The sequence below is a fragment of the Paralichthys olivaceus genome, chromosome 5 (assembly GCF_024713975.1).
Source record: "Paralichthys olivaceus isolate ysfri-2021 chromosome 5, ASM2471397v2, whole genome shotgun sequence".
NCBI classification, from domain to species: domain Eukaryota; kingdom Metazoa; phylum Chordata; class Actinopteri; order Pleuronectiformes; family Paralichthyidae; genus Paralichthys; species Paralichthys olivaceus.
The window spans coordinates 20,387,888-20,459,976 of record NC_091097.1 but is presented as its reverse complement, the minus strand read 5'-3'; the positions used below and the strand labels follow the sequence as shown (position 1 = coordinate 20,459,976).

The 72,089-nt window shown below is 46.3% G+C and overlaps 1 protein-coding gene across 6 annotated transcripts; it reads right to left on the bottom strand.

The window, feature by feature from the left end:
* Nucleotides 1–19,085: 19,085 nt before the first annotated feature.
* Nucleotides 19,086–50,154, bottom strand: plppr2a (phospholipid phosphatase related 2a). Of its 6 annotated transcripts, none has more exons than XM_069525192.1 (9): nt 49,999–50,154; nt 49,568–49,897; nt 45,977–46,072; nt 34,094–34,282; nt 25,056–25,176; nt 24,237–24,487; nt 23,601–23,777; nt 23,358–23,501; nt 19,086–21,929 (listed from the first exon to the last, which is right to left on the bottom strand). In XM_069525192.1, exons 2-9 carry the CDS (start codon nt 49,637–49,639, stop codon nt 21,894–21,896), a joined length of 1,086 nt encoding a protein of 361 aa, XP_069381293.1. In that variant the 5' UTR covers nt 49,640–49,897; nt 49,999–50,154; the 3' UTR covers nt 19,086–21,893. The 6 variants fall into 6 exon arrangements, with proteins under 6 accessions (XP_069381293.1, XP_069381291.1, XP_069381294.1 ...); XM_069525190.1 differs by having other exon boundaries at nt 23,374–23,501; XM_069525193.1 differs by having other exon boundaries at nt 23,374–23,501; nt 49,652–49,897.
* Between the last annotated feature and the right edge of the window lie 21,935 nt (nt 50,155–72,089).

Genomic DNA, 72,089 nt, shown 5'->3' with positions numbered 1-72,089 from the left:
TCAATTGGATCTTTAATTGCTGTGTGGAAGAAGAGACAGAAAAATTGTGTAGACACACACACACACACACACACACACACACGCATGTGCACGGTGATAGAGAGACAGCGGCGCTGATGTGAGAGAGGTCTCGAGGGGACGGCGTGGAGAATCCTCTTGGCTGGGAATTTCCAGGGTTTAGCACAGAGACACAGTTTCTGTCAAAGGGCCTTTTACATGGACGAGCCTCAGCACCGCATTGGCCCACTGTGAAATAGAGGGATTTGAATAATCTCATTACACCCCGTTACAAAAGCACTAATATGATCCCATTCCCTGAAAACTGGAGAGCAGTGGAGGCAGAGAGGAAATGGACCATTTTGACCAGTGTCTCACAGACGAGGGGAGTGAAATCACGGAAATAACAATTAATACGAAGAGTGTAGTTATCTCATATTGCAGCTTTTAAACATGGATCGATTGAAAAAGAACAAAAACTATTTAAAAATACAGGTAGAAGTTTAAATTTATATTTGTACATCGACACAGTCGGCTCGAAAGTATCAGGTAAATATAGTCAAACAGTAAATTGATCCCTGTCTTGTTCATTCTAATGGGATTTGGATTTATTGCTATTTGACGGTTGAGGTGGTTCAGCTTCACAAACCTGTCGTTCTCATATTAAAACTTTTCTATAATCTGCAACTGTTGCTTTAAAACTTTAAATCGGCTCAAACACAGTTATGGAACGTGCTCATTGAATTAACGTGAAGATACAGAGCTTGTTGGTAACGTATTTATCCGGCTACACGCTCACAAACTGCAGTAAATGTACATAATGTTCACTTTTAAACAAGCAAATATGGAAAATATGCTGCTTATGTCCTTAAAACCACTTTATACGTGCAGCTTCAGGCCATCTGCCTGCTCCCGCTGACTTCGTCTCCATGCATTGTAATGAGCAGGAGCTGTTTTATTTACTTATTGTTTATATCTTCATGCATAAATATTGATTTCATGCAAACAAGTATTTATGACTCACAGTCTTTTTCTCTGTGTTTGTGCTTTTGAAACAGATTTACACTGAGTCTGAATGTTTGTAAAGGTTGTTGTATTTCAGTATTTTAATGTTGGTGTGATATGAAGGTTTTAAAAAAGCTTCAGAATATTCCTAAAGCCTCTGATTTTCTTTTTTAATAAAGATACAAAACAACATTTCAAAGATTTCTCTGTTCTGGCTTCTGACAGAAAATAAAAAACTTCAACAATTCAATAACAGACTGAAACAACCGGCATCGTGTTTTAGAAGCTTTTTATGTTTTTCTATGTAAAATATGAATCTGCAACCGAAACTTTAAAAATATCACAACAGCAGTATCGACAGTACACGAGCTCAGAAACCATCTGGCAACAACGCACAAGCGTAGAAAGCACCATACAATCTAATGTTTCCTGCTACAGCTATTGTTAATTTAAGATTTCGATAATCAAAACGTGTCTGAAATTTAAAAGAATTACTTATCTGTCCTTAAAAATGTGATTAAAAGTTGTGAATAGATTCTCAGTGCAGCCTTGTGGGTCAGTTACTGTTCAATCATTTTGACCGTTTTAAAAAACTAATATTTCCATTTTTCCCTTACAAGAATTTTGCCTGATTATTGAACAGTCAGTAGTTTTGGGAGACGTCTCCAGTGTCACACGTCCGTCATGTGCAGGGACGTGCATTTGTTCTATCAACATAAAAACCCTTTTTAAAACCCAAACATGCGATCATCGATGAGATCATGCACCACAATGCAACGCGGTACTTGAGTAAATGTACTCAGTTACTTTCCCCCGACAGGCTTGTGCTCGTGCATATCGAATCTGAATCTGCCGCGGCCTGTTTGTCTCTTTTATTGTCCCCCGTCTCAGTTTCTCTTGCCGCCCCTCCTCCAGGCAGCCGGCAGAGCAGCTGAGAGCAGACGTAGATTTATCTCTTACTTTCTAAATGTGTTCCCGCCCGTGCCCCTACCTGCCCTCCGGCCTGTTCGCCCGCCTGTCTGCCCGCCAGCCTGTCTGGATATTGGATTTGCTCTTTGACTGTGACCTTATACACGGCGAGCCACAGGAGCGAGTGTGACTGCTGGACCCTCTGTCCTGTCGTGCAGAGTCGTGTCTTCCTGCCGTCGGGGGCCCGGGCCCGGCCTGGCTTGGCCCCCCCCCCCCCTCCACCATGTGCACTTATTGGATTCCCCTCTTCACCATGCACTCTGATAAGGGCATCTGTCAAGCGGATGAACAATCAGAGTTAAAAAGGTGTGTGATGCACGCTTGGAAGGATCTTACTTCCTGCAGAGGCCAGAGAGGACGCTGGGTGGAGAGACGGGGGCGAGTCTGACGACCACAAGTGGGACTTTAGCGGAGGATTACCATCGCTCTGCACATCAGGAGGGGTAACGCTTGATGCTGTCGATGATGATGGCTTCCGCTCAGCTACGCGTATTCTCAAGCAATAACATCGACATCTGTATTATCAACCCAAGAATACCCGTGGTCGAGACGGGAGCAAACAGTCACGCCACCTCACCCCCCTCCACCGTCTCTCTCTCTCTCTCTCTCCTGTCTTTCTCGCTTTCGTCCCTCCACCCCCTCCCTTGTTTCTGTGCTCGACGGCGAACGGCAGGAGAGAGCTGGAGGGAAGGGTGGCGATTTCACTGGAAGCTGAAACTGTCTGGTTCCTGCAAGAAAAGAGTGAAGAGAGAAGATCATTATTATCATTATATTATTATTTCACTACTGATTCATCTGCCAATTGTTTTCTTCCATTAATCGATGAATTGTTTAAATTACAGAAATGTCCTGATGTCTTTGAATTTCTTGTTTTTTGTAAATTGAATCTGTTTCCAGAGAAACATGACAAAGAAAACTGGAACCAGAGAATGTGTCTTTGTTTGGAAAAGGACAAATCGATGACCAAAGTCTGTCAATGGAGGGGGGGGGTCTGTAGACACCACACAGATAAACTGATGTCGTATTTGCAATCATTAAAAAAACATAAATCATCTGTCGGTTGGTTTTATGCGTCCGAACTGAGGCCGGGCGCTTTGTTGGAGGCGCTCATCCTCCGTTGTGCAGAAATCCTCACTAATTGGTGTAAATATCTCTTTTAGTGTCATCAAACACAATGCGACAACGAGGCTGCTGTTGTTTCCAGTGTCGTAAATATTCTCCACTCACTATTTCCTCTGCCACACCGACTGTATCTGCAGTCAGCAGCAGCAGGCGAGCGAGGAGAGAAAGAAGAGAGAGAGAGAGAGAGAGAGAGAATGTGATGGACTGCCGCGCTTACATGAATAGTCATTTTGCGACTGCCAATAGGGTGCAATAAAGTTTTGGCTTCTCTTTTTTTCTTTTTAATGCTTGGAACCCCTGACTGAGTGTGAGTAAGGAAGTGGGAGATGTGAGATCTGCCATCCCTGTCCCCGTGTTTATCAGCGAGTGCCACAGTCGCACGCATACATCTGAGGGGGTGAGGGCTGCCCCCACAGAGCTGCGAGCTCCAGCCCCCATGCTGCACACATGAGAGGAGTCAGGAGGAAAAAGACACAGAGGTGGAGGCTTAAAGGAGAGAGGGAGCGAGAGGAGAAGGTGGCGCACGCAACTGTGTTTTTTTTTTTTTTTTTTACAGTTCTGAGGGAGATGGAGAAGGACGGGAGAAGGAGAAACGACAAGTGAGGGAGGATGTAGTGTAATTTCAGGAGATGAGAGGGAAGAAATGGATAGATGGATTGTTTGTGTGTGAGAGAGAGAGAAACAAAAAGAGAGAGCGAGGAGGAGAGGAGGAGGAGAGGGGGGTATCAGCTGGGTTCGGACTGTCATTCTACGACGTGATTGGCTGTGTCAGAAAGAGATAAGCAGTCTTCACATCCCTCTGCCCTCGCATCTTCAAGGCCCCGGAATCAAACGGCGGAGAACACCGCTGCGCGCTCCTCTGCACTGAAAAGAGACTACATGAAAGCAGTGATTCCTGCTATTATTCTAAACACCTCTGCATGTGAAATACCACACTCTCCTCAACGAGTGGGGAGGAGGGGTGGAGAGGAGGATGAAATAAAAGGCGGAAAGACAGAAAAAGGCCTCGGTTTGGCTTCTTCACAGGAGGCCGGAGGCTGATCGCACCCTCGTGGTCCTCGCCAGACCCCTGAGATCTCAAATCCCTGTGTCTTTACAACTCTTTCTTCCTCCTCTGCTCACCATAAGCCCTCACATTAGACAGTATTAGGGAGGGAGACGGAGCGAGGAAGAGCAATTCCCCCAACGCCTCAGCTCCTGTGGGACTTAACATCTTAGCTCTTAGCTGTCCTGGAGGTCCGGCCGGCCGGCCTCCTCTGACTCAGTCACTTCCCGTGTGTCACCCAGCAGAAATCCCCAAATTAATCCTTCAACCATTACTATAAGCTCTGACACTCTTGTATAGATCTGCAGGATTATGGAATAGGTGCGTATTATAAAGTATTACGAGGAATTAGATTTTTTTTCCGCTTAAGTAGCAGCTTAAATCATGTCTGACGATGGAAAGGTTTCGGAGAGGACAGGAGTTTTCAAACATTTATTCTACCGACACAAGTGCAGGGAGGAGAGTGAGGAGGATGGTGTAAAAATTCAGATCACAAACACTTTATAAACCCACAGCTCGGACGCACGCACTGAGGATTGATCGTGCAGATCTGAGCGTACGTCGGGATGAGAGTAAGTGTTGTAATGTTTAGACCCGGTGAGGATAGAACACACACACACACACACACAGCAGCTCATCTAAAACAGACAGACTGTCTGTGAGGCTGCACAGGCATCACCGCCAATCTCTGGTGTGCTCCCAAACAGCTCCCCACTATGCGCCGCATTAATTATTCAACATATTTATCTATGCAATTTGACGGCCTCTCCCCTCTAAAGCTCGGAACAAATTGCAGAAGCAGCTAATATTGCTTCTGGGTCCGTGGCTCAAAATCAGCTCCCTGGCAAACCCCAGAGCACAAGAGGCCGTAAACAATCACTTGACACTTTGCTCTTGGATCTATGTTTCTGTTAATCTGTCGTGCTAAACGCAGCTCGTGAACTCGTGCACACACCTCCGCTCGCAGTCTTGCCCTCTGAACATGGGACCTTCTTTTATGAAAGAGACAATGATGCTAAATGTGCATGTGAGACCTGTGGAGCTTTTACAATACCAACAAATCTCAGCATCCCTTCCCCCGCTGGTACGGAAGTACACAAATGCACAAATACATGTGCACGCTCACATGCACCACAGCTCCCTCCCCTCCTCATTTCTTTCTTTCTCTTCCTTTCCACCAAACCGGCATTTAGCATGACACACGCCGAGGAGCAGGGGTAGCCAATTATCAAACAGATGTCAATGTATGCGTTACAATACTAAGGGGAGCCCAATTACCACACAGATGTTTTGTTTTCCTCCTCTCACTCCTTTTTTTTTTTTTTACCCAGCATCCTCTCTGCTCAAGACCCTCTGAGGATGGTCCAGTCCCTCCCCCGCTCCACCCGAAAACAACACCCTCTGCCAGTCACACTGACTGAGGTGCACGCGAACGCACACACGGACACACGCAGCCTTTAGCGAGCCAAATGGATGTCAATCAACAGGGTGGAGGAGGAGGGCAGGGGAGAGCGGGGGGGGGGGGGGCAGGAAGGGAGTGATTTGGAAGGGAGTGGGGTGGTGTGTGTGTGTGTGTGTGCTGGGGGGGGGGCAGTGTGTATGCGGATCAGAACCAAGGACAGTTCCCAGTGGAGAGATATGTGCCGCTTTGCTGCGTTACTAAATGGAGGTCTCCCCCCAACACACACACACACACACACACACACACACACACACAAACACACACACGTATGTATAGATGAATGGACATGGTTCAAACACACACACACACGTATGTATCCTTGTACATAGCACTAAGTACAATTTAGTAATCAACTGTTCATTTCCCCTCTCCATCCATCTCTACTAATACCCAAGGCTTCAACCAGTCTTTTTTCCCCTTCTCCTCCTCCTCCTCCTTCTCCTCCTCCTTCTCCTCCCTTCTTTGCCTCTCTTTTTCCTCCCCTCTCCTCCTTACAGGGGGAGGGGTTGGTGGGGGGGGGGAGAGCCTAAAAGACAGAGAGCTCGCTCGGAGCTGAGCCCACATGAAACCGAGGAGATGGAACTTTATGTCTCTCTCTGCTGCTTGATCAATAGGAATTTAATGGACAAGGATTGAGTTCAGGGAGTTCATGCTTGCCAACGTGCCTGAGGGGCTGAGCACATGCACACTGAGAGGCAGGCGGGGAGGCTCACGTACACACACACACACACACACACACACACACACACACTCAAATTGATGTTTTTTTCTCTGTGACACACACACACACACACACACACACACACAAGCACATGCACTCTCTCTCGCACGCAAGCAGCCAATTGAATTGCAAATGCTATAAATCCAATTGATTATAGGCTATGGGCAATATTTGCTTTGATACAGGTTGAAATATTCACAGATTATTGAATTACACAACTCACAGGAGGAGGGTGGGGGGGGGGGGGGTGGATCTATAGGAGAAAGCTTGAATATTTCATTGAAGTGAGCTGAAACCAATCAATTGGAGAGGACATCACATTATAGCTGCACCTTTTGTGAGAGCGGCTCCTGCAAACGTGGAGTTTTAAAGTGCAGTGTTTGAGCCGCACAGAGATACTGACACACAGCAGACTGCCGAGGAACATGAAAGAGAATGTCAAACGAAGGCCCGAGAGCCTGGAGAACATGAACATCCACAAATCCACAAATCCATCTCATGTTAGTGTGGCAACATCCAGCGGAGCCTGGTTTCCACCGACAAACAACTGAGCCGAGACGCCACAAAGGTGCAGACACTCCAAATACACAAGTATCAGCCTCCGCCACATCCTCCTTCTCTACTTCCAAAGTGGTTTTTTTTTTTAAATCTCCATCTAAACCCGCGACATAGAGTCATTCTGCAGCAGAGCACAGTTTCACTTTGAGCAAAGTCTCTGCGAATGTAAGCAACAAGCGAAGCCACGTCCAACTCGCTCTGCTCATAAGTGCTGCGGTGAGAAATAGAAGAACAAAGAGGAAAAGAAAGAAAGACACAAAGCTGCAGAGTAAAGTGGACAGGAGAGGAGGATGAGCTGATGAAGACAGGAGAGAGAATGAGGAAAAAGAGGAATAAAGGTGTGATGAGGTTGTGCCACTGTTGGCTTTGTGATGCGCTTCTCTCCTCCGCCCCGTCATCTCTCCTCTTCCTCTCCTCACCGGTTTTTCTTCAACAAAACATCTGAATGACAGAACTGACATGTTCTCTTTTTTCTCTCCACACGGCTCTGAAGCCGTAGTGAGCTCAGATTTATGCTTGACTTAACGCTGCTGCATTAATTCTATTACACAGCATTTAAGTCAGACGGATTAGGAGGAGAATGGAGCAGCAGCAGCAGGAGCAGCAGGAGCAGCAGGAGCAGGAGCAGCAGCAGCATCATCTCTGGAGGATTTATTCCAATACTCACCCCATTGTTGGAAGTCTGTCAATTCCTCCTCAAGTCGACGACAGTGTATTTGGCAATATCTGGAAATCACACTGAGGTGGTGGGGGGGGAAACGCCCCCTCTCTAACTCCCCTCTCTCTCTCTCCCTCTCTCTCTCTTTCCTCTTTCTCCCTCCACCAGCAGAAAGCCTCTCCCATGTATGAGAGAAAAATGAAGGTAGAGAAAAAAGAGGAGGGGAAAAAAGATCCGAGAGGCAGACACTCTGCAGCCTTTATCCTCCCCTCAGATCCTGGAATCTGTGGCTCTGCTTCTGCCCTGCACTCTCTCTCTCTCTCTCTCTCTCTCTCTCTGTTTCTCTCTCGCTCTCTCTCTCTCTAACACACTCACTCACACACACTCTCTCTCTCTCCTGTCCTCCCATTGTTGCGAATCAAGCGTGGTCAAAGGGGCGCGGCGGAGGCGACTCAATGATTCAGGATTCACAAGAAGAGAAGAAGCAGATCCAGCCTCTCTCTCTCTCTCTCTCTCACACGCACACACACACGCTCTCTCTCTCTCGCAGACACTTACACACACACATGCACTCTCTCTCTCTCTCTCTCGCATACACTTACACAAACACATGCACTCTCTCTCTCTCTCTCTCTCATACATATACATACACACACACATAAACAAACACACACATGCACTCTCTCTCATTCTCACTCTCTTTCTCTCACATACACATGCACACAACCCTGCGCTCGCACTCAGATATACCCTGCTTGTGCTCAAACTGTGCACTGGACAGATTTCCTGCATGCGCTCCAGCTTCAGCTCTTCTGCTCACACTTCCAGTTCCTAAATGAGAATAGAAAAAAAAAACCACAGGGACTCATTAGGTGCAAGTCAAATAAATAAATGACAGAATACAGGGAGTGAATCTTGGTGTTCTGTTTTTTGGTGAATGGACTCTTTGTGTGGCCTCGGTTTTCTCCTCTGGCTCAGCGTCTTAATTCCATTAGGCCATAATAAGCACATTAAACAATAGTCTCTAACTAAGGCTTGGAAATTATTCAAATGTAACCTTCACCAAAGTCTTCAAATGATAAACCTGCACACCAGGAGACACTCATTAGGCCTTGGCAGGCTGCCTGGAGAGCTCTACTTTGGAGCCGTTTGCCCCGAACACGACCGCGTTGCACGTTGTGCTAATTAACTTTTCAAAATTACAGATGGTCCTGCATTTAAATTCTGGGCGGAATGATCGACATTTTCTGTTATTAATTCCGGGCTCCGCCTCCGCTGCTATGAAATCATCATTGTGCGTAAAATTGGTCCCATCAAGCCTCTTTTCCCTCTTTTCCCTTTTCAAATTGTCTTTTTCATCAGCGGTGCAGAATGGGAGCTGATGGACAGCCGGGGAAGTGCATTAGTGCCTCGTGCACAAGTGAAGGAAGCCTCGCCGCCTGCCTATTCAAGAGCACAATCTGTGCATGTGTGTGTGTGTGTGTGTGTGTGTGCACTGTGGCCCACTGTGAGCGTCGCAGCTCCCTGACAGCAACTTCTCGGTGACTGGCTCAATATCCATCCTAATCCAATCCCATGGGATTTCCCAGCCGTTGAATTTCCTCAGCGAAAGACGACTGGCAGCTTCAGCTGGATCTCTGCTTCCCAAATCTCTCCAAACCTCGCCTTATCCACCAGGGATTACACAGCTCAGCTCCCTGGGTAGCAGAGGAAGTATAGAGGGAGTGTACTCCACGAGTAGTGGTGGTGGTGGTGATGGTGGTGGTGGTGCCAGAGTAGGAGTTGCTCCATCATTGCATAATAGCTCAGTATAGCTGACGAGGTGGGCTCATTGTGGGACCGTGCCACCGTTCATCGTGGTTTCATTATCTGTCAAATTGTCTCAGGATGCAGGTTTTTACTGAAGGTGGATTTTCTTTATATCTCAGAAGGAGGCGGAAAACACACACACACACATACATACATGTACACACATATACACCCACACGCACACACACGCCATATCTGACCATCTATCACTGCAGTCGATACAGCTGGAGCATTACATAATACTGCTGCATGCTGCCTGTCAATCAGTCAATGGTTTGACGTCCTTCTGACTTTTGAAAGCGGTCGTGTCATGTGACTCCTTTGTGCTGCGAAACACACACATGTTGTGAATCGTCTCCCGCCTGGATTCGATTGTCCAACGACGCCTCCCACCGCTGAGGTCATCTCTGAGCCAAGATGGCTCCCGCCGGTGAGCTGGTGGTTTTGGTATCAGTCGAGTGAGGAGTGAGGGAACGCTGGAGTTGTACGTCCTGCCGCCGTCTCCCGGCGGCTTCAGCTCTTCCGCCTCTCTAATTTCTCGTCTCCGTCTTCCCTCCGTCTCTCCCCCTCTTTTGCAGTCTGCTCAGATCCCTGTGGTACGAGCACATTTCTCATTCCCTCTCCTTCTCTCCCTCACCCTCGCTCCCTCAAGATTGCTGCTTTATTAAACAGACTCTCCCTATCTTTCATTTGCCACTCTCCCCACCGTGCTCCCCACTCTCAGACAGTGGTTTTTATTTATTCTCTCTCCCCCCCGCCCCCCCCTCCTCAACACACACATCACACTGGCTTTGCATACATCAGTGCATTGCTCAGCAGCCGAATCTGCACACACTTCTCCACCATATTCTTGATTCTCCTGATATGGAGAGAAAGAAAGAGAGACAGGCTTCTCTATATGTTGAGTTCTCTCTTCTTCTTACCTCGTCTTTCCCTTTGTCTACATTGCTCCCGCCCTATGTGCTCCCTCCATCCCTCTCTCTCTCTCTCTCTCCGTGCTTCCTCCATCTCTTTCAGACCCAGGGCAGCTATATTTAGCGGCAGGTTAACTGCTCCTGTCAAAGGTCTGATTTGTATTCTCTGCATGCAACTCTGACTCGGGCCTCGTAGCAACACAAACAAAAGGCCCTAGTTTGAATATGCACTGAGCCCACTGGCTTAGGAATCAAAGCCTCCTCTCTGCCCTGCTGCCAGTGGCGCCACCTGCTATGGTAGGGAGGCGGGGGGGGGGGTATGAGTGAGGAGGAGGTGGTGCTGGTGGTAGGGATGGTGGAGGGGAGGTGGTGGCGGTGGTGGGTCATGGGGACTCAAAGTCAAGTTCGATTCACTGCCAACGCACACATCCATGCAGGGAGGAGCTCAATGGCCCCACTTCGCTCTGTTGCACCACACACTCTGAATGTGCAATGTTCGAGAGAGCGACTTTAAAAAAAAAAAAAAAAAAAAGAGGAAAGAAAGAAAGAAGTGGACGAGGAAAGGGTCGCGCCCCTCAACCGTCCTCTCTGGACGACGAGAATACGGGATGGCAGAAGGGAGGGACAGCACGGGGAAAACAGAGAAGGAGCCGCGGCGCAGGAGACAAACTGAGAATAGAAATCTCCCTTTCCTCAAAGTCCGCCCCAGGCCGAAGTGACAGGCGAGATTAAAGCGAGAGGCACATACATTATATGCAACCGTACATATAAGGACACATGGGGAGTCCGTGGAGCTGGAGGAGAGGTGTGATGCACCCTGCTGCTCTCCCCTCGCCTCCGCTGCCTGGTCTCATCTGGTCCGGCAGCAGGCCGGTGGGTGACAGGCTGAAACGGCACCGTGCTACATCACAGATACACTCTGACCAGAGGCTCTCCACATAATCCCACATACCAGAGCACAGACCGGCCTCTGTGGTGACTGGAGTCTACGGCCACAACACTACTTTTAGTTTGAAAACGGCATTTTCAAACTAAAGCGACCCCCCCCGCCGCCGTCCACACAAGCGTTTTGTCCCCGTTCCTCTAACGCAGCTCGTGAACAGAGACACATGTCAGCGTTGTGTTTTGTACTTTCGGTATTTTGGGGATGATGAGTTGGTCTCAAGCCCAAATCCAATACGGAGACGCTCAGATACTGTACAGAGATAGTTAGCGATGCTAATGATCGCAGCTTGTAACAGAAAAAAACCCCACTATTTAATTTATTCCTGGCACTTTCCCTTTTTGATTCTGGTTTTGTTCCAATCTGTGAGTATTGCTCATCGTACAGCCACAGGCACAAGGCTCTGGCACGAGGAGACCCACTGCTGGTGGGAGGGCTTTCACTCAGTCGTAAATTCAGATGGTGAAACGCTGGATTCTGGTTGTTTTTTGGAACAAAAAAAATAATATTATGAATGAAAGTCTTCTTCGCTCACCAGCAGGTTACACTTCTGACATACTGAGCTTCATTTTTGCTGGGTTACGATCCAGGTCCACGAGGCTGGTAAATATTTTCAATGCAAACAGCGACAGTCGGTGTCCGGTCTGCTCAGACGAAACAGTATCAACACACACGAACGATGATTCAGAACACCTACCCTAAAAATACACAAAAACAATTTCCACATAACTGTTTCTGAATCGTCCACCTCGTCCCGAGAGGCATCTCGAGGGGAAACGTGGCGAGTACAGACATGTAATGAATTCATTTCCTGGTCGACACATATTTGAATGTAATTTCAAATGAGCTAAGGTTCACTTATAGCTTTGAAAATGGATGAATTATCTGCTGTAATAAATCGAGCATCAACCCCCCCCCCCTTCAAACTAGTTAGAGAGTCCCCACAAACACTGCATGACAGCGCATCTGGAAATATACGAGTCCAATAAGGAAGTGAGAGTTTCTGTTTCACTGGGGAAATAAACCCTCTGGTCCAGTAAGAGCAAATAATAATTTTTATGTTACAGAAACAGTTTATTCTGTTCTGAATAACCGAGTCTCTCTCTTTACTCCACAAGTTAGAATAAACATTGGAGATACGTTCATCTGACAATTACTTACACGAAGATAATGGAGAAATAAAACTCTGTAGACTACAGTGGAACAAAATTAGTAAATGGTAAAATGTTTAAAATTGTTTGAACTGTGATAATTGGAATATATAAAATATTACATGTATAAATAGGAAGCATATATGTAGTGTATCATACAGACTGCAGACTCTTACATTAATGTCAATGGAATATTAAGGATGAACTGTTGGATGGATGGATGACTGGATACAAGGATGAATGGTTGGATGGATGGATGGACAGATGGATAGATACATGACTGCATGGATGGATGGATGGATGGATGAATGGACAGAGTAGAAAAGAGTGGAGAGTGACTGAGAGAGGAGAGTGGAATACAAATCAATAAAGGTAAACAATGAAGTGTGCCTCTCTCCCATCGGTGCTTCCTCTCGCGGTCGACTTGTCCAAACACAAACAGCGACTGTAGCACCACACCTGAGAATCACACACACAAACATGTAAACAGTCACAGTGTCGCCTCTGCACACACGCGGCAGCAGCGACTCAGTCAGAGGAGCACTCATGGTGGTGGTGGCTGTTGTTGCTGTCATGTAGCGTCGAAGTCGTGGACCACACTTGGCTGCATTATCGTCCAATTAGAATGCAGGGACGAGCCGGGGAGGACGGTAAAGTGGGGAGTGGAGCGGTGGACAGACGGAGGAAGAGACAGGGGTTGAGACAAGCCAGGCAAACAAAAACTAAATCCAATTGCATGGGCAGGTTCCAGGAAGCGGATGGAGAGAGATACAGGAGGAAGAGGAGGTGGGTGAGGGAGGGAGGGAGGGAGGGAGTCTTTTCTTTCCATTTCTCCGTCTTCTTCTTCTTCGTCCTCGTCTTCTTCAGGGGCTGTATGTCTACAAGCCTACACGATGCAGCTGCAGCCCACTGACTGACTGTCAGTGTGATGGAGCTGCTGCACTACACCGAGGCATCTGAGGGGAAACCAAGAGGACACGGATCCATAAAAGAAACAAGCCAGTGTGTATTTTATCATTCTGCCCTCTTCATAAAAAAATCCTCCTGCTGCCGTGCAGGAGGATGTTCATTAAAGTAATTACCGGCAGGATGACGGCGGCGGAGCGGGCCGCTCTGTGAGGCGACTGCAGCGAGGGTCTTTATATTCACAATGTTAATGTGATGCTGACGCTCTGCAACATATCGATCAAAACTGGGTGAAGGAGGTTTAACTGATGACCGAGGCTGAGAGGGAGAGTTATATATTCTCCTCTATACAATCCATCTGTACTTCTCTCTATCTATCTATCTGTTTATCCATCTATCCATCCATCTATCTATCTATCTATCTATCTGTTTATCCATCTATCTATCTATGTATCTATATATCTATCTATCCATCTGTTTATCCATCTATCTATCTATCTATCTATCTATCTATCTATCTATCTATCTGTACTTCTCTCTATCTATCTATCTATCTATCCATCTGTTTATCTATCTATTTATCTATCTGTACTTCTATCTATCTATCCATCTATCAATCTATCCATCCATCTATACATCTATCTATCTATCTATCTGTTCATCTATCTATCTATCTTTGTATTTGTCTTTATCTTTCCATCCCTGAGTCTTTCTTCTGTCTTCCTCTTTGTTCCACTTCTGTTATTAATCTCTCTCTCCGCCACTCACCCCATCAACCTCATCCTCTCTTCATCTACCTCTCTCTCTCTCTCTCTCTCTCTCTCCAGACACTGACACCAAATGCCACGACAGACGCCCCGCTGATCGATACCATGACATCATCAGACGTGGACATCATCAGTGGGCTGTGGGCGAGGTGCTGACCTGAAACACACACACACACACACACACACTCACACACACACACACACACACACACACACACACACACACACACACACACACACACTCACGCTCACGCTCTCACTATTCCACACATACATTAGGTCCACAGGGACCGAGCTGAGCTTCTTCACATCCCGTCCTAACCTGTGTAACCCCGTCCTTCCTGCCAGGAAATCTGACTGATGACAGGCCCAGGACCTCACTCACACTAACACACACACACTCAAACACACACACACGCAAACACACAAAACTAATAGACAATGAGAACATTCCCCTTGAGCGAGCTGCTGAGAGGAGGCCTGGCTGATGTGTGTGAGTACAGACAGAACAGCACAACACTGTGAGACCGTTAAACTGCAGCTGTCATGTTTGCACGACTTCACCCAACTCAGAATAAAATAAAGAATCAAACATTCGTCCTAACTGTGCGAACAGCGACGTTAAACGTATCCTCCGTCATGGCTCGGAATGGCGACGCGTGCCAAAAGGTGACTCGAGACGTTTTCTCAACTCTGAAGAACGTTTTGCAGACTTGGGTCCAGACTTTCAGAGATGAACGACACAGCAGGAAGTTCTTTTGTCAGACGTGTTCACAAACACACAGAAACGTCCGGAGCGTTCAGGTTCAGGTGGAGCAGCAGAGGCAGAATGTAGCCTAATAATTCTGCAGCAAAGATCACGTGTTTATGTTGGTACAGCGCAATGATGTCAACCTTTATGTGACATCAGGTTTTCATCCTGAGATATATATTTTTTTCTGTTTCTGCATCTGTCATGTTCCACTCGCTGGTGGTGAATCTTTTAGAGAATCTCCAGCTGTTCCCACATCAGCGTCTTCAGTGGACGGAGGAAGTCCACTGAAGGTCCGGAGCCCCTCACTCGGACGTTTGCGTTCTCCGGAGTTTGGAGCCTGTCTGAAAGCAGCTTGAGAGCCAGAGCGCGGTGACAGAGATCAGACATCGGCCGAGACAGTGTCACAGGATCTCGGGAGGGACCAGAGCTGAATTCCAAAGACCAGAGATGGACACCACCTGGAAAACGCAAATAGAAACAACATGGCGGCAAAGAGACGGGTCTGACGTGGGGACAAGTAGCCGAGGACCAGCCCATATGGAGGCAGATCGTCGACTTTACACCTGACCCTCTGCTCCCTCTGCTCCCTCTGCTCCCTGTGCATCTGCTCCATGTTCAGCAGAGGGGGGGGGGCGGAGCATGCAGGCCGAGTAATGGCTGCAGAGACGGACTAATAACATTAAAGCTGCCACGAGGGTGGGGAGCGGGTCAGGGAGGGTGAGGTTGTGGGTGGTGGCTGTATGTATGACGGGTGAGGGGTTGGTGGGAGATCGGGGGGAGGGGGGAGGGGGGGTGCGAAGGAGGGGGGAGGTAGGGGGGGGGGAGAAGTGGGAGGGGCAGGTGCATCACTAATGGCTTTTTAAAAAGGTTACAGCATGTCGCTCCCTCTTCATAATGGGGCCCTGGCTGTGCTGGAAATGCAATTTCCGGGAAAGATAATGCAAGGAGTGAAGGGCTGCGTGGAGGGGGGAGAGAAAGGGGGGAGGACGGGCGTGCAGTGTGTACCTTGTGCTTCTGTTCAAGAGAGAGAGAGAGAGTGAAAACGAAGAATCGGATGAGGGAAGAGAGAGTACAGGCGTGAAAAACCATGGGTGGCGATGATGTGTATGTGTGTGTATGTGTGTGTATATGTGTGTGTGTGTGTGTGTTTTAGGTGGGGGGGGGGGTTCACAGACTTTCTTGGATGCTCAGATAAAGCAGAGGAGACAGAGAGGTGGAGGGAGAGGCAGCATCTATAAGCTGGAGGATATACAGGGGGCTATCTGACAGCCTCTGTGTGTGTGTGTGTGTGTGTGTGTGTGTGAGTGTGTGAGTGCATCAATAGTTAATGAAGACATTATCTGAGGACACTGCCTCCGTGTATCTAAACAAACATTATCCTTCAACCCTTCAACATCCTGCACGGTTGGTTAAAGTCAAGTATACTAATTAACCCCGCTCCACCACTGGATATGAGACTCAGCCCTGCCTGATTGAATCTTCCTGCTTTTCAATGGGTATCTGTAATTGCTAGTCATGTTGGAGGGGGGGGGGGGCACAATTTAAGTGTATACATTATGTTCCTGTCAGAGCTGCACACTTTGCTCCGTGCCATAGTAATACTTTCAATTTATTTCACACCCTTTGCACATAACACAAAATCAATAACTCGCGCTTATGTGTAATTTCATTGTGTCAGCCTGTGGTTCTGCCTGAACAATTATAATTTAACTAAATTAATATTGAGCTGACATCTGGTGTCCGTGCACGTGACTTTCTGTGAGGAGAGCGTGTTGTGTGTGTGTGTGTGTGTGTGTGTGTGTGTGTGTGTGTCTGCAGAGCTCAGACGAGTGGAAACACAAGAAGTTGCCGCACACCTTTAATTCTATACAAATTCAATACCAGCCACACGTCCTCCTCCTCTTCTCCTCCTCCTCACAACTCATCCATCTTGTCTCTCCTCCACTTAACCATGATGATGACATGTGCCCCCCCCCCCCATCATGGAGCACCTCAGCTGACTGCTCCGAACTGTCACAGGAAACCGATTCCCCCTAAACCCACAGCAGCTGCTTTCAGAAACAGGTTCCGTCGCTCGTGCAGCAGACGACACGAGGAGGGGATGGAATTTGAGATCGGGGTGGGAATGCCCCATTGTCTGGTTTGTTATGGATTTTTTATCTGTGGAGCCTCTTCTCCTCCTCGGCTGCCACCTGCTCGCTGTAAAAAAAAAGAATTTAATAAAACATGTGTTTTACTAATAGTTTGGGTTTAACCTTTATAATCGTGTGCGCAACAAAAACACAACTGTGAGAACAACAAGGTTTCCATTCCAACACTGAACATACGCAATAAACAGTTACAGGGTCATTTTAACACCTTCGCCAAGGAGTTTACGTTTTCATCTGTTTGTTTGTTTGTTGGTGATTGGATGGACTCGGAGGAAGGACGTGATAGTTGTGGTGTGGATCTGGATTCTACTTTTAACTTTCTTCAACGTTGCGTTCTTTGACGTTTCCCCAGATCTCCCAGTATTTAGAAGAGTGTACTTTGGAGTTGAAAATGCTTCTCTGTCTCTGGATGAATCGTAATCTGAGGTAACGTCGGTAAAAACTTCTCTAACTTATTCAATGAATTCTGTGCAGTTCCTTTGCTTCGGGTTTAGTTGATGATAGAGACTAAAAAACAGATGATAAACAGAGAATCACACTTACTACAGCTTCAAACACGTCGCTCTAACGAAACCCAAGAAAATTCTGACTTTCACACTAGATGTTTGAATTTGGACAAAGCCAGAACAAAAAAGAAATCTAAAATTCTTCATGTTCTCCGATTTCTCGTCTCTGTGGCGTCTCCTCCTTGTCTCCATCCCGACCACTTAGCTCCGTGCTCTTATTCAACACATTTGGTCAAACGGATCATGTCCGCTTTCAAAAAACGAAAGAGAAACGACCTCGAATCACCACATAAGTCTTGTCATCGGCACACGGAGAACTGTGGAATTAAAATGCCCAGCAGACTAACGTGGGGAGTTGTGCTGCCCACACTAATGAGGCCTGTGTGGAGACAGAAAGACGCCGCAGGCGGGATTTCACCGAGGAAACAGCGTCATCCTTTGAACCTCTTTGACTGGGATGTTTGGTCCTTTAAATTCAGTCGGGCTGAGGTTTTTTTTTTTTAAGGAATTGCAGGTGCATCTCTCGAACGTCTGGAGAAATGCGCCGCTGCAATTAGCGTCAGCCGCACCGTAAGACGTCTTTGATCAGAGTTTCAGTGTAATCATGGATTGTGTTCTGTGGGTTTCATGGCTGCAGATTCCTAAAATAAGTTGAAAGGGCTCCTGCAGAGTAAAGTGTGTGTTCAGAGACAGACGAGTCAAAGTAAATCTCTCCATTAAGAAACCGTCGTCGCGTCTCAGGTGCAGATCTTCTCGTGAGCAGCTGTTTAATTGTCGAGGCCGCAGCTCGAGGAATCTCTGGATTGAGACGCCTGAGAGGATGAACGCCGTGTTTGCATCGGTCCTCGTCAAACGTGCACGTCTGTGATGTGCGTTGCCATCTTGTGGATTCAACCTGCAAATGCATAATCTCTTGAGAGTCACAGGAGTTGCAGAGAAACAACTTGGTGACCACAGAGACTGAGTGTTGGTTTCGTCTTCAGCTCGCGTGGTTCAGACACGAGTGATCTGTGTTACTCATAGTTTCTCATCATCCATATGAAGCGGTTTAATTATTCAGATTATACAAAAACACAGATTTTTCACAAGTTCTCCGCTTGTGTTCAGACACGACTGAGCTCAGGACTGCAGCAGATCGGTAGTGGGAGCTGGGTAAGGACACAGTGAACCACAGGGTGGCAGCACTGAGTCACAGCACACACAGGCCTTCTCAACCGGACGAAGGTGAATTTTAAAATTGTAGCCTCACTTTCTTTTTTGCAGCTTGATCCATTCAAATGGAATTAAAGGAAATCTTTATTTTATGTTTTATCTGTCCTCCAACTTCACATCCTGCAGGTGCAACATTAAATCTGTGGAATAACCCTTTAACTCAAACACTGGATGAGATAATCAGTCTCCTTGATGCCCGTCTTTGTTTGTGGTGGAATCTGATTCATAAATGGAAGAAAAAGAGTTTAGATTAAATAATATATACATTTACAGCGAGAAGCAGTTCCTCCTTCATCCTCCTCTTCCTCTTCATGATGAAATAAAACTCACGCTCAGACGATCCGTGAATTAAAAAACATTCACACACAAACAAACCCGGCCGACCAGCGCTCGCACATCAAATCACAAAATCACCGTCACTGACACGGACAGAATCTCTTATTGCAATATCCATTTTATTGTTCTCGTCACACTTATCTTTACAAAACAGAGAGGTTTTCTGCAGCGGGATCAAAGAAACCGTTTTCTCTCTCAGATCTGAAGGAGCTCGGTGATTTTCACGACGGTTTGTTCTCTGATTTAAAACACACGTTACTAAAGACTTTACAGGAGAGAGACGCTGTGGAGTCGACACTTGAACCAGAGATCGTGTTCTCACCTGAGGAGAATCGTCTGGGAGCTGTTGTGCTCCTTGTTTTTTTTTTTTTTTATCTTTGTACCAAAGCAGAGAAGAGTTAGAGATTCTGAGCAAATGAGAAGCTTGAATCGTTCCCACGTTAGATGACGGAGCGTGACACAGCGACACATTCTCATGACGACTGCTGCCGCAGGTTCACGGCCTCGAAGGAACTGTGTTGAAAAATTTGTTTCCTGGTTGTTTAGATTTCTACACAGCAACAAAAATCCCAAAGGACGACACTGTGTGGTCTCGTGTGCACATTTTCTTTTGAATTCAATATCAGAATTTCCTCTTTTCTGGTTGTGAAATCTACAGACACGCTCGTTTGCTCACGGAGTGAAGTGTAAACACGTTAATTTAAATTTAAAGGGAAATTTAAGAAGATTTAAGTCCACCGAGAAAAAACAAAGAGAAATCCACGACACAAAACAAAGTGAGATAAACTGCATGCTGCTCTTGATCGCCCCCTTGTGACTGGCTGCAGTATAGGTCATAGACCCCACCTCCTCCATGTTAGTGCATGTGCATGTCAGTGACTCCAAATGTGCAAGATGTCAGCAAATAAACAAACTGCTTCACCTTCCATGTTCCATGTGTTCGTAAATGTAGATTTGACAGCAAAAAAAAAAAAAAAAAAAAAAAAGAGGGAAAACTGTATTTACGTCTGTTACTTGTGTTCCGCACACACGTTCATAAAACAACGGCTCGGTGGGGACGCATCAATACAAAGTCGTGTGGGCGTCTTGTCACGGATCCAGTGTTGGTTCAGAGTGGTTCAGCACCTTCATACACACTGTTCTCTGTCAGCGTCACCAATACAAGACTCCATCCGTGAGTGTTGGTGACGCTTGTGTAAAAAAAACACACTCTCAATACAAAAAGATCTATGTACAGTATCATACAAACCATTGTTAGAAAGTGGAGGTGAAGGGGGGGGGTACAGTAACAACAAGGTGGGGGGGGGGGGGCATACACGTGTGTGCTTTTGAATATGTTTAACTACACGTGTGCTCTTTATTCTCGAGTGTGTTCGTCTGTGCTTGTGTGTGTGTGTGTTTGTTTGTGTGTGTGTGTGTGTGTGTGTCATCCAGCAGAGGGAGGGAGGGAGAGAGAGAGAGAGAGAGAGAGAGAGAGAGAGAGAGAGAGAGGTCGATCTCGACAGAGTTTGTAAAGAAACATGTTTGGACACAAGACGGAAACAGGGGCGGGTGAGTAAAAACGTGGATCGGAGGGAGTGTGCAAATCAAAATCAGCAAAACTGTCAAACCACGCAGCGCTCACGTCTTCCACATACTGTATGTACATTTCAATAAATAAATCTATTTATAAAACATCACAATACCAAGAGAACTGGAGCAATTCTCGTCAGTGAGAGACAAAGTTCAGGGGCGAGCGACGCCGTTCCAAAGTGAAAGAAAACGAAAGATTGTCGGCATCACAGAAAGTCGAGTTTTGGCACGAAGGCCGCTCAACGACGAAGAAAAGATCTGCTCCTGAACGTGATGCACTTTATTTGGATCGCTGTCGTCTGCCCCCCCTGCAGACGAGAGAGAGAGAGAGAGAGAGAGAGAGAGAGAGAGAGAGCTCGGCTTTGTCTTATCAAATGTGTTTGTGGTTCACGTCAGGTTTCGGAGCAGCTGAGACACAACATGAGGAGGAATCAGCCGAGTGAAGATGATGGCTCCACTTTCATCCGGTTTGCTTTTGTCTGCTGCTTCTGCTGAGAGACACCAAATGAATCTTTTGATCTGAGTAAACCTCATGCGGAGTCGACTCGGGCACCGCTACTGCAGAGTGTGTGTGTGTGTGTGTGTGTGTGTGTGTGTGTGAATGGGACGAGATAAGGAGAGGGGGTGAGAGAGTGTGTGTGTGTTTGTATGGCTTACTAAAAGGATGTTTTCACGGGTGAATTTCAGCAGCACACGAATCCTTCAGGGGGGTTTCTTTGGTCCAACAAGGCAACCTCCTGACAGAGCACATCAAAGCTGCGTCCTGGGAGTCGGACACGGGGGGGGGGGGGGGGGGGGGCAGCGCCATGTTTAGCTTTCAGCGTGAGCCTCCTTCAAACGGGTGAAAACTCATTCACACCGTCGTGGAAAAACAAATTCAGTGGACATTCTCAGGGGTCACAGTGTGACAGCACTGAGGATGGAAGTGAGCTTCACATGATCGAGTTCGTACAAAAAAAAAAAAATAAATAAAAATGTCTTTAATTGGAAAATTCAAAATGAAAAGAAACGACCAGACTCTGGACTGAATGTTCGTGTTTCTTCCTTCACTGGGCGTCCAGCAAGGAGAGAGTCTTTGAAGAGTTTGCCTATCGGTTCCCCGGGGGTTGAGAGGGCAACAGGGTGGGGGGAGGGGGGTTTCAGGAGAGGTCTAGACCTGCGTGGAATAGGAGCGGTGCAGCGTGGCGTACCGCCCGGCCTGGTGGGCGGCACAGTGCGGCGAGTGCGGCGACTGCGGCGACTGCTGCTGCTGCTCCGACTGGTCTAGACTTCGCTGGAAATGGAGCGAGACGGTATGAGGACATCGGGAGTGGCGGGGAACCGATAGGGCTGATGGTCATGTGATCTCGGAGAACGGAGATCCCCGCGGAGTCTGCAGGGGAAAGAGAGGTGTGAGAAAGAGAGAGAGAGAGAGAGAGAGGACGGGGCAGAGAGAGGGCGAGGGGAAAAGAGAAAAGTGAAGAAAAGAATAATCAAGAGCAATGCACGGGATGAGGGAGAGGAGGGGAGGGGAGGGGGGAGACAGAAATAAGGCAACAGATGATGGAGGTAGTGAGGAGGGAGTTGCTCAGAATGGTTGGACGTAGGTGTTGTAGAGTGTGGAGGAGGAGGAGAGTGCGGGATGCTGGAGGAGAGTGAGGAACAAGGGAGCAGATTGAGAGGAGAGAGGCAGGTGGGAGACAGAGGAAAACAGGCAGTCAGGTGAGGGTTAGTGACAGACCACAGAGGACGCAAGACATTTTCCTCATAGCTCATAACTACGCTACCGCTCCACCCGCGAGAAGACGTCTCTGCCAACGAGGGGGTCGTGAGAGACTGAGGTCACAAGATCCTTCCCCCCGTTATTTATTCTTTGAGGGTGGACGGGGAGGCTGGACGAACTGATCTAACCCCAACCTGCTGGTGTCTGTTTGTATGAGGACGGACTTGAACACAGGGAGAACATGCAAACTCCACCCACGCAGAAGATCTCAGCCTGCAGATCTTCTTCATCCGAGGTGATGAATGGGCGACAGCATCCATATAACAACACAGATACTGAATTTGCTTCAGCAAACTCGCTCAAATCATTAACCTTTAGTATCGTGGGGGGGGGGGGGGGGGGGTCGCAAGTCTCCGGGTTATTGTGGAGGTGTGGGGGGCTGAAAGGTTTGGGAGCCGTTAGAGCTTTGGGGAGAAAGTAGTTTCTCCTGCCAGCGCCCTCATAAAAACTCTGGATGACGCCTGAGTGTGCTCAAAGAAGTTCCTCCAGAGGATTCACCGCAGACAAGCAGCCACATCGAGCCGCGTTCCCGACTGAACATTAATACATCACTTCCTGCCTCCTCCCTTTGAACGCATCTGAGCCGAGGATCTCCTGTGGTGTTCAAACGTGAAACACACACTCTGGAGAAGTCTGGGCCCCGATTGTGCGGACGCACAAAAAAACAGCTTGAGAGAAGCCGAACAAGGAAAAGCGTAACACTCGGTTCAGGAGTGAGGAAGCGTCTCTTTCTAAAACAAGCAACACAACAACAACAACAACAACAACAACAACACACCTGAATTTGTTCGAGCAGCTCATTTCACACCAGCAGAACAAATGTCAGCTGCAGCCTGTGACGAGGCTCGTGTGTGCAGAAATGTAACGGGATCATTTCTGTGGTTTGTGTTGGGACCAGGGTGCAACATGCATGTTTGGGGTTTTGCAAAAGGAGGACGATGGATTCAGTTAAGACACATGGTGTGTGTGTGTGTGTGTGTATCTCTGCTCCTCTTCGGGTGAGCGCAGCCGGGCCTCACAGCCACCCCTGCCCCTTACCTGAGGACCACTTAACTTTTCAAGTGGACTCTCCACACAGGGAAGCGTCACCATGGGCATGCCCAGCACGGACTCAGGGCGCTGGGGTCGTGGAGGAGGGAGGCCGGGCTGCAGCTGCTGGAAGTTGTTGATCACACAAGTCACCTGGAGTTGAGAGAAAAGACAAATATGCAGAAGACGTCAGATACGTACGACACGCGACGACACAGCCGCAGGACTTCAGAGAGCCGGGTCCCTTCTCACCAGAAACACAGCGATGGATCCTCCGGTGAAGAACCCGGCCAGGACGTCGGCCCAGTGGTTGCGGTACTCGGCCACCCGGACCACGCCCACGAGCATGGCCAGACAGAGCAGGGTGAGGCTGATGGTGGGCTTGGTCAGCCGCGTGCCTTTGGTCTTGAACACCAGCGTCACGTACATCTGCAGAGAGGAGGGCGGGGAACAACAAACAGAACACGCACACGACACAAACAAACAGTCATGAAGTGCAGGAATCAGGATTTCTTCTTTTTACTGGCTGGTTTCAAATCTGCCTGTTAAACAACTGATATCTTGTTCAGCTCCTCCAGTTTTTCTGTGAATTAATCAAAAAAATAAATTATAATTTAAGGGAGTAAGAGGCGCTGCAGGGAGGATTTTATTACTAGTTTCCAGTTTTGTTGCTAAGCCGAACTTCATATTATTCCAACCGGCCTGAGAGAAGAATTAATGTTCTTATTTTCCAGTGAGAAATCAAAACTCCTCCTTTAACTTGGTGGTTTTCACAGCGAGAAAAAAAAACCCCTCAGAAACTACGTTTCGAAGAACAAAGTGAAGCGACACGAGGAGAAGTGAGCAGGCTCCGTTGGTGGTTCTACAGAAGTACACAGAACGACCTACCACTGTGTACACCGCAGAGAAGACGCTGAGCGCCGCGTCCTTCGAAGGGAAGGATTTACGTGCGGACATGACGACCAGCGGGTTTCCTGTGCAGGCGCGGCGCTCTGTGATGTACTGCATGGTGGACTGGCAGCCCAGCGCCGTGTAGTTGGGCCGGCAGGCGGACAGGAAGTGAGGCGTCTGGTTTCCCGTCACGACCTGGCCGGCATTGGCGAAGATGGTGGTGGTGAACAGGCCGAAGGCATAGACACCTGCATCGAGGGAGGTTAGAAAACATTGTGTTCATCCTACCTGGTTTATCTGCACTGAAGATTTTACAGTCGATGTTTTTCATCAAATGAAACTGAATTTATTTTATCACGTGTGTGGTTTATATATAAGTTTCTCATATGTTGCATGTCGGCTATTTCCGGATCTGTTACCCAAGTTCCCAAGAAACACACATTATGTTTAGAACACAGTGATATCAAAAGCTCGACGGGATTAAACAAGTTGTAACGGAAGCTTTTATCTCATCTCGATTCAGCTTATGCAGATTTGCAGGCTGCTAAAAATTCATAAGCGTCTTCCTGTCATGATCCCAAATATCTAAAATCACAGATTGCACCGAAGTTCGTTATCCAATTAACAGCTGCGCGCTCCAGCTCCAGCTGTGAAGCTCAGAAATGCAGCAGGTCAACGTTCTTACACGTCATCCTCATCTTTCATCTTGTTCTGATCTTTCTCATTATCACACACACACACACTGATACACACTGACACACACACAGACACACACACAGAGCAGAGAGGCTGTGCGATACGAAGCATCGCGCTCACCGAGGAAGCGTATTATGCGTCTCAGGAGGGGGTTGAAGTAGCAGCAGTCTGCGGTGACGATGGTCTTCTCCTGGGTTCCCTCTGCCTTGGTGAAGAAGGCACACAGCTCGCCAACGAGAATCTGTGCACGTGAAGCAAACACAGAAACATCAAGTTCTACATCATGTGACATTCATTCTGCTGGATGGTTCACGAAAAAGGCAGGAAGTGAATATTTCACGCGAGAACGAAAATGTCCGTTGCTGCGGGAACTTTTTCCAGAACTTTTTTCTGTCCAGCAAAAAAATCCAGAAAATGTTTGAACGAGCTCATGTGAGAACACGGCAGGACAACGTCTCGACCAAATCGTGTTGATCGCCTCCTAGTGGCTGGCTGCAGTATGGCTCATAATCCTCCGTGTTAGTGATGGGACAGGGACAAAACTAAAAAGTCAAATTAAAGGTCAAATAAATCTTTCCGTTATGTTCTGGTTTTATTTAGTTTGACGTGCCGCTCACACGTGCTTCAGTGGAAAGTCGTCATTTCTGGATGGTGACAGGAAGTGAAGATGTGTCGTCCATCTTTATTTACAGTCAACAATGTTAAATAATTACGTGATAAGAATCCGCAGCGTGTGAAGTGATATCAGAGCTCACAGTGTAAATGAATCCTCCCTGTCTGAAAGTGTCTGGGGTTTAAAAATAGCAACTGGGTGTTCACAGTTTTATCAGGTGTTCGGTTCACACCCGCTGACACTGAACAGCGGCGCCTCTCCAGGCCGACGATCCCGTAACGAACTGCGACACTGACACTTATGTGTAAGTGAGAACGCAGCGCAGACTGGAACTCTCCCCGACAGAGATACGTTTAATCCTAAATCATCCTGACGATTCTCTGCTGTGACAGAAGTGGGACCCACTTCAAACGCTGACTGTGCTCCACTAACCCCCCCGACCTCCGTCTTCCCCTCTCCGTGTTAAATCCTCCCGTCTGTCCCCCACAGTGACGACATCTGCCTCGCAGCTGACTGAGCAGGAAGCAGAGGGGACGGAGATAACGACGCGGAGATGAAACATCGTCAACGTCGCGCTTCAGCCTCGTGCTCTCAGGCTCTTCCAACAGGTCCCGCCAAGTCAAAATGAGTCGGTAGCACGCAGAGGCCCCCGTCGGTGCAGCCGCGCTGTGAAGTGCATGCCCAGCCGAGCGCTTTCTTCCATTAGTGAAACACGACCCTGGTGGGTGTTCCGTGGCAAACCCTCAAAACACGAGCATGAATCAAAGCTGAGGGGCTTTAATCAGGGGTTTCACACACGAGACGTCAGGGGCTCGGTGGCACTGTGGACCACCATTTACGGGGCAATTAAAAAAACACACAGTGGTGGTTTCTATGGGGACCGCTGGTCTGCGGAGGGTTTGAGCATGTGGCTACTACTACATGTAGGATAATGGTGGTGTGGTGTCATTCATGGACAAGTGCTCTTCAACACTCTGCAGGCAGCCGTGGGTGGTCGGCCTTTTTTTTTTTTTTGGGGAAAAATCTACAACTGTCCCGTGAATCCTTTTAGCAGAATACTGAAATTCAGTTTTCACATCTAACCAACAACATGGATCTGAAGCAGGAGAAGTGTCGGTAGAAGAGCTTCCTCCTCTACCCGGTCCGATAATAACTTTATTATTCGATTCATGGAAGGACGTGATGTTCTTGGATCGAGAAACAGAATGAACGGACAGCACCCAGCTGGACTGTTAACAAACACCAGGAGCTTCGTCAGATTAAATTATAAAGAAAAAACGTTCATCTTGGTTCCAGCTGTTGCAGCAGTTCTTCAAACTGTGTGAAGAACATCGTGAGACAGAGATGAAAGATCTCAGAGACGCAGATTCTACGTCTGCGTTTGAGAAAAGCAACATATTGTTCCTTGTGAGCCACAAACAGCTTCCACCCGTCTTCACATTCAGATCAGAGTCACTTTTTTATTTTTGAAACGACCACTTAACTCTTCTGAGACACAAAGAAATGAAACAGGAATAAAACACATTCACTTACAATGAAGCAAGAGACCAGATGAGTTAGTCGCTGATCATTTATTTAGCTGTGACATCTTGTAAAATCCTCATTCGCGTCACAAAATAAACACGTTTCACTTTTTACACAACGCTCCGACCCTCTGATTGGAGCAGGTTGCTGGGAACGAAGATCTCCAGATGCCTCCCGACAAAAACTACACAAACTTACAGGCACGTCGTCCTCCTTCCTTCTGCCCTTGGAGATAAGCGCAGAGGAGTTTATAAAAGATTAAGTGAAGAAGTGGGTGCAGGAAAATTAAGAGTAAAGAACCGAGAGAGGAACGGTATAGGGAAGGAGAGGTTATAGGGTTTGGGTAATACTGAATCGATGAATTATTCATGTGGCGGACGGTGTGATTGTGAATAATGTGGCGCATTATTTGAACCAGCGTTTCTATATTATCTCTCTCCACTGCAGTGGGATGTGCTCCTGCCCCGGCTGCTCCCTCACACTTAAATATGACGAGGCTGTCGCCGCAGTTCAGGGACGAGCAGATTGTAATTCTTTGAAATTCAACATCTCGTCCAGTCTCCACGCAGAGAGCTGCCGCTGCACACAAGAGACACGTCACTCCGCGACACACAACGATGTCGGCAATTACGCAGCGTCAGAGCCGGGACGAGCTTCAAGACTCGGGGCGAAACCACAGTGAGTGCAGACAAGGACAAAGTATTACATGCATACTCACATGCATGATTCATGTGCAGAACAAGAGAGGAGGGGAGGAGTGAAACATTGGTAGAGACACGAGACGTGATTAGGCGTGCGTGCATGTTCCTGTTCCTGCACAGGGATGCTGGAGGATTCTGCTCCGTGTGTGTAAGTAATCAGATTTCAATTTGTGTCAGCGAGTATTAGTCAGACGCGAGCTTAGGCCCTTTTTCATGATGATGTGTCCATTAGAAGACGATAGGAAGTGAAACTGAAAGAGGAGGAGCAGAGCGACGAGGGGAGCAAGAGAAGAGGAACAACATCGAATAGTTTTCATAAATAAATATTAATTTATTCTTGTGTAAATAGTTGATTGGACAGGATGTGTCAGAAGTCAAATAAAGCTTTTAAAGCAGCTTCACCCGTGTTTCCTGACTGAGACCAGAGAAGATGCAGGAGACACGCGGTCATGTGATCGTCGTGTGATAACGATGTCAATAAAAGCAGTGGGGGGGGGGGGGGGGGGGGGGGGGGGGAGAGACACGTCAAGTATCTTAGAAGCAGCCTGAGTGACGGCACGGTGGAACAGCGGGTGAGACGCAGATTGCTTCCATTAGTTGGACCTCCTGCAAACAGACACTGACTGTGTTCGACTCACGTTACTGATCGAATCAGGTCTGATGGGAAACCTAACGAACTGTGTGACCCACTCGAGTGGAAATATTTGAACTTGAGTGAAAAAGCTTGCACGACACAGTGGACAGATCCATTGTTGCCGTGTGTCCGTGTGTCTCCTCCGTGTTAGTGGATAGGACGTGGACCGAGTCAGAAAGTCGTGGGAGTGGAGCTCCCGTTCACCTTTACAGGTTTTACAAAGAGGAGGAGCAGATGGTTCAATCTGGGCTTCTGTCTGAAATCACTTCCTGTCTTTCAACAGTCGAACTTTAAAAGACCAGAACGACAGTTTGATTGATTGATTGATTGATTGATTGATTAATTGATTGATTGATTATTCAGCAGAAACTCTTCGTGGTGAGATGTTCAGTCTTTCTCAGGCGTGTAAACTAATCAAATTACGCCACAGCTTCTCTCGTCTACGACTTCGGACCCATTTCTGTGAAGCACAGCTCTGCAGCTCTAAGCCCTAATGTGTCTGACAAGGCTGGGAAAGTCGTTCATGTGTAAAGTACAGCGAGATGCAGAGCTGTCACTAGCATCCCATCATCCACCATCATCCTCAGCGACCTCAATCTCCGCGGTGCAACGCGTATGTGCGATCTGGGATAATGGACGATACGAAGGACCCCGCACCTGTCTGAGTGCATCACCGTCGCTTTTACTCACACGTGGTTTTTTACTCGCCAGGTTTGTGGCGGTGAGGAACGGGTGCCAACGGGAGGCTGCGAGCCCAGGAGACCGATGCGCAACACACACAGAAGCTTGTGTTGCAGTCCACCGACATGACGAGTGATGAGAAAACAGAACACGACAACAGGCTCGTTCACGGGTGGACGGACGCACAACACTTCAATGCAAACACAAATGCATTTGCAAGGGGCGTAGGGTATTTCACACAGGGCTTACTCCATCCACGAAAAACGGAGGAATGAGCCAAAGCACACCCACACATGCATACACATGTACACGGAGAGATGCCCCAGAAGCAAAACCGTGTCGTCATCGCCATCATCCCTTGTTCTTCCACCTTTCCTTGTCTTTTTCTCCCACTGGAGGGAAAAGTAGGTTATTTATTCTTTTTCTTTTCTCTTCCATTTTTATCCAATTCCAATTTCATGCCCCCGTTTCCAAAAATCTGCTCCGTCACACTCTTCCTCACAAATCTGCATCGGTCGGACTGCGAGCTGTTTTCACGTCTCACTTTTGGATTCTCTCCTCCTCCTTCCATTCTTCACAGGGTCGAGGAGGAGGCGACCCTGAAGGCAACGCAGATTTCGGATTTGGTCGAATCCTGGGCCCCCGACAGTGGGGAGATAATTGATGATGAGTTTGGAGCAGAGTGTCTTTTACTGCATTAAGCACCGGAACTATTATTCAATGTTAAATGATTATAGTTGGGTTGGGTTTTATTGATCATGTGAGTTTTTGCACTTATTTATATTTGTATATTTTACCTGCGTCTGCTTTAAGAATCGGTCCAGGCCCCGTTTAGACACAGCTACCTTTTTAAAAGTCAGGTATCTGAATGAACCCAGACTTTACCCAACCCTGCCTGCTACTTAAATCTTTCATCAAACTTACGTAATATTATTCGTCGTCCATTTTTTTCTGCCGCTGCAGCATGAAAATCAAATTACCTTCACAAGCATGAATGGACCACAGGAAACGATGCAGCATGTAATTATCATTTTATCACATGATTTCAGCTTCACAGTCTCGTGGCCCAGAAATAATCTGACACACGAGCCGTCATGGAAAAACCACAACGTGCCACTTTTACACTTCTATTTTCGTACAGGGTAAAAGTACAAGACATCAAGTGTTAATTAGTGTCATCTATACATGGTGGTATATTCTAAATAAAGCTATAGCTGCTGGTTTCAGCTCCACATGGACGGAGTTGTGTCAGTCTTCTCATTTAGGAACAACCAAGCGAATCTTCCCAAATGACTGTGAGGGCGTTTGTCCTCGAGCACCGACTGATTCAAACAGGAACAACAGACGCAGCAAAGTGGTTGTAAACTACAGAAATCCTTTCTGACCCTGTAGCCTGTGCACGTACAGACGAGTATCACTGCATCGTCTGGACACTGAGGGAAACTAATCATCGCCACATTGACGCTAAAAGTACGTGCATCACGTCTGTGTGTTCAGATTTGACTCATGAATCTGAAAGAGTGAGAGTGAAGATCGGGCGCTGGCATGCGACAGACATCTCTGAGGTGCTGAGGGAGGAGGCCGCCAGCCACACAGGACCCCCGAGGTGCCTCTGCTCTCTGCCCGACTTAAAGAACGGATCGAAGCGAAGAAGAAGCAGACAACAACTGTCTAATCTCAATTCACAGGAACGTTAGACTCCTGCCAAACCCAGAGTTCGGCAACAGGAGAGAACGAACATCTGTATCTTTCTATCTCGCTCGGCTCAGCGCAGTGGAGTCGACGCAACAACCGCCCGGGGCCCGCCAGGAGAGCGGTACGCGGAGCGGGCGGCGAATCAGCGGAGACAGAGAGGAAGCGGTGAAAGGTGAAAGAGAAAAGTGACAGAAATGGAAAAATGAGAGCGTGTGATGATGCAAATACCAGAGTGGCGCGCTGCTGCAATCCTGTGCCGGGCTTTGACAGAGTGATTATCATGAGGAGCAGTTAGACGGGAGCTGGGACTGTGTTCCAGGCAGAGAGGGAACAGTGCAGACTGTGGTGAATTAGACTTTTGTATGGATATCAGCTACACTGATAGGAAGAGCAGATAGAGCCTCTTTAATGTGCAGCGAAGGAAACAGCACGTACGTCTTCCCTCCATGAATAGAATCACTGTCAGTCTCTCTTGAGGGGCTTCATTTCATCTTTGCTCTTCTTCTGGTGAGGGCTGCGAGTCGGATTTGTTCGTCTCTTTTTTCCTCATTCTCTCGGTTTCCTCGCAGAGTAAGAGCCAGAGGTGAGATAAGTCTTCACCCGGACACGTATCTTCCCCCGGCAGCCAGTGTCACAGCGACCGATGTCCCCCCCCCCCCCCTCTCACCACGGAGCCCACCCTGCCATCTGTCTCATTAACCTTCGTTAGCTGCACGCTGGCCGAGATAACGCGCGTGTCTGCGGAGATCTGCGGCCGAGAACCGAGAGAAGATACGACAGCGAAGAAGATTCAAAGGAAGCTCAGGACACACACACACACACACACACACACACAAGGGCAATGATCCATGTCGGTGCAACTGTGCGTGAATGTGAGCGTTTTCCTCTGAGGCTGGTGTGAGGTCCCGGTTCTTCTGGGTGTAGTTCAGTTTAATGTCAGTCCACTGACGTTACGGCTGAGGACGTGAGGACGAATGTTAGAGATGAGGAGGTCTACACCCACCAAACATGGTGACACAACCACAAAACTACATTTTTGTACATTTCTTCAAGGCTCCCGTCACGTGACCAGAGTAGAACACAACTCAGAGAATCGGTTACAAGTGTTGCTGACCCTGTTGTCTTTGCTAACAGCAGTTAAATTCTTTATTTCTCGTTTTACACGTGGAGGAGACCGGATGTCCTCCGAGCAATCCACACCTCACGCACACGCCCAGTGTGCACTGAGCGCTCGTGCGATGTGTGTTTTCAGGCCGGAGATTGTTTCAGTTGTTTCACCTGAGCAGGCGCCGGAAACGAAGCAGAGTTTTCTCCCTGTCAGCGGAGGAGCAGACGAGCCGAGAGGCCTCCGGTTCACACGTGACGTGATAATTGGGAGGCGAGGCAAACATCGGTGTGAGGAGAGGTCAGGAATAGCAAGTCGAGACTCTGAAAAGGTAGCGGAGGTGTTGATGAGAGAGGAGGCGAATCTCGTCGGAGAAAAATGGCAAAGTGAATCGGGCAAACGAAAGTGGAGGAAAGGAGGAACCTTCTTTTAGGAGACTTTACAGCTGTTGTAGAATTCTAATCTGCAGCAATACGATGCTGTTCCGGACGCGTTTAAAATTAAAAGAGGGTTCAATTCAATGGTTGCTTGGCAACAAAAACCCCCACGATTGATCCAGAACTCTTACCTGAAACCAAATGAAAGGTCACCGTTCTTTTTTCGGAATGACTTTTCTGCTGTGCAGCTGCTTCATCGCCGAAACACTCGGCTCTGATTTGCAGCTCGCTGGACAAAGAGAGATAGAGCTGCTCTCGGCAGACTGCTTCTATCACAGAGAGTTAGCGCTGCGATCCACCTCGCTGCTCGTCACACACACACGACACCTCTGTTAGCGCTGGTGAGGGAGACTCGCTGGTGGAAGTAATGTGACCTGACCCGGGATCAAAGTATCCCACGATCATTCATCCTGAGCCAGGGCAGCTTTAAGAGTCTGCTGGGTTTCGGACCAGTGGGTGTAGCTCGGCGCTCAAAGAGAGAAACTGCCTGAGTATATCAGCGATGGTAAAATACACGTGACTGGGCAGTAATACATTCCCCTCCTGCATCTCAAGAAAATATATTTTAATGGAAAAGATAAAACAAAAAATACTACCATCCCATATTACTAAACACTGAGAGACGACACGAGAGCGTCGGGGCAGCGGAGGAGCGTGAAGGAAGAACTTGGTGATAAAGTTCTACGACACTAAAAGCTGATTTCAGACGTGACGCATATCCTGGAGTTTGTCGTCCACACGAGGAACACAGCCGGAGAATGTCCGGCTCAGACGTGTTTGCACGAACTAGAACATTTGTGAATGTGTCTGGAACATCTGTTTGGGTTTTGCTGCAGATGCGCACGGCCTGGACCAAGAGCTGAGTCAGGTAAGGCCACGTTTTGGGCTGCATGCGTCCGTGCGCACCATCGCAGATGTTTTTTAGGGCGACTCATTCTGAACCCGCCCCCTTTGAAACCTTATCTGTATACGTTCAGTGATATGGGTCTGTTTAATTATGACACATAGTCAAGCCCCGTTATATAACTTCATCAAACACATGTGCAGAGTGTAAAGTGGCTGTGAGGCAAACAACCTGATTTGTCCGAATGCAAAAAAAAAAAAGATTTGTGGCACTTTGTGCAGCTGTAAAATGTCTTTGTTGTGTTGTCGTGTAACCTGGTGTGTGTGTGTGTGTGTGTGTGTGTGTGTGTTGCAGCGGCGGTTCTGTCTGTGGTGCTCAGAGGGTTTTTGGTTGTGGTCTGCTGGGGACGTGAGCTGTTCAGGTTTGTGTCTGTGCTCAGAGTCTGTGCCAGGTGTTGTGCATTTCACGCTCGCTGCTTTCTGTCTTGGGGCTCAACAGCTCACCCCACACACACAAACACACACACACAGAGACACACACACAGACACAAAAACAATAGATGACCCCCTTCGAATCGCCTGCCTTCGTGCTCATTACCTCTTTTTCTCACCTCTTTTCAAAGAGCATCTGTTCTTCTGTCATCACTCACAACTTTTTCACTGTTTCTCACTATTATTCGTCTCTTTGATTTTTCTTGTCTGCCTCTCTTTCTTCACTTCTTTCTCTCTAATGACCTGTCGGCCCATTCTCCACCTCTTCCCTGTGGTCCCAGGTGACACACACACACACACACACAACACATCAACTTACTATCAAAGCTCTTTCATTCGTCGTTTGGTGAACATCCACCTATCATCCTCCTTTTCTCCTCACTTCAAAAGTACCTCACTCCACCTTTACCGCCACACTTGTGAGTTCTCTTACCGTGAGCGTGGGGATGGCCGTGACCACCGAGTAGATGAGCACAGGGGGGATCTTGCTGGCGTCGTCCGGACCGGGGTACGGCTTGGAGAAGGTCTTGTCGTAGCAGAAGAAGCCCTGCATGTGCACAGGGAAGGTGTCCGTGTACTCGAAGTAGTAAGCCAGCAGCACCGTCCCAGCCATGATCACCAGCTGGAAATAGAACATTATCCCGCCGTTAGGAAGCCAGAGGACGAGAGGTGAGGTGGTGGAGGAAGAGGAGGAGAGGAAGAGGGGAGAGGCAAGTCCCTTTTCCTCTCCGCCACGGGGAGATGCATAAGAATTACGGAGCGAGAGACAGACAGAGCGAGATGTTCTGTGTTTGTGTGGCAAGACGGAGAGAGAGAGAGAGGGGAGAGAGGAAAGAGAGAGAGAGAGGGGGAAGAGAGAGAGAGAGAGAGAGAGGGGGGGGGGAGTGATAACAAGACAAGAAAGATAATCTGCGAGAGGAGACGAACACAAACAGAATAAAAGAGGATTCCACGGCACCAGAAGCAGCAAAACAAAGAATTTGATAGATAGCGAGAGAGAGAGAGAGAGAGAGCGAGAGAGAGAGAGAGAGAGAGAGGCAGGTGGGAGGGAGAGAAAGGGGGAGCAGCCTTTATGCTGCTGGCACTCATGAAATCTACAGTGAGCTGTGGGTGTATTTGTGGAAACTGTGTGTGTGTGTTCAGAGCATGTGCACGTTAGAGGCTCCATCCGATTAAAAGTTGCCTCCCTGAAATACTTCTAACTTCCACACACTCACTGTGAGACGGCTGAAGAAAAGATCAGAGCACGAGAGGGTGATGAATGTAAACAAACAGAAGAGCTACACATTTATATAAAACTCTATATAAAGTAAAATATGTCGCTGACGATAATAACTTACGTAATAACAACAGTCATGAATTAATAAGGAGTTGAATTTTAAAATGGAATCTCAAATTCATAATTTAAAAGAATTTGTTTGGTTCATTTGTTTTTCCTTGCGAATATTTAACGAGCAGCAGTTAATGTGCCTCCATTCTGTGATTACCTCTTCATAAAGTTTTAATCGTTGATGGTGGACTTCACATCATCACATTCATTTAATGGTCACACACGTCCAGAGGTTTTCAGTGACGCTGCCTCGCACAGAAACAAGAGCAGCAACACAATCGCTGACTCGTCGGCCTGTACCTGTCGGTGGACGTTAAGGTCGAGCCAATTAGATCCTCTGCCGCTGCATTTTGGGTTAGACTGAACTTTTAGGAAGCTCGTGTATATATATATATACAGTATATACACTTAAAAACAGACTTTTGATAGAACGCAGACACAGAGCAGTTTGTGAAAAGCCATTAAAACACCAGAGTAAGTCGCTGTGACGGTGACAACACGGTGGATTCATCAGATCCTCCTCAGAACAAAACAGAAACCTGCTGCTGGACCATGAAACTTAAACCAGCTGAAAGCTGCTGAAACAGGAGCTGGATGATAATTAGAGTGTCACAGTTCATCTTTGAGTCCAAGTGATAACTAATCGAGTCCCTGATGTGAGGCCAGCGTGACCTTTGACCTTCAAAATCGAATCGTTTAATAATCGTCCAAACTCAAGATGTTCCTGTGATGCACACGTGGATCTTTATTCGGATCACGTCGACCTTCGCCTGCGAGTCCCTGGAGGAAGACGAGTTTTGCAGTCTGCGGTTGTCATGGTGAGGGAATGGCAGAGAACCTGGGTTGATAATAGTTTGTATTTCTAGAGCTTCCACATCTAAGAGTGTTTGTACAGACCAGAGTTTTTGTTCGTTGTATATTATCCATTTAAATTCTGGCTCACACACGCAGGCGCAGCACTAATTCACCAACGTGCAGGAACTTGGTTGTGGATATTCTCTGGACGCGTGAATTCTGCTGCAGAAACCAGTGATTTTATTTATCGCACATCGACAGCAGCTCTCGAATCTCATCGCCTTTCTAAGTTGACGTCTTTATTCTCATCTTTTCATCGTGAGATTGTAATTCACTCATTTCACGTCCGTCATTTATTCGTCACATTTTCCTGCTGCATGAAAAGTTCCAGAAAACATCCAGAGCAACTGAACCGGACATTCGCGTTCTCACACACTGCCGCTCTGAGTAACTCCCTGCCGTCCCTCTATAACCTCTCCATCACACCTTTCCTCCAACTCACTGCACATTCTTCTTGCTCCTTATTTCTTTCTTTACCTCTCATCAAACAGAGCGGCCAATAATAAAAAAAAAAAGGGGGACAGACTCCAGAGCAGAAGAACCCTCCTCACACCGACCCATTTCAGCGAGGAGACGGCAGAAAAGAGCCGCGGCTCGTCACGATGAAAGGTCACATCAGAGCAGGTCAAGCTGTCACACGGAGGCTGCGTGTTTGGAGCGTGTTCGTCCGTCCTCGACCCTCTGAGCCCGTCCTCGCATCGCGGCTCTGGAAATGCACTTTACACCCGTCAGATTATCGAGCCATTATCACACTGCGCCTCATTACACTCGACATAAACCGGACTCAATTATTCCAGGTGTCAGGATATTTTGACGCAGCCTCACTTCCCTGCAGATACTGTGGCTAAGTGGAACAAGTCGTGCAGGAAATGAGTTTCTCATCGATTTCTCTGCGACGACATGGAAGGTGCTCATCAGAGATGAAGACCGCGACTGATCTTCGGTACTCGATAAAGAAAAATGGACATTAATGACCTGCATGTAATTTTAAATACGCCACTTAATTGTCTCTTATTCTACCAGAGTTACTCAGAGTCTGCAGAGTGAGCGTGCACAGGAGGACAGACAAACCAAGTCAAGAGCGTTTACCTCAAGTTGCACATTATCCTCATCTGAAAGGTCAGAGTGTTGAGCAGGTACTCGCCCTCTGGGCACCGCCACGTCCCCAACGGCTCTACAGGATGAGACTCTGCCCTTTTCTGAGATAACTATTCTGTTTCACCTGATGTACGTGTGTGACAATGGAAATGTCACCGTGTGTTTCTGTTTCAACTGCACCGCTCTCCCCCCCGCCCTCCAGCGCTCAGACGCTACAACATCATCTCTGCTCCCAGTTCAATTAAATTTTATTTTGAATCGCGCCAAATCACAGCGTGCGCATCTCATCTCCCTCAACTATAAACCTGCGACAATTCCGCAACCGACAATCAAACGTTCACAGCGGCCCAGTGCATGTGAGTGGTCACGTGATCTATGCTATTTTAGTTAAAACCATAAAAACATGGTTTTAAAACTAGAAGAAATGTAGTTCTGTGAATATTGTCCAAGCCTCCTCTCCTCTTCTGTTTCCCTCATCCTTCATTTCTCACTCACCTCGCTAACATCTCTCCCACGTCTCCCCCTTCCTTCCGATATATATTCACTTTACTCTGCTGAATGTTGCGTCTGAATTTCGACATCAGCTGCTGTAAAAATAAAAATAAGAAAAAAAAAGACACACACACACACACACACACTGGGAAGACGGTGACGCCAGGAGGCAGCGAGGGTTTACAGCTGCAGTGACGCATCGATGACTGAAAACACAGATATATAGAAAGCATTTTGGTCACGGCAAACAGCCGCAGTGAGCTGCCTCCCTCCGTTAACATCCTTCCGCAGCGTCACACCAGGATCTTCTCAGGGATCGACGTGTTTATAGAGCCAGAGTTTGAAATCACTGTCATTTAGAAGTGTCACTCAGTTTGTGCTTCAGGTGCACGGCCCTCTTCCTGTTTGGTGCCAGTAACGTGCGCTAGTAAAGTGCAGAGCTGCAGCTGCCAGTCAGAACATCTAAATATTCATGTTTCATTTTACACCTCCACGGGAAGTGAACCAGAGCTCCAACAAGAGTCACAATATCTGCCTTTCTGTGTTTCCCTCTTTCTCCCTCGCTTCCTCCGAACGTCCACCCGTGTCCCTGGATGCTGTTAAAGCTGCGTTGCCTGAAAGAGCAGTTTTGTGTTTTTACAGACGGAGGATTTAGAGCAGAAGGACGACGAGGCACAAGGGTCCACCGTCAGACACATGCTGTCCATTAAGAGGCCCGGCATCAACGCACGCTACACTGCACCTGGCCGGCACGACAGGAGGAGGAACGTCCGTGAGGAGGGAGGGAGGGAGGGAGGGAACACATGAAACACATGGGGAGGGTTCAAAAAAGGGGAGCAGGGGAGGTGGAAGGAGGAAGAAGGAAGAAAAAGAGGGAGCTGACGAAGAAGGAGAGTGTGGAGGGTTAATAAAAGAAGAGAGGAGCGGGAGGTGAGGGGATGCAGGGGAACAGGTGCAAAGCTCTGGGGTAGAAGCCGAAAAAAGTTCACCACCTCCTCCTCTGTTCCCGTTTCCTCCTCCTCCTCCTCCTCACGTCCTAAGTGTTGTTTCTACACAGGCTCCTGATTCACTGCAGAGGTGATGACGGAGATTCAGTGCAGACGTGAAGATGGAGCACATGATGAGTTTTTATGTCAGGGACGACGTGTGTGTGCTGTTTGGGAGAACAGAAACGTGTGTGTGTGTGTGTGTGTGTGTGTGTGTGTGTGTGTGTGGTTATGTCAGGTTGTATAACTGCACATCAGCGCATCAACATTTTCTGCAGTTTGTTTCTGGGTCAGCAAAGATTTCCACACAACCTGTTGCCACCAGTTACATCATCTTTATACTCAGAGCTGTAAATAATATTTTTCCACTAATAACAAATCAAACGAATGACCTGGTCTGATGACATTGTGAAACACTGAAGCATCATGGGAGTTGTTGTCTTCACTGCCTATGTAAGCAAACAGAATGTGTATCATGGCTGTGGAGTCGTTATTTTAAACAGGAAACACTAAATGATCCTCCACTAGGACACGTTGTGATAGAATCCATTCATGAGATTTAGCGGACCACGACTGTTTATGTGGAGAAAGAACCAAACAACGTTGAACCATTTCATAAAGAATTCTTTTAGATGTGTTTGTTGTTTAGCCGCAGTGAAGTGTGTAAGTGATTCAGTGCCAAAGCAAACAAACCACAGATTTACTACATTTCTCTTTTTTCCAGAAAAACATGTTTGATAGTCGAACACTGTGATATTTAGTTGTTTCACAGTGAGTTGGCGTCTGTTTCCTCCTGCGGTTCAAAGCCAAAAAAGCCTCCTACCTACAAACACGTCCCCGCCCACACACTCCCACTCCCGTACTCACACAGTCCGTCTCCCTCGAGTGTCTTCCTCACCCTTCATTAACCAAAGGAAACGTCCTGACACACGCACAGGAGGATTTCTGGAAGCTGACGAGCGGTCAGCGCTAATTTCAGCCTCTCAGCAGGCGTTGGAGCAACTCAGTGATGCGAACTGGTCTCGAATCTGTCATTCTAAAAATATCGCCATATGAGAGAGGCCGCGTGCAGTGAGCTGATGATTTCATATGAATTTCTAAAAGTTTTCACAGAAAAATTCAATCAGCAAACACCGGGTGCAGCAGCTCTATCAGCTGGAGGAAGGATTAAACAGACTCACTGCTCAGGAGGCTGTTTGTTTATTGAAGCATGATTTCTTTTGTTGTTAAAATGAATCTTTTTAAGCCTTAATTAACAGAAATGACTTAATTGCATGTTGCTTTTGGAGCCATGTGAATTCAAGGGACATTTGATTGATGTATAAAAAAAGATTTGACGCTGTTTCTTCGGACCTTTTCTTTCTACAACTCTTTTAATGTCGCTCTTTCTATTGACGTCTCGCTCAAACGATGATAAACAGCTACATTAAAGCAATAATGTCTGGAGTTGGCTTTTGCTCCCAATCTACACGACAAGTTTTTCCGACGGAGCGGAACGTGATAAATAGGTTTCCTCGTGAAAACGACCCGGAGAGGTTTGTCAGATGTTTGTGAGAGAATGAAACGAGCGGAGAGTATTTCACAGGCGAGAAAAGTTCAGATGGAGAAGATGGAGAGGTGTTCAGGGAGGGAGGGAGGGAGGGAGAGGGTGGGAGAATGAAGGGAGCAGGGGGGGGGGGTGAGTTTAAGTGTCAGGACTTTTAAGTGAACTCCGGAGAATGTCCGCACAGTCGGTTTGGACTTTCACAGCGGGAGATTCTCCGCTCATCCCCATATTCACAAACACAGAATCCTCCAGAGCGATCAGGGCGAGGGGCAGCAGGAGACAGGAAGTAACGTTTACACTCCCACGTGTTTTTGTTTACGGAACATCGAGACCTGCGTATCTCGTTAGTGTCCTGTTGGTGTCATTGTCGTCACGCTCGCGGTGAATCCTCTGGAGGATCTGCTGCTGGCTTCTGTCTCATTCAGACGTTATCCAGAGTTTTTAATTTGGGGGAGAAACTCCTCAGAGGGTCCGAGGCCTCTGACTCAGGCCTCTTGCGTTCAGCCCCTCTGGAGGATGTCAGGAGATTATCTGGAGTTCAGTGCGTGTTTTTACAGCAGCGACGGACACAGAGGAAGCAGGAGGGAGAATCAGAGTCGGAGCTTCTCAGTTGAATTTATGTGCAAAGGGGCAGAAGGGAGCCGAGGGACCAGAGCAGAGAGATCAGCGTCTCTTTAATCATCTTCCACCTGGTCCGTGCATTCCTCTCATTTCACTCCCTGCCGGCCGCCACGTGCACAGCCTCGCAATGCTCTTCCAGCACGTAACACAGTATTATAATTATAGAACAACCCAAAACACAGTTGGGGATCCACCTCTCTGCATGCCTTCAATGCAGTCAGATGCACACCCCTGCAGTGCACACAGCGCCGCGGGGAAACCCTGTGCATGCACACTACAGAGATTACACTGCAGCAAAACAGCGATTACTGGCCCACTACCTGCCCCAGGCTCCACACTGCTTTGTCTGCCAAGTCATACAGCGTGCAATCTGGGTATTACTCACTGCCCATGAATAAGTAATGTCCGAGAGGAGGCCGGCGAACAGGAGCGGGCAGCCGGGTATTGTTTTACGTTTTTTGTTCATGATGAATGTTTTGGTTTCAAGCCGAAAAACCAGTGTAAGTGGATGTGGCCGGAACACGGCCGCCATGAAGGACACATCTGGTCTGAGTGTCTCTGAGACGCTGAAAAAAAATTCTATGAGAAGACAAAAGGGAAAAAAACAATATGACAAAAAAAAAACGATAAGAAATAAAAACTATAAAAATCACACGAGCCACAAACAGTCGAACTAAAACCTGAACCACGATGATTCCAAAGAAAAGACAAATTGCACAATTGCCTAACTTTTATCTTTATATTTTACGTTTCTTAAACAGCCTAATGTTGTACAGAGTATTTCTGTTTCATCTCATTTACTCTCCGTTGGGTTTCTATTCATTCATTCATGTTTTTATTTCAGACATTTCCCCCTCGGGCTGCTAATCCCTGCGGCTGTGTCGATATTGAATTTCCTCTATGGAGGATCAATAGGTGCGATTTATCTCATTTCAACTTAACGTATCTCATCTTAACTCATCTCATCTCATTCTAATTTATCTTTATCTTATATCATCTCATTGCACCAAACTATTTGGCTTTTTTGTACATGTACACAGCTTTTGTTTTTGTTCTTGTTTATCTCTCTGTTTGTACAAAGAGAGCAAAGTAAAACCAGAGTCCAATTCCTCGTGTGTGTTCACATACCTACCATACAAGTGATTCTGATTCTGATCTCATCTCTGAGTGATGTGATTCTCTGCTAACAACCACAAGTGACGCCTTCACATGACACTTTGTCTTCTGACCCATAAATAACATTCAAACACTGGGAGCTTCACATCTGCCTGTTACATCCACTGTCACATCCTCTGTGTGATCACACCACAGAGAGATTACATCGTGTGACGCCGGCTCCACGTGTGCTTTGTTTTTTCAGCAGAGGTGCAATTACCCTGATATCACTTTGTTTGTGTATCCACCACAACATCTGTACGCTCAGCCGACTGTGAGCGTGACTGAGGGCTGGAGACTGGGGAGACTCCCTGTGACAGGTGTGAAACTAGCGGCGTGTTACCCACCATTAAACACACACCGGCCTATTTATAGAGACCGGGGAGGAATCAAACACACGCCGCCGCGCTCCGTCTGATCTCAGGTGTTAATGAGGCCGTCGAGTGCAGCTTCGGAGACATTGTTCTTTTTCTTACAAGTGTCAAAGTAAATTAAGTGAGAAAACAAGCAATGAAAAAAAACTTAGTGATGGTTGAGCGTCAAACTGACAGATGAATCCTGGGAGGGATCTTCAGCTGTGTTACAGCAGTGCCCCCTGGTGGAGACATGTCAGCAACTCTTCTCCATGATCACTCTCTTATTTCCTAAATTTCAGGTGCAGTTGTGCACCTACAGTGAACTGTCACCTTTTATTGTGTGTGTGCGAAGCGGTTTATAAAATGAAGCTGTAATACTTTTGTGTTCATCCTACCTGGTTTAACTGCACTGACAGTTTCATAGTCAATGTTTTTTTTTAATTTTTATGAAACTGGTGGTGTTAGTTTTTTAATTCACACAACCTTCAGACCCGAGTTCAACCACTTTTCAAAGTAAAAGCCCTGCAACTCAGCTCAACACAACATGCTTTTACTTTGAAGGCAACTTGCTTAAAGAGGAAGTGATTATATCATTGTTGTTGGCATGACGGAGATTAGCACCGGTGACAGCAGTGGATGTGTGTCTCAGTCTGTGAAATAAAAACAATCAGATTATCAAAATGATGGCTGCCAGTTTCCATGGCTTCTCTGTTGCATCCTGGGATATTTGTAGTCCTCCAGTTTGTCGTCACTCGCTCGCTGTGAATTCTCCTGCTGTGTTTTCACCCGCACGTCCTCCGGACATTTTACTCAACGTTCATCTTCTCACATAGAGCGTCTCCAGACGATTTCAGGAAAGCGGCGAATCGTAAAAACCTTCAACTGTCAGAAAACGACCACGGGACGTGCAGACGTGTTTACAGTGGAGGGGCGGGGCTTCATGTTCACTCCTCCACTGGTCTGGATAATCACAGACTCTTCACAACACAGAGCTGCATCCTCCATTACACCTTTTAAACAGAAATTACTTTTAAACTGCCAATTACCGAGCGCGTCCCCCGGACGGCAGCGAACAAACAGAACTCGATCGACGTCGTGAAAATGAAATGACTCGTTGTTGTTCCTCAGGTAAAGAAAAAAAAAAGGGATGTAGAAATTAATTTTGCAGAGGAGCAGGAGGATGAGCGAAATGTGATTAAACAGAAATGAACGAGACGCGGCGTCGATTATTTCCGCGAACGGTCGGGGGGGAAATCTCGCCCGAAGACGGGATCGCAGAGTAAAAATGGGAAACGACGGAGCAAAATGGAGGAGACACGCGGAACAAGATGGCTGAGTGGGCAGCACTGATAGAAGAGGTTGTGACTTGTGATTAGGGCACGGGCGATGAAAGGAGTCAGAAGAAAGAGAGCGGTGACGGAGAATGAGTCTGGCTGATTGGTTTCCATGGTAACTGCTGATGAGGTGTGGGTCTAAATAAAAGACCAGGCCTCTCTGAGACACACACACACACACACACACACACACACACACACCTTTCCTGATCACAGGACTAGATTGAATCCGCTCTTCTATTCGTTCACCTAAATTCAAAGGAAGAGTTAATATTGTGTGATTCCAGCGCAGAGATCACAGCAGCATCACCCAACGCTCTCCGCAATCTCATCGTCTTTTCCAAATCAACGTCAACATTCCGCTGCGTCATCCCACGAGCTTGTTCGGACAGAGACTTTACTTTACGGGAGCCGGAAGGAGAAACTCCCGAGAAAGTCCGCAGCAACTGACTCAGACTCTTGCGGCCCCTCTGGATAATGTCAGCTGTGGCGTTCGTGCTCAGTGAACCTCTTCCTGGTCGGAGGAGCCAGGAGCTGAGTAATTCAACAGGACCGAACGCACAAAAAGAGAGACGAGAAGCATCTTCTGACATTTTCACCTCGTCGGTTTGAGACGAGCGTTTCCCTTCAGCAGCGTCGGTTCATGAAACCTCTTTCTTCACAACGTCCTCGTCAAGCTTGACTGAACAGGACTTCAGATCAGGGCAGGATGCACAGGAAACAGTAACTCCAACAGAGGAGCTGTTCCATTCTCACACGAAAAAAACCATATTTGTTCTATTATTACATTCGGAGTTCGTCAAGCTCTGCTGGTCTGTAATAAACATTACACATTTACAAAGCAGCAGGAGAGTGAGAGCGGTCTGTGATGTTGCTCTCTGCGTAGCAACAGCATCAGTAATGAGATCGACTCAAACCCAGTTCAGACTCTGACTCAGTGCCCTGATTTCCAACTCGCGGCAACACGAGCCTCGTTGCCAGATTATATCATAATAACGCAGAATTAAACATCAGAACTGTTTTCACTGGGCATTAAAACATGTTCTGCCCGTCCACAGTTAATTAAGACCGTCCTCCCCGCTGAGTGTCTCGCTTTGAATGTTCCCGCTCTGCGGAGACGGAGAACTTTTTTTTTTTATGCCACTCAGAAAAAACAACTAAATATTTGATATTGACATTCTAACTTTATTACTTTGTGTGGCTCGTATTCAAATAAGGCCTTCGGATGAGTTAACTTCTAAATTCTAAATTTGCGTTATAAGGTCACAAAGGTTTTTGAGGTGCACACTCTACTCTCGGAGCCTGCGGTCATGTCATGTCTTAAAAAGACGGCCGAGCACCTGGAGACAGTTTCTGTCCGCTCACAGGGAGCAAACGTGAATTAGCTTTAGAAACTGAAATCTGCAGACACTTAAAAATTAAGAAATCTACTTTTGTCTCCCTCTCACTTCAGGGGCTGCATCCTTCGGAGGACACAATCTACACGGGCCTGTGAAGGAGGAGGTCGGGGCCACGCAGTAGTCACGTGATCGGAGTCACCAGCTCGTCCCCGCCTCCATCACTGTTGGACACGAAGACAACGCTTTAATGTAATTAACAATTCCCGCACTTCCGGCCGACGCCACTGCAGTTTGCTGCAGAAGCACAATGAATCCTGGGATTCGTGGGCTGGGCCGGGAAGGATCCACCCAATGCAGCGTCCAAAGTACACACACACACACACACACAGGTTAACAAGGGAACTGAGAGCTGGTGTGTGGGAGTCATGTGGCGGAGTGGCCTAATGGACAGCTTTTACAGAATATTATGACCAAAGGGAGCAGTGACTCACAGACAGGTCCTCATGGGCACAGTGGGTTTGTGTGATTATCGTGTCCCGGTCCCTTCAGAGGCCCGGCGGACACAGAGGTGCAGCACAGGAGGTGCAGAGGGAACGCCTCCTCTGGGCTGAGAGGAGAAAACATCACAGTTCGTGATGCAGCCAATTACAAAAAACGGTTTGTGCAGAACACACTGAATATAAAGTCGGCACATCTCATGGTCCCCACGTTCCCCTCCGTCATGTCTGCTCTCACTAACAATGTGGAGCAGGATTTCCACAGGGGACGATCGCTCCGTGTGTGTCTGTCTGCAGCGAGTCCTCGGCCGGCCACAGACAACGACCTTTGGCGTGATCTGTACAACACAGCTCCACAGCCCAGAGCACGACTGCTCGAAATCCACTCTGTCCGTGCTGTGACATCCACAACAACCTTGATGAATCATGCAGCTCAAAACGATGCACCGCCAGAGAACAACTCTACGAAGCCTCAGCTGCCCTCGGTGCCGGAAAAGGCCGGGATGTGTGACACCAAGCGGGAACGTCTGAGACGGAGCGATGTTTGCGGAGTTATCCCTCAACTCAAGTCTGAAATATTTACTGAGAAACTCTTCTCAGATCAGAAGTCGGTTTTATTTTATCCTCATTTTGAAAGTCGTGTGTTTTGTTCAGAGTGAGAGAAATTCAAGTCTGAGCCACATGTTTGCGTGTTCGTGATTCTTACCTCCACAAACAGGAAGCAGGGGACGATGGAGCTGCTGCTCTTCACACCCGGCTTCTCCTCCACCGCCATCCCTCGTTCTTTTTCGGTCTCCTTATCCTGGAGGAGAGAGGGCACAGCCAGGTTAGTGCACTTGCCAGAGGTCGAGTCCAGAGTGTGAGATTAAGTGGAATCCAATCAGGACGAATGAGCTCCTGCTGGATTTGGGCTTTTCCTTAATATCTTTGATCAAAGTGCTGCTGTTGTTTTTGAACCTGATGTTTCTCTGATGGCCTTTCACTGTTTATTTCTATGATTTCTATGAAACTTTAACACATGTATGAATATTTACTGATTTCAGCAGTAGAGTGCATGTGTAGAGGAAATTTAAATCTTAATCTATGTTAATTTATTACTGAATATGTATCTGTCATGTTTTTCTACCACTTTTATCTATTTTGTGATTTTTAGTGACAATTTTAAAGTATTTTAACTGTACTACATAAATACCTCCTTCTTATGAAACCACTTTTAAATTCACTAGATCCGAGACCTCGTGAGTATCAGTCCCACAAACATCATGAAGATCCATTAATTAATTATTCTCTGACAAACCAAACACGTTGAAAAAAATGTTAAGAAAGTGAAAAAAAAAAAATCCTGAATCTGCAACTGATTTAGATTGATGATGAGGAGGATGATGATGATGAGGATAGAGGAGAGGAGAGGAGAGGAGAGGAGAGGTGAGGGTGAGGATGATGATGAGGAGGAGGATGATGATGATGAGGATAGAGGGGAGGAGAAGAGAGGAGAGGAGAGGAGAGGAGAGGAGAGGTGAGGGTGAGGATCATGATGAGGAGGAGGATGATGATGATGAGGATAGAGGGGAGGAGAAGAGAGGAGAGGAGAGGAGAGGAGAGGAGAGGAGAGGAGAGGAGAGGTGAGGGTGAGGATGATGATGAGGATGATGATGATGAGGATAGAGGGGAGGAGAAGAGAGGAGAGGAGAGGAGAGGAGAGGTGAGGGTGAGGATGATGATGAGGAGGAGGAGGATGATGATGAGGATAGAGGGGAGGGGAGGAGAAGAGAGGAGAGGAGAGGTGAGGGTGAGGATGATGATGAGGAGGATGATGATGATGAGGATAGAGGAGAGGAGAGGAGAAGTGAGGATGAAAATGAGGATAAAGATGAAGATGCAGATGAGGAGGAGAGAAGAGGATGTTGATGCGGATGAGCAAGAGAATAAAGGAAGGATGAGGATGTGGATGAAGATAAAAATGAGGATGCTGATGAGGATGAAGACAAAGCTGAGGACGAGGAGAGGTTAGGACAGATTAGTTTGTCTCTCAGAAGTTGACAGGCTGACCTCTATTCTGCTGGTGAGTTGTGTGTTAAGAGTTTTTCCTCCTTTTCCTTCTGATTCTTTCCAGAGCGGAGGCCTGAAGGATGAATAAGGCATGAAGCCGGGCTCTTAGCAGTCCTCGGAACAACACCACAGGACTGAGTGTGTGTGTGTGTGTGTGTGTGAGACCAAACTAAAAGCAGTCGCTGTCAGGGTGAACAGGCCGAAGCTTCAGGTAACAGAAACCAGCCGAGAGAGAGAGAGAAATGGTTCCTGCTCCTTTTCTTCTTTGTGTTCGGATCCCTTAGTGGGAGGTGGCCACATAAAGAGACTCGCAGTTCGAGCCTCGTACGAGCTGTGAGTTGGTGGTGACTGATCTCCCGAGGACGCGTTTTTGGGAGAAACCACTTGGGTGGTAAGACATGAGGCGGAGAGGCTTTTGATGATTCATATCTGTTAAGTGGGACACCGAGTCAGGGATGGTTTCACCAAAAGAATTGGAATTACAAAAGCTCGGGTTACATTCCCCCCCCCCCCCCCTGGGGGGGGTGAGCGCAGACTTCTGAGCTGTCCCACGCACATTTGGTGTGAGGGAATTTTTCCTCACAAGCCTTCTCTGACATGTTTGCTGCTTATGTAAAAAAAAATCAGTCCGCCATTCAATACGCACGGCCGAGAAACTCTCGTCCTCATTCTTCATGTCTTTGTTATGAGTTCAGGAACATTGAAATCAGTGTTGGACAATTTAAAACACAGTTATTTAATTAGTACATGCGACTCACCGATGAAGAAATCACATTCCTCAACATTAGCTGTGGTTCCTGCTCTTTGACAACATCCTCAACATTAAACCACTGGTATTTAAAGAAGATGAAATTCTTATTTTTATCCAACAACAATGTTCCTCCAGAGGGAGTTTAGGTGTTTAACACCTAAAGGTCTGAATCAAACATAGCATCACAGTCAAACTTCAGAAGAGTCACTGAGTTACTTTGAGAGAAAAAGTCTCTAAAGTGTTGAAGTAACTGGAATCACTAAGTTTGAGAGACATTTAAAAGAGACTGTGATTTGTTCCAGCTGCTTTAAACTGAAAAAACGATCACAGCTCCGTCACAAGTTAGTGAGTCAGTGGTCAGTGCCGTTAGATTTCTGAGTGTGTCCATGTGGAGGGAGCGAGGACGTCCAGATGGTTTTGATCTGATTAGAGCGCTCCAAGTGAAAAGGGCCTAATCTGATCATTTCTCTATCAATCAGTGAAAATCAAACCAACCTGTCAGGACAGACGGAGACAGATGGACAGACGGGCGGGTGGACGTGTGGAGGAGACTCAATCACACGACGACAACAACAACAACACACACAGCTCACCAAGCAGAATAAACATTTGGGGAGAGCTGAAATCAAAATGGTGGAGATGAAGAGGAGCAGAGCTGCAGAGGGGAAAGTTGAATTAGCAGCAGTGATGCACACACACATTGTGGAGGGCAGGACGTTTGATTCCCCTGCTGCTCCGAGAACTCCAGTCAAAGGGTAGAGACCCAGGCCGCCATATGTCCTCTCGCTTGCCTCTGCAGTCCACAACGCTGCCCCAGGACACACGGTACACGCACGTACACGGACAACAATCTGGACGACGCTTGATTTTATCATCGTTTCTGCTTCTGCTGAACGGCGCGAACTCGTTTCCTTTTGTCCACAAACGGACACGGGTGCAGCAGGGACACGGGAGAAGGTGCAGCGGCGATGCAGCGTTTCAAAAATCTCCCCGTCAGTCAGTCAGTCGTTGTTCTGTTTCTGCCACATCCAGAGAGACGACTCTGCCACAACCTGCGTTTGACTGCAGGATGGTTTTTCGGTGAGGAGCACGGACGGAAACACCATTTACCTGCAGCCTCTGGCGATCAGCGTCAGCGCGAGCAAAGCAAGGCGACCCTCACCTCTCTTTTTTTTTTTTTAGCTTTACACACTCGTCGTGTTTCCCCTTCGCACGCAGACAAACACACAAAGGCTGCAAACACAAATAATACACCCTGACACCTGAGGTGAGTCACACACGGACAACAAACATCCCACGACTACAGGGCAATCCCTCCCTACTATCAATAGAACAAAGTAAAGGGGGAGAGTTAAAGCATGATAGGATTCACCCGCAGCTGGGTGATTAGCGCTTCTGTTTGGGGAATACCACCGCACAACACAGATTACCACAGAGAGACACTCCCCCCACCACGACATGCACAGACACACACTCAGAGACCCGGGGAGGACGCACGTTTGGCAGGAGATGCTCCCGAGCGCAGAGCGTGCTCAGCGGTGAGGGCAGGTTGCACATCCGTCCATTCATCCTCCTCCTTACCTCGGATACCTCGACGCCCAGCTGCCGGTTGCCGTGGCACCAGATTCCTATGCGGTGGCCATGTCGGATCAGATGATGGTAGAGGGGTGTGAAAATCTCCTTCGTCCCAGCTGTCCGTCTCTCTCCTCCTCGTCTTCTTCCTCTCCTCTCCTCTCCTCTGTCGCCTCCTGGTCCACGGTGAAGCGTGAAGGAGCAGACGAAGAGACGGTGATGGTGGTGGTGGTGGCAGCGTCTCTGTCTCCAGATCTTCCACACATGCACATTCACACACACACACACACACACCCCTTTTAATTAGCTTGATCCAACACACAGTGATGACTAATAAATTAAGAGGCTGAAATTACCTCCTGTGCAGCGTTTGGTCCAAAGAGGAGACGCAGAGGAGAGGGAGAGAGTGAGCAGGAACATGTGTGTGAGTACAAGTGATTCCGCGTGTGTGAGAGACGGAGAGAGAGAGAGAGAGAGAGAGAGAGAGAGAGAGAGAGAGAGAGAGAGAGAGAGAGAGAGAGAGAGAGAGAGGAAGGGAGGGCATACATTATGTGTGTCAGCTCATTTGTATTCAAAGCTGGTTTTCCCTCTCCATCCCTCCCCTTCTCTCCCTCTGTCCATCTCTCCCCTTATCTCCTTCCATCCATCCCTCCCTCCTCTCCGTCTCTCCCCTTATCTCTTTCCCTCCCCTCCTCTATGCGAATGGACGTAGAGGACATGAACCTGACCCAAACAGTAGAGGACAGAGGGATGGAGGGATGGAGGGATGGAGGGATGCCGCAGACGGAGGAGATGCACGGCTGCTCGGCCGCCTGCCTCCAGCTCAGCACATTCAGGATGTGGGTTAATGATACGTGGATATTGATCCAGTGCTCCTGGAGCAACGCCAGAGCTGGTGATAGAGATGTTGGCTGGAAAATAAAGGGTTTCTACACAAAATCTGAATTTTAATCTCACATATGTTTAAAATAACACGTTCTATATCTTAATTACATCTAAATAGGTGTTTGTTAATTCTAACATTTATTTATCACTACCTCTGTCTTGCTTTAAAATGATTTTATTTATTCTTTAAGAGAGAAATAAATCTAAAAGTCGATCTTAAACGGGTCTAAAGGAAACCCGCTGTTTCAGGTCACGATGAGATAAAGAAAGAAGACGGAATAACACTTGTGATGCTGCTCTCTCTCGTTGGAGGATCGATGTGAAATCTTTTTAAACACTCGTGGTCACTGAAATATATCAACATCACTCTGGTTTGAGAATTTAGTTCTGAATCAAAACGAACTGAATCTTCCTCTAGAGCACGTTGACATGTTTGGCTTTGAGATCACCATGATGTCACGTCTCCATCTGGATCACTTTGGTGACGGTGTCACCTTAATTTTCACCAGCATATCACGGAGCCGACATTTATTCACACTCACATTTACACCTTCAGGGAATTTAGAGTCTCCAACTAACCTCACCCCAGTCTGCATGTCTTTGGACTGCGACCGGAGCACCAGGAGCAAAACCAGAGAGAACCTTGTCGATCCGGGATTCGAACCGTGAACCTTCTGTGAGATGATAGTGCTCACCACCGCACCACCAAATTGGATGAATACAGGCTTTAATAAATGAGTAAAACAACAAGTAATGCTCCCGCTCACTGTGAGTAGACTGTGTTTACGTGTTTTATAAAGAGGACAGGTGGAGTGGTGCAGCTCAGACAAACCCAGAGGTGCTAAATGAATCAGGAGGTTCACCTCAGTGGCTTCAGTCCTGCTCTCTCCTCATGAATATAGCAGCACCTCCGACACGTTAATAACCACGAGGCCTTTTTATCAGCACGAAGCTTCTCACCTATATTTCATGGATTTTTTACCTCAACCAAGCAGGTTGTGTTTTCACTGCTGTGTGGAGCCACTGGGATATTGGCCAAGAAGGAACATTTCCATTGGTTTCATGGAATAATTCATGGACCTTACATCGTTATATTTAAGGGACTGATACAGTTTAGTGCAGCTTGATTGAATCGAGGGGGATTAATGGGCTTAATCTGACAGAGGTATGTGCTCTAACGAGTGGCGTTCGAGAGATTTTTTTGGGCTCTGTTCCTAAATTCGTCACCATTTCTCCACATCAACACTTCACCACCTCCCCCTCCCCCACTGCTGAGTGCGCTGTCCTGCCTCGCATGGGTCTCAGTGGGATTGTCATGGTGTGGATGAGATATGGCCCGAGCCTCGTGGAAATGAGAAATCTGCCTGTTATGGGGCCGTTATGGTTTACAGCACAGTGCATGCGTGTCCCATGGGTCTACTCTTCCGTCCATCCCCCCCTCATCTGACTGCTCGAGCCGACAATCCCCCGGAACTTGAATGATGGAGGGAATATGAGAGAGAGAGAGAGAGAGAGCGAGGGGTGGAGGACGGAGCAGGGGTTAAAGAAAGAGAAGAAACGAGCAGAGAGGAAGAAAATCCTGCTGAGCTGTGGCTGCTGGGAAACTTTGCAAACAGAGAAAAATAACACATTTGGTCAATGGGACGTGAGTTATTTGTGTGCATTAACACATTTACTCATTCATGCACATTGCAGAACCGTAAATCCACTCAAGCCTGTGTGCTGCGTATGTGCGATGCATGTATGCATGAAGACAAGCATCCACCGGAGCCTCGGTGCAGCTGGATGCCTTCACTGCATTCTGGCTTTGTGCATGCCTCATTTAAATAATTCAGCTGATCGATTCAGTGTCAACATCAGATGTGCAGTCGTGCAGAGACGTGCGGTCCGATGTGACGAGTCCGCAGCTGAGACGAGAGCTGGAGCCACAAACGTACCTACTCTACTCTGGAAGAGATGCTTTACGGCAGAAAGTGCTTCATCTGCGGCGCCTTCATTTTAATTACGATGCTATTAAACACCACTCGTGTAAAATTATAGTATTTTCAAGATATCACATTTGTGCTGCCGCTTTTACTTACACGAGCTTTTACATGAACACCAGCAGAGACCGACTCCTCTCCTATTGTCAGAAGAGGAGTTTGCTTTTCACATCATAGTGGGAAAGGGGCTTATTAAACTGTATTGCATTTGTTTAATCTGCACAAACCAGTGCGTCAAAATGAAAACTACAAAAACACACAGAGCGGCCGGTGGTTTCCTTGTGTTGGCACCTTTTGTCCCGGCTGTGATGACGAGCTGCTGGCGCGCACACGACAGTCGTATCATTCTTAAAGCAAACCCACAACCACACACGTTTCATCCATGAAGGGCCCACCCTGCAGGAGCATATACAACCCTAATATCCAATTTCAAGCCCATCATATTAACACACCTTGCACGGATATGCACATTATCCCCCTGCTCTGCACCACGAGTCATTTCAGACACAACCCCCCAGCGCACACACACTCACACACACAGGGTATCATTATGCCACAGGCTCCAGCTGTCGTCCACAGGGGCCGTTCATTAATCAGCCCGACAACAAAGGGCCACATTCCTGCACTATCCTCTCTCCTTTGTCTGTAGCTCTCACTGGATCCTCTGCTAATTCTGTCACTTGAACACTGGACAACGATGTTGTTTCTCACACCGGGTCATCCTGTTACATCACATCCACTGCCCGTCGCTGTGCGCAGGCGTCTCATGATCAAGTCTGTGGACGCTCATCACAGCGATAACTGGAAGGATGCTCAGTAGAGTGCGCATCGCCGCCGAGGCCCCACAGTCTCCTCAAGACACAACATTGGGATCTGCACCAAACTCATAAATATCCGTCCCCTCAACATCTCTGATTTTATTCATCGAGATCCATGAATTATTCTGAGGAATCAGTGAAAACAACAACAAGATGAACAAATGCAGACAAACCCACAAGTAGCTGTTAAGACATTTTTAAAAAGTATCTATAGGCAAGAGAGAGATATCAGATCTCTGAGGAGAAACACTCAGTCTGTGTCACTCATAATATTCTTTGCGGCCCGAGCGTCTGCACAGGAGACCTCGAGTGCCGACTTCCTAATCTGAGTCTTACTCACTTCGAGGCCTCTGCTCCATTTCTCCTCAGGAATTTGTTCGGTCTTTGTTTTTCCACAGAGCTGCTTCCTGCAAGTCATCAGGAATTTTTTTTTTACCGGCTGAAAATTTGCCATTACAGACGGACCATCAACAAAACAGCACGAGGGCGAGGTTCTACAAACATCAAGGGGGCTTTACAGCAGGTGTCCCCCTCTTTCACGGTGATTGGGAAAATAAATTCCACCTCATGTGATTTGATTTCCTGAGCTGCGCTATCACCCCCCCCACCCCCAACCCCTTAACACACGAGAGGAGTGGTCGCTTGTACATGGAGACTCGCTATAAGCCCCTCAGGCACGGAGGGAAATGATGCATGTTATTGTGAACACACCAGATGGGTCCTGAGGCAGAGCGGCAATCGCTTCATAAGGAGATGCAAATGGACGTGACTCCGGGCTGAGGGTGGTGAAGACTCGTTTCAGCGGACGAGTCGCGTAAGTGACAGGTTGTAAACCTGCAGGAGAATAAACGACAGCCTGAGCCAACAATTAAAGCGGCTCAAAGAAATATTTTTACAATGATGGAGACGGAAATGATCCCCTGACTGAGGCCGTGGTTCCACCACTCAGCTCTGCAGCACCTCGGAGCGTCTCTGCAGGATTTATCTCTGGATGTGTTGCGCTTCAGGCTCCGCAGCATCGTTACTGGTCACAGTTGAAAGAAAGTCGTGGGATGAGGATGATGATGATGATGATGATGATGAAAGTGCATTTACTGAACTGCTGCACTCAGGCTCAGTGGTACAGTTGCTATTTCTGTTTCACACTAAAAACGTGAATAAATCCACATTGTCCAAAATAAACACAACAGAATTGATTTTCTCCTCACTTGTTAGCATCTACAATAATAAACGTGTAGTAAAATATCAATACATATCATATATTTATTTATATACTTTGAAGTATTGTCTCTTTATTTTTGAATTCCTTGTATTGACATAATCATATATCATTTTTATATTTGATCCTGTTTTCTTAGACAGCGTTCTACGAAGGTCACAAGCTTCTAGACAAGTTTATCTGATGTGAGGAAAATTAAATCAGAAAGCTGCTGAGTTACTTCAGTGAAATGTCCTGTCGGAGGAAACAGGGTAAATGAAGCTAAATAAAGTTTATGGAGTTAATGTGACCCAGCTGATAAGGAGACAGATTCCCTCCAGACAGTGTGTCTGTCACCCACGGCACAAGAAGCCCATTCAGTGGCTTTAATAAACGTGCTGGCCGCGGTCCAGGCCCACCACCACCACCACCACCACCTATCAGCATCACTGTCATCAGCCTCATTACTGCTGCCACCAATTTGTCCCCGGCTCTGTCTCGCTCTGGAAATGTTCTGTACCTGCTGCTGTCAGCTGCTCCCACTGTTTCCCCCCTCGAACGTCTGTGCAATAATCCATCTGTCGTGGCCGAGGAATATTAGGAGAGTAGATGTTGAGACATTTGAGACAAAGGATAATTTTTTTTGTTTGAATTTCTAGTCGCAATTTGTCGTCTTCAAACTGAACTGCTTGATCCTAATATGGCACAATACACACAGCAAAGACATTTAATATAACACGCTGCCAGCAGAGTGGACATTTATCATAAGGTGACAATTTTCAGCCAAATTGATCGAGAATATTTACTTATATTGGCCAAATATTAAACATTTATTATCCACACATTGATTTTAAGGTAAATATATTACACTTAAATATTTTACAGAGACACGTTCTGTAAATATCTCTAAAAATACGACTGATAAGCTTCCACGTACTTTGTTCCTGTGTCATGACAGAGAGGAAATAAAGTCACTCAGCTGTTCACATGATCACGTCATGCGTGTATTATTAACTCCAAATCAATATTTCATTTCTTTCATATCCCAGATATTGTGAACACCGGTATATTGCACCGGCTCAACTTTGCATTCAATACAACAGAACACAGTAAAATACAACTTTACTATGAACTGCACAGCTTCTGAAAAGTTAAATAAACTTCATGATTCACTGCAGGGCTCCTATATTACAAAGCATTAATAAGTTATATACTCACAACTGACTGAGAGGTGATACACAGATACACACACGTGTTACTAAAGATAGATTCACTTCATATGTTTTATTTTGGATTCTGACGGGGATCAATATTCCACTATCATTCAGTCAAACTTCCCCGCTAAGAAACACAGCCTCACTGTTTGTCGGTACCGCAACACGAGGAAACCAGAGATCAGCAGGCGAGACGCCGGAGGTGTGTGTGTGGTTGTTTGTATGTTCCTGCATGTCGGAGCTGCGCGGAAGCATCAACAGAGTGAAGTGTGCGGCATGCTGACGGTCTGACAGCGATACAAACATCCAGATTGGCGCCCGAGGCGTCTGAGATTTGCTATAAGACATGCCGACATGCTGAGGAGGAGCGCCTCATTAGGTAGGACACGCAGCGGTGGGGGCGGCGGATGACGGGAGGATGAAGGAGTGGAATGAAGGGAACGGCTCGTCACGCTCCATCTGCACAGAATCTTTAAAGACGGTCCTGCAGTGTCACTTTCTTAAGACAGGAAGTCAACGTGTTGACGAGGGGTGGGGGAGGGTTGGAGGTCACCGTGAAATCGCCTAATGGCTTCATCACTTCACATCAAAACCTTCACATCCTTTCTTGTTCGGATCTCAACACTCGTAGCTCAATAAGCCTCGTTATATGAGACAGGAGCCGGACCAATCAGCGAAGGCTTCATCGTGACCGAAGAGAACCAATCAGACGACGTCGAGTTTCCAAAGTTCTCAGTTCAAGTGTAGCGTTGCCAGGCGTCCGAGGTCAAAACGAAAAAACATAGAATGGATGTAGTCTTAATTTGTGGAAGTGGGGTTCTGTCCATGATGATACTAACTTCGTCAACTCTACGGCCCGCTCTGCTGTGACGTGGTATTTCCTGTCCCAGGCTGCCGATCGTCCACCATGAACCTTAAAGCGGCTCAAGGCCGACGAGCTGAAACCTTCAGAAAAAAAGTTATTGAAGAATATCTTGAACTCCTATAGGTTTTCATCCCTAACCCTAACCCTAATCACAACCCAAAAAGCAAACACTAATCACAACCCTAACCCTACCCCTTCCAAAGGTCGTAGAAGCTCGCGGGTGGTACCAATGGATCGGGCATACCCACATTAGTGGAGATGGAACCAACTTCCAAGTCTCTATGACCTACAGAAAAAAAGTTATGGAAGAATATGTTGATCTCTAATGGGTACTCCTCCCTAACCCTAATCACAACCCTAACCCTAACCCTCATTGCAACTCTAACCCATATTGACCATAGGGTGAATAACTCCACGCTGCTTGCTCGAAACGTGCTGAAATTCGGTGTGGTTGTGTGGCATGCTACCCTTTATCAATCCCGAAATGCCCAAGTCTCTATGACTTTCAGAAAAAAAGTTATTCCAAAATATTGTGTACTTTTTTTAATAGATTTGATGGTTTCACCATTTCCGAAGGTCGTAGAAGCTCGGGGATGGTCCCAATGGATCGGGCATAGTCACTTTAGTGGAGATGGAACCAACTTCCAAGTCTCTATGACCTTCAGAAAAAAAGTTATTGAAGAATATCTTGAACTCCTATAGGTTTTCATCCCTAACCCTAACCCTAATCACAACCCAAAAAGCAAACACTAATCACAACCCTAACCCTACCCCTTCCAAAGGTCGTAGAAGCTCGCGGGTGGTACCAATGGATCGGGCATACCCATATTAGTGGAGATGGAACCAACTTCCAAGTCTCTATGACCTACAGAAAAAAAGTTATGGAAGAATATGTTGATCTCTAATGGGTACTCCTCCCTAACCCTAACCCTAATCACAACCCTAACCCTAACCCTCATTGCAACTCTAACCCATATTCACCATAGGGTGAATAACTCTGCGCTGCTTGCTCGAAACGTGCTTAAATTCGGTGTGGTTGTGTGGCATGCTACCCTTTATCAATCCTGAAATGCTCAAGTCTCTATGACTTTCAGAAAGAAAGTTATTCCAAAATATTGTGTACTTTTTTTAATAGATTTGATGGTTTCACCATTTCTGAAGGTCGTAGAAGCTCGGCGATGGTCCCAATGGATCGGGCATCGTCACTTTAGTGGAGATGGAACCAACTTCCAAGTCTCTATGACCTTCAGAAAAAAAGTTATTGAAGAATATCTTGAACTCCTATAGGTTTTCATCCCTAACCCTAACCCTAATCACAACCCAAAAAGCAAACACTAATCACAACCCTAACCCTACCCCTTCCAAAGGTCGTAGAAGCTCGCGGGTGGTACCAATGGATTGGGCATACCCACATTAGTGCAGATGGAACCAACTTCCAAGTCTCTATGACCTACAGAAAAAAAGTTATGGAAGAATATGTTGATCTCTAATGGGTACTCCTCCCTAACCCTAACCCTAATCACAACCCTAACCCTAACCCTAATCACAACCCTAACCCTAACCCTCATTGCAACTCTAGCCCATATTCACCATAGGGTGAATAACTCCACGCTGCTTGCTCGAAACGTGCTTAAATTCGGTGTGGTTGTGTGGCATGCTACCCTTTATCAATCCTGAAATGCCCAAGTCTCTATGAATTTCAGAAAAAAAGTTATTCCAAAATATCGTGTACTTTTTTTAATAGATTTGATGGTTTCACCATTTCCGAAGGTCGTAGAAGCTCGGGGATGGTCCCAATGGATCGGGCATCGTCACTTTAGTGGAGATGGAACCAACTTCCAAGTCTCTATGACCTTCAGAAAAAAAGTTATTGAAGAATATCTTGCACTCCTATAGGTTTTCATCCCTAACCCTAACCCTAATCACAACCCTAACCCTAACCCTAATCACAACCCTAACCCTAACCCTAATCACAACCCTAACCCTAACCCTCATTGCAACTCTAACCCATATTCACCATAGGGTCAATAACTCTGCGCTGCTTGCTCGAAACGTGCTGAAATTCGGTGTGGTTGTGTGGCATGCTACCCTTTATCAATCCTGAAATGCCCAAGTCTCTATGACTTTCAGAAAAAAAGTTATTCCAAAATATCGTGTACTTTTTTCAATAGATTTGATGGTTTCACCATTTCCGAAGGTCGTAGAAGCTCGGGGATGGTCCCAATGGATCGGGCATAGTCACTTTAGTGGAGATGGAACCAACTTCCAAGTCTCTATGACCTTCAGAAAAAAAGTTATTGAAGAATATCTTGAACTCCTATAGGTTTTCATCCCTAACCCTAACCCTATCACAACCCAAAAAGCAAACACTAATCACAACCCTAACCCTACCCCTTCCAAAGGTCGTAGAAGCTCGGGGGTGGTACCAATGGATCGGGCATAGTCAATTTAGTGGAGATGGAACCAACTTCCAAGTCTCTATGACCTTCAGAAAAAAAGTTATTGAAGAATATCTTGAACTCCTATAGGTTTTCATCCCTAACCCTAACCCTAATCACAACCCAAAAAGCAAACACTAATCACAACCCTAACCCTACCCCTTCCAAAGGTCGTAGAAGCTCGCGGGTGGTACCAATGGATCGGGCATACCCACATTAGTGTAGATGGAACCAACTTCCAAGTCTCTATGACCTACAGAAAAAAGTTATGGAAGAATATGTTGATCTCTAATGGGTACTCCTCCCTAACCCTAACCCTAATCACAACCCTAACCCTAACCCTCATTGCAACTCTAACCCATATTCACCATAGGGTGAATAACTCTGCGCTGCTTGCTCGAAACGTGCTTAAATTCGGTGTGGTTGTGTGGCATGCTACCCTTTATCAATCCTGAAATGCCCAAGTCTCTATGACTTTCAGAAAAAAAGTTATTCCAAAATATTGTGTACTTTTTTTAATAGATTTGATGGTTTCACCATTTCCGAAGGTCGTAGAAGCTCGGGGATGGTCCCAATGGATCGGGCATAGTCACTTTAGTGGAGATGGAACCAACTTCCAACTCTCTATGACCTTCAGAAAAAAAGTTATTAAAGAATATCTTGAACTCCTATAGGTTTTCATCCCTAACCCTAACCCTAATCACAACCCAAAAAGCAAACACTAATCACAACCCTAACCCTACCCCTTCCAAAGGTCGTAGAAGCTCGGGGGTGGTACCAATGGATCGGGCATAGTCACTTTAGTGGAGATGGAACCAACTTCCAAGTCTCTATGACCTTCAGAAAAAAAGTTATTGAAGAATATCTTGAACTCCTATAGGTTTTCATCCCTAACCCTAACCCTAATCAAAACCCAAAAAGCAAACACTAATCACAACCCTAACCCTACCCCTTCCAAAGGTCGTAGAAGCTCGCGGGTGGTACCAATGGATCGGGCATACCCACATTAGTGGAGATGGAACCAACTTCCAAGTCTCTATGACCTACAGAAAAAAAGTTATGGAAGAATATGTTGATCTCTAATGGGTACTCCTCCCTAACCCTAACCCTAATCACAACCCTAACCCTAACCCTCATTGCAACTCTAACCCATATTCACCATAGGGTGAATAACTCTGCGCTGCTTGCTCGAAACGTGCTGAAATTTGGTGTGGTTGTGTGGCATGCTACCCTTTATCAATCCTGAAATGCCCAAGTCTCTATGACTTTCAGAAAAAAAGTTATTCCAAAATATCGTGTACTTTTTTTAATAGATTTGATGGTTTCACCATTTCCGAAGGTCGTAGAAGCTCGGGGATGGTCCCAATGGATCGGGCATAGTCACTTTAGTGGAGATGGAACCAACTTCCAACTCTCTATGACCTTCAGAAAAAAAGTTATTAAAGAATATCTTGAACTCCTATAGGTTTTCATCCCTAACCCTAACCCTAATCACAACCCAAAAAGCAAACACTAATCACAACCCTAACCCTACCCCTTCCAAAGGTCGTAGAAGCTCGCGGGTGGTACCAATGGATCGGGCATACCCACATTAGTGCAGATGGAACCAACTTCCAAGTCTCTATGACCTACAGAAAAAAAGTTATGGAAGAATATGTTGATCTCTAATGGGTACTCCTCCCTAACCCTAACCCTAATCACAACCCTAACCCTAACCCTAATCACAACCCTAACCCTAACCCTCATTGCAACTCTAACCCATATTCACCATAGGGTGAATAACTCCGCGCTGCTTGCTCGAAACGTGCTGAAATTCGGTGTGGTTGTGTGGCATGCTACCCTTTATCAATCCTGAAATGTCCAAGTCTCTATGACTTTCAGAAAAAAAGTTATTCCAAAATATCGTGTACTTCTTTTTAATAGATTTGATGGTTTCACCATTTCCGAAGGTCATAGAAGCTCGGGGATGGTCCCAATGGATCGGGCATAGTCACTTTAGTGGAGATGGAACCAACTTCCAAGTCTCTATGACCTTCAGAAAAAAAGTTATTGAAGAATATCTTGAACTCCTATAGGTTTTCATCCCTAACCCTAACCCTAATCACAACCCAAAAAGCAAACACTAATCACAACCCTAACCCTACCCCTTCCAAAGGTCGTAGAAGCTCGCGGGTGGTACCAATGGATCGGGCATAACCACATTAGTGCAGATGGAACCAACTTCCAAGTCTCTATGACCTACAGAAAAAAAGTTATGGAAGAATATGTTGATCTCTAATGGGTACTCCTCCCTAACCCTAACCCTAATCACAACCCTAACCCTAACCCTAATCACAACCCTAACCCTAACCCTCATTGCAACTCTAACCCATATTCACCATAGGGTGAATAACTCCGCGCTGCTTGCTCGAAACGTGCTGAAATTCGGTGTGGTTGTGTGGCATGCTACCCTTTATCAATCCTGAAATGTCCAAGTCTCTATGACTTTCAGAAAAAAAGTTATTCCAAAATATCGTGTACTTCTTTTTAATAGATTTGATGGTTTCACCATTTCCGAAGGTCGTAGAAGCTCGGGGATGGTCCCAATGGATCGGGCATAGTCACTTTAGTGGAGATGGAACCAACTTCCAACTCTCTATGACCTTCAGAAAAAAAGTTATTAAAGAATATCTTGAACTCCTATAGGTTTTCATCCCTAACCCTAACCCTAATCACAACCCAAAAAGCAAACACTAATCACAACCCTAACCCTACCCCTTCCAAAGGTCGTAGAAGCTCGCGGGTGGTACCAATGGATCGGGCATACCCACATTAGTGCAGATGGAACCAACTTCCAAGTCTCTATGACCTACAGAAAAAAAGTTATGGAAGAATATGTTGATCTCTAATGGGTACTCCTCCCTAACCCTAACCCTAATCACAACCCTAACCCTAACCCTAATCACAACCCTAACCCTAACCCTCATTGCAACTCTAACCCATATTCACCATAGGGTGAATAACTCCGCGCTGCTTGCTCGAAACGTGCTGAAATTCGGTGTGGTTGTGTGGCATGCTACCCTTTATCAATCCTGAAATGTCCAAGTCTCTATGACTTTCAGAAAAAAAGTTATTCCAAAATATCGTGTACTTCTTTTTAATAGATTTGATGGTTTCACCATTTCCGAAGGTCATAGAAGCTCGGGGATGGTCCCAATGGATCGGGCATAGTCACTTTAGTGGAGATGGAACCAACTTCCAAGTCTCTATGACCTTCAGAAAAAAAGTTATTGAAGAATATCTTGAACTCCTATAGGTTTTCATCCCTAACCCTAACCCTAATCACAACCCAAAAAGCAAACACTAATCACAACCCTAACCCTACCCCTTCCAAAGGTCGTAGAAGCTCGCGGGTGGTACCAATGGATCGGGCATACCCACATTAGTGCAGATGGAACCAACTTCCAAGTCTCTATGACCTACAGAAAAAAAGTTATGGAAGAATATGTTGATCTCTAATGGGTACTCCTCCCTAACCCTAACCCTAATCACAACCCTAACCCTAACCCTAATCACAACCCTAACCCTAACCCTCATTGCAACTCTAACCCATATTCACCATAGGGTGAATAACTCCGCGCTGCTTGCTCGAAACGTGCTGAAATTCGGTGTGGTTGTGTGGCATGCTACCCTTTATCAATCCTGAAATGTCCAAGTCTCTATGACTTTCAGAAAAAAAGTTATTCCAAAATATCGTGTACTTCTTTTTAATAGATTTGATGGTTTCACCATTTCCGAAGGTCGTAGAAGCTCGGGGATGGTCCCAATGGATCGGGCATAGTCACTTTAGTGGAGATGGAACCAACTTCCAAGTCTCTATGACCTTCAGAAAAAAAGTTATTGAAGAATATCTTGAACTCCTATAGGTTTTCATCCCTAACCCTAACCCTAATCACAACCCAAAAAGCAAACACTAATCACAACCCTAACCCTACCCCTTCCAAAGGTCGTAGAAGCTCGCGGGTGGTACCAATGGATCGGGCATACCCACATTAGTGGAGATGGAACCAACTTCCAAGTCTCTATGACCTACAGAAAAAAAGTTATGGAAGAATATGTTGATCTCTAATGGGTACTCCTCCCTAACCCTAACCCTAATCACAACCCTAACCCTAACCCTCATTGCAACTCTAACCCATATTCACCATAGGGTGAATAACTCCGCGCTGCTTGCTCGAAACGTGCTGAAATTCGGTGTGGTTGTGTGGCATGCTACCCTTTATCAATCCTGAAATGCCCAAGTCTCTATGACTTTCAGAAAAAAAGTTATTCCAAAATATCGTGTACTTTTTTTAATAGATTTGATGGTTTCACCATTTCCGAAGGTCGTAGAAGCTCAGGGATGGTCCCAATGGATCGGGCATAGTCACTTTAGTGGAGATGGAACCAACTTCCAAGTCTCTATGACCTTCAGAAAAAAAGTTATTGAAGAATATCTTGAACTCCTATAGGTTTTCATCCCTAACCCTAACCCTAATCACAACCCAAAAAGCAAACACTAATCACAACCCTAACCCTACCCCTTCCAAAGGTCGTAGAATCTCGCGGGTGGTACCAATGGATCGGGCATACCCACATTAGTGCAGATGGAACCAACTTCCAAGTCTCTATGACCTACAGAAAAAAAGTTATGGAAGAATATGTTGATCTCTAATGGGTACTCCTCCCTAACCCTAACCCTAATCACAACCCTAACCCTAACCCTAATCACAACCCTAACCCTAACCCTCATTGCAACTCTAACCCATATTCACCATAGGGTGAATAACTCCGCGCTGCTTGCTCGAAACGTGCTGAAATTCGGTGTGGTTGTGTGGCATGCTACCCTTTATCAATCCTGAAATGTCCAAGTCTCTATGACTTTCAGAAAAAAAGTTATTCCAAAATATCGTGTACTTCTTTTTAATAGATTTGATGGTTTCACCATTTCCGAAGGTCGTAGAAGCTCGGGGATGGTCCCAATGGATCGGGCATAGTCACTTTAGTGGAGATGGAACCAACTTCCAACTCTCTATGACCTTCAGAAAAAAAGTTATTAAAGAATATCTTGAACTCCTATAGGTTTTCATCCCTAACCCTAACCCTAATCACAACCCAAAAAGCAAACACTAATCACAACCCTAACCCTACCCCTTCCAAAGGTCGTAGAAGCTCGCGGGTGGTACCAATGGATCGGGCATACCCACATTAGTGCAGATGGAACCAACTTCCAAGTCTCTATGACCTACAGAAAAAAAGTTATGGAAGAATATGTTGATCTCTAATGGGTACTCCTCCCTAACCCTAACCCTAATCACAACCCTAACCCTAACCCTAATCACAACCCTAACCCTAACCCTAATCACAACCCTAACCCTAACCCTCATTGCAACTCTAACCCATATTCACCATAGGGTGAATAACTCTGCGCTGCTTGCTCGAAACGTGCTTAAATTCGGTGTGGTTGTGTGGCATGCTACCCTTTATCAATCCTGAAATGCCCAAGTCTCTATGACTTTCAGAAAAAAAGTTATTCCAAAATATCGTGTACTTTTTTAAATAGATTTGATGGTTTCACCATTTCCGAAGGTCGTAGAAGCTCGGGGATGGTCCTAATGGATCGGGCATAGTCACTTTAGTGGAGATGGAACCAACTTCCAACTCTCTATGACCTTCAGAAAAAAAGTTATTGAAGAAAATCTTGAACTCCTATAGGTTTTCATCCCTAACCCTAACCCTAATCACAACCCAAAAAGCAAACACTAATCACAACCCTAACCCTACCCCTTCCAAAGGTCGTAGAAGCTCGCGGGTGGTACCAATGGATCGGGCATACCCACATTAGTGCAGATGGAACCAACTTCCAAGTCTCTATGACCTACAGAAAAAAAGTTATGGAAGAATATGTTGATCTCTAATGGGTACTCCTCCCTAACCCTAACCCTAATCACAACCCTAACCCTAACCCTAATCACAACCCTAACCCTAACCCTCATTGCAACTCTAACCCATATTCACCATAGGGTGAATAACTCCGCGCTGCTTGCTCGAAACGTGCTGAAATTCGGTGTGGTTGTGTGGCATGCTACCCTTTATCAATCCTGAAATGTCCAAGTCTCTATGACTTTCAGAAAAAAAGTTATTCCAAAATATCGTGTACTTCTTTTTAATAGATTTGATGGTTTCACCATTTCCGAAGGTCGTAGAAGCTCGGGGATGGTCCTAATGGATCGGGCATAGTCACTTTAGTGGAGATGGAACCAACTTCCAACTCTCTATGACCTTCAGAAAAAAAGTTATTGAAGAAAATCTTGAACTCCTATAGGTTTTCATCCCTAACCCTAACCCTAATCACAACCCAAAAAGCAAACACTAATCACAACCCTAACCCTACCCCTTCCAAAGGTCGTAGAAGCTCGCGGGTGGTACCAATGGATCGGGCATACCCACATTAGTTCAGATGGAACCAACTTCCAAGTCTCTATGACCTACAGAAAAAAAGTTATGGAAGAATATGTTGATCTCTAATGGGTACTCCTCCCTAACCCTAACCCTAATCACAACCCTAACCCTAACCCTAATCACAACCCTAACCCTAACCCTCATTGCAACTCTAACCCATATTCATCATAGGGTGAATAACTCCGCGCTGCTTGCTCGAAACGTGCTGAAATTCGGTGTGGTTGTGTGGCATGCTACCCTTTATCAATCCTGAAATGTCCAAGTCTCTATGACTTTCAGAAAAAAAGTTATTCCAAAATATCGTGTACTTCTTTTTAATAGATTTGATGGTTTCACCATTTCCGAAGGTCATAGAAGCTCGGGGATGGTCCCAATGGATCGGGCATAGTCACTTTAGTGGAGATGGAACCAACTTCCAAGTCTCTATGACCTTCAGAAAAAAAGTTATTGAAGAATATCTTGAACTCCTATAGGTTTTCATCCCTAACCCTAACCCTAATCACAACCCAAAAAGCAAACACTAATCACAACCCTAACCCTACCCCTTCCAAAGGTCGTAGAAGCTCGCGGGTGGTACCAATGGATCGGGCATAACCACATTAGTGCAGATGGAACCAACTTCCAAGTCTCTATGACCTACAGAAAAAAAGTTATGGAAGAATATGTTGATCTCTAATGGGTACTCCTCCCTAACCCTAACCCTAATCACAACCCTAACCCTAACCCTAATCACAACCCTAACCCTAACCCTCATTGCAACTCTAACCCATATTCACCATAGGGTGAATAACTCCGCGCTGCTTGCTCGAAACGTGCTGAAATTCGGTGTGGTTGTGTGGCATGCTACCCTTTATCAATCCTGAAATGTCCAAGTCTCTATGACTTTCAGAAAAAAAGTTATTCCAAAATATCGTGTACTTCTTTTTAATAGATTTGATGGTTTCACCATTTCCGAAGGTCGTAGAAGCTCGCGGGATGGTCCCAATGGATCGGGCATAGTCACTTTAGTGGAGATGGAACCAACTTCCAAGTCTCTATGACCTTCAGAAAAAAAGTTATTGAAGAATATCTTGAACTCCTATAGGTTTTCATCCCTAACCCTAACCCTAATCACAACCCAAAAAGCAAACACTAATCACAACCCTAACCCTACCCCTTCCAAAGGTCGTAGAAGCTCGCGGGTGGTACCAATGGATCGGGCATACCCACATTAGTGGAGATGGAACCAACTTCCAAGTCTCTATGACCTACAGAAAAAAAGTTATGGAAGAATATGTTGATCTCTAATGGGTACTCCTCCCTAACCCTAACCCTAATCACAACCCTAACCCTAACCCTCATTGCAACTCTAACCCATATTCACCATAGGGTGAATAACTCCGCGCTGCTTGCTCGAAACGTGCTGAAATTCGGTGTGGTTGTGTGGCATGCTACCCTTTATCAATCCTGAAATGCCCAAGTCTCTATGACTTTCAGAAAAAAAGTTATTCCAAAATATCGTGTACTTTTTTTAATAGATTTGATGGTTTCACCATTTCCGAAGGTCGTAGAAGCTCAGGGATGGTCCCAATGGATCGGGCATAGTCACTTTAGTGGAGATGGAACCAACTTCCAACTCTCTATGACCTTCAGAAAAAAAGTTATTGAAGAATATCTTGAACTCCTATAGGTTTTCATCCCTAACCCTAACCCTAATCACAACCCAAAAAGCAAACACTAATCACAACCCTAACCCTACCCCTTCCAAAGGTCGTAGAATCTCGCGGGTGGTACCAATGGATCGGGCATACCCACATTAGTGCAGATGGAACCAACTTCCAAGTCTCTATGACCTACAGAAAAAAAGTTATGGAAGAATATGTTGATCTCTAATGGGTACTCCTCCCTAACCCTAACCCTAATCACAACCCTAACCCTAACCCTAATCACAACCCTAACCCTAACCCTCATTGCAACTCTAACCCATATTCACCATAGGGTGAATAACTCCGCGCTGCTTGCTCGAAACGTGCTGAAATTCGGTGTGGTTGTGTGGCATGCTACCCTTTATCAATCCTGAAATGTCCAAGTCTCTATGACTTTCAGAAAAAAAGTTATTCCAAAATATCGTGTACTTCTTTTTAATAGATTTGATGGTTTCACCATTTCCGAAGGTCGTAGAAGCTCGGGGATGGTCCCAATGGATCGGGCATAGTCACTTTAGTGGAGATGGAACCAACTTCCAACTCTCTATGACCTTCAGAAAAAAAGTTATTAAAGAATATCTTGAACTCCTATAGGTTTTCATCCCTAACCCTAACCCTAATCACAACCCAAAAAGCAAACACTAATCACAACCCTAACCCTACCCCTTCCAAAGGTCGTAGAAGCTCGCGGGTGGTACCAATGGATCGGGCATACCCACATTAGTGCAGATGGAACCAACTTCCAAGTCTCTATGACCTACAGAAAAAAAGTTATGGAAGAATATGTTGATCTCTAATGGGTACTCCTCCCTAACCCTAACCCTAATCACAACCCTAACCCTAACCCTAATCACAACCCTAACCCTAACCCTAATCACAACCCTAACCCTAACCCTCATTGCAACTCTAACCCATATTCACCATAGGGTGAATAACTCTGCACTGCTTGCTCGAAACGTGCTTAAATTCGGTGTGGTTGTGTGGCATGCTACCCTTTATCAATCCTGAAATGCCCAAGTCTCTATGACTTTCAGAAAAAAAGTTATTCCAAAATATCGTGTACTTTTTTAAATAGATTTGATGGTTTCACCATTTCCGAAGGTCGTAGAAGCTCGGGGATGGTCCTAATGGATCGGGCATAGTCACTTTAGTGGAGATGGAACCAACTTCCAACTCTCTATGACCTTCAGAAAAAAAGTTATTGAAGAAAATCTTGAACTCCTATAGGTTTTCATCCCTAACCCTAACCCTAATCACAACCCAAAAAGCAAACACTAATCACAACCCTAACCCTACCCCTTCCAAAGGTCGTAGAAGCTCGCGGGTGGTACCAATGGATCGGGCATACCCACATTAGTGCAGATGGAACCAACTTCCAAGTCTCTATGACCTACAGAAAAAAAGTTATGGAAGAATATGTTGATCTCTAATGGGTACTCCTCCCTAACCCTAACCCTAATCACAACCCTAACCCTAACCCTAATCACAACCCTAACCCTAACCCTCATTGCAACTCTAACCCATATTCACCATAGGGTGAATAACTCCGCGCTGCTTGCTCGAAACGTGCTGAAATTCGGTGTGGTTGTGTGGCATGCTACCCTTTATCAATCCTGAAATGTCCAAGTCTCTATGACTTTCAGAAAAAAAGTTATTCCAAAATATCGTGTACTTCTTTTTAATAGATTTGATGGTTTCACCATTTCCGAAGGTCGTAGAAGCTCGGGGATGGTCCCAATGGATCGGGCATAGTCACTTTAGTGGAGATGGAACCAACTTCCAAGTCTCTATGACCTTCAGAAAAAAAGTTATTGAAGAATATCTTGAACTCCTATAGGTTTTCATCCCTAACCCTAACCCTAATCACAACCCAAAAAGCAAACACTAATCACAACCCTAACCCTACCCCTTCCAAAGGTCGTAGAAGCTCGCGGGTGGTACCAATGGATCGGGCATACCCACATTAGTGGAGATGGAACCAACTTCCAAGTCTCTATGACCTACAGAAAAAAAGTTATGGAAGAATATGTTGATCTCTAATGGGTACTCCTCCCTAACCCTAACCCTAATCACAACCCTAACCCTAACCCTCATTGCAACTCTAACCCATATTCACCATAGGGTGAATAACTCCGCGCTGCTTGCTCGAAACGTGCTGAAATTCGGTGTGGTTGTGTGGCATGCTACCCTTTATCAATCCTGAAATGCCCAAGTCTCTATGACTTTCAGAAAAAAAGTTATTCCAAAATATCGTGTACTTTTTTTAATAGATTTGATGGTTTCACCATTTCCGAAGGTCGTAGAAGCTCAGGGATGGTCCCAATGGATCGGGCATAGTCACTTTAGTGGAGATGGAACCAACTTCCAAGTCTCTATGACCTTCAGAAAAAAAGTTATTGAAGAATATCTTGAACTCCTATAGGTTTTCATCCCTAACCCTAACCCTAATCACAACCCAAAAAGCAAACACTAATCACAACCCTAACCCTACCCCTTCCAAAGGTCGTAGAATCTCGCGGGTGGTACCAATGGATCGGGCATACCCACATTAGTGCAGATGGAACCAACTTCCAAGTCTCTATGACCTACAGAAAAAAAGTTATGGAAGAATATGTTGATCTCTAATGGGTACTCCTCCCTAACCCTAACCCTAATCACAACCCTAACCCTAACCCTAATCACAACCCTAACCCTAACCCTCATTGCAACTCTAACCCATATTCACCATAGGGTGAATAACTCCGCGCTGCTTGCTCGAAACGTGCTGAAATTCGGTGTGGTTGTGTGGCATGCTACCCTTTATCAATCCTGAAATGTCCAAGTCTCTATGACTTTCAGAAAAAAAGTTATTCCAAAATATCGTGTACTTCTTTTTAATAGATTTGATGGTTTCACCATTTCCGAAGGTCGTAGAAGCTCGGGGATGGTCCTAATGGATCGGGCATAGTCACTTTAGTGGAGATGGAACCAACTTCCAACTCTCTATGACCTTCAGAAAAAAAGTTATTGAAGAAAATCTTGAACTCCTATAGGTTTTCATCCCTAACCCTAACCCTAATCACAACCCAAAAAGCAAACACTAATCACAACCCTAACCCTACCCCTTCCAAAGGTCGTAGAAGCTCGCGGGTGGTACCAATGGATCGGGCATACCCACATTAGTGCAGATGGAACCAACTTCCAAGTCTCTATGACCTACAGAAAAAAAGTTATGGAAGAATATGTTGATCTCTAATGGGTACTCCTCCCTAACCCTAACCCTAATCACAACCCTAACCCTAACCCTAATCACAACCCTAACCCTAACCCTCATTGCAACTCTAACCCATATTCACCATAGGGTGAATAACTCCGCGCTGCTTGCTCGAAACGTGCTGAAATTCGGTGTGGTTGTGTGGCATGCTACCCTTTATCAATCCTGAAATGTCCAAGTCTCTATGACTTTCAGAAAAAAAGTTATTCCAAAATATCGTGTACTTCTTTTTAATAGATTTGATGGTTTCACCATTTCCGAAGGTCGTAGAAGCTCGGGGATGGTCCCAATGGATCGGGCATAGTCACTTTAGTGGAGATGGAACCAACTTCCAAGTCTCTATGACCTTCAGAAAAAAAGTTATTGAAGAATATCTTGAACTCCTATAGGTTTTCATCCCTAACCCTAACCCTAATCACAACCCAAAAAGCAAACACTAATCACAACCCTAACCCTACCCCTTCCAAAGGTCGTAGAAGCTCGCGGGTGGTACCAATGGATCGGGCATACCCACATTAGTGCAGATGGAACCAACTTCCAAGTCTCTATGACCTACAGAAAAAAAGTTATGGAAGAATATGTTGATCTCTAATGGGTACTCCTCCCTAACCCTAACCCTAATCACAACCCTAACCCTAACCCTAATCACAACCCTAACCCTAACCCTCATTGCAACTCTAACCCATATTCACCATAGGGTGAATAACTCCGCGCTGCTTGCTCGAAACGTGCTGAAATTCGGTGTGGTTGTGTGGCATGCTACCCTTTATCAATCCTGAAATGTCCAAGTCTCTATGACTTTCAGAAAAAAAGTTATTCCAAAATATCGTGTACTTCTTTTTAATAGATTTGATGGTTTCACCATTTCCGAAGGTCGTAGAAGCTCGGGGATGGTCCCAATGGATCGGGCATCGTCACTTTAGTGGAGATGGAACCAACTTCCAAGTCTCTATGACCTTCAGAAAAAAAGTTATTGAAGAATATCTTGAACTCCTATAGGTTTTCATCCCTAACCCTAACCCTAATCACAACCCAAAAAGCAAACACTAATCACAACCCTAACCCTACCCCTTCCAAAGGTCGTAGAAGCTCGCGGGTGGTACCAATGGATCGGGCATACCCACATTAGTGGAGATGGAACCAACTTCCAAGTCTCTATGACCTACAGAAAAAAAGTTATGGAAGAATATGTTGATCTCTAATGGGTACTCCTCCCTAACCCTAACCCTAATCACAACCCTAACCCTAACCCTCATTGCAACTCTAACCCATATTCACCATAGGGTGAATAACTCCGCGCTGCTTGCTCGAAACGTGCTGAAATTCGGTGTGGTTGTGTGGCATGCTACCCTTTATCAATCCTGAAATGCCCAAGTCTCTATGACTTTCAGAAAAAAAGTTATTCCAAAATATCGTGTACTTTTTTTAATAGATTTGATGGTTTCACCATTTCCGAAGGTCGTAGAAGCTCAGGGATGGTCCCAATGGATCGGGCATAGTCACTTTAGTGGAGATGGAACCAACTTCCAAGTCTCTATGACCTTCAGAAAAAAAGTTATTGAAGAATATCTTGAACTCCTATAGGTTTTCATCCCTAACCCTAACCCTAATCACAACCCAAAAAGCAAA

What these genes read in the sequence shown, in the direction of transcription:
- plppr2a (XM_069525190.1), bottom strand. Translation starts at nt 49,639, where the DNA reads ATGAATGGACGGATGTGCAACCTGCCCTCACCGCTGAGCACGCTCTGC. An exon ending in CCTGCTTCCTGTTTGTGGAG is followed by an intron (nt 34,283 to 45,976) that starts GTAAGAATCACG and finishes TTCTATTTCCAG; the next exon opens with CTGGTGATCATGGCTGGGAC. An exon ending in GATCCATCGCTGTGTTTCTG is followed by an intron (nt 23,502 to 23,600) that starts GTGAGAAGGGAC and finishes TCTCAACTCCAG; the next exon opens with GTGACTTGTGTGATCAACAA.